The 70,972-nt window shown below is 38.8% G+C and overlaps 7 protein-coding genes across 11 annotated transcripts in view; 4 read left to right on the top strand and 3 right to left on the bottom strand.

Moving 5' to 3' along the window:
• Positions 1-17,670, top strand: part of LOC103703320 — a 25,099-nt gene extending 7,429 nt beyond the window's left edge. Inside the window, exons 4-11 of one of the 3 annotated variants that reach the window (XM_039131538.1) lie at positions 1,685-1,837; positions 3,663-4,094; positions 5,952-8,177; positions 12,795-13,006; positions 13,103-13,258; positions 15,158-15,392; positions 15,958-16,271; positions 16,778-17,670. In XM_039131538.1, the coding sequence (XP_038987466.1) occupies positions 1,685-1,837; positions 3,663-4,094; positions 5,952-8,177; positions 12,795-13,006; positions 13,103-13,258; positions 15,158-15,392; positions 15,958-16,271; positions 16,778-17,081 (4,032 nt within the window). In that variant the 3' untranslated portion in view covers positions 17,082-17,670. The remainder of the gene's footprint in view (positions 1-1,684; positions 1,838-3,662; positions 4,095-5,951; positions 8,178-12,794; positions 13,007-13,102; positions 13,259-15,157; positions 15,393-15,957; positions 16,272-16,777) is intronic. The other 2 variants (XM_039131539.1, XR_005513870.1) reach the window with 2 other exon arrangements.
• Positions 17,671-18,882: 1,212 nt separating this feature from the next.
• Positions 18,883-23,618, bottom strand: LOC120112520. The gene is made up of 4 exons (XM_039132079.1): positions 23,023-23,618; positions 21,957-22,527; positions 21,169-21,566; positions 18,883-18,913 (listed from the first exon to the last, which is right to left on the bottom strand). Exons 1-4 carry the CDS (start codon positions 23,616-23,618, stop codon positions 18,883-18,885), a joined length of 1,596 nt encoding a protein of 531 aa, XP_038988007.1.
• Positions 23,619-29,158: 5,540 nt separating this feature from the next.
• LOC103703319 (auxin-responsive protein SAUR76-like) lies at positions 29,159-30,004 on the top strand. Its single transcript, XM_026803049.2, has one exon. The coding sequence runs from the start codon at positions 29,281-29,283 to the stop codon at positions 29,692-29,694; it is 414 nt and encodes a 137-aa protein (XP_026658850.2). The 5' UTR covers positions 29,159-29,280; the 3' UTR covers positions 29,695-30,004.
• Positions 30,005-33,051: 3,047 nt separating this feature from the next.
• LOC103703318 (protein SMALL AUXIN UP-REGULATED RNA 10-like) lies at positions 33,052-36,251 on the bottom strand. The gene is made up of 3 exons (XM_008786135.3): positions 36,180-36,251; positions 33,870-34,402; positions 33,052-33,413 (listed from the first exon to the last, which is right to left on the bottom strand). Exons 2-3 carry the CDS (start codon positions 34,302-34,304, stop codon positions 33,393-33,395), a joined length of 456 nt encoding a protein of 151 aa, XP_008784357.3. The 5' UTR covers positions 34,305-34,402; positions 36,180-36,251; the 3' UTR covers positions 33,052-33,392.
• A 4,562-nt stretch (positions 36,252-40,813) lies between these two features.
• LOC103703317 (dormancy-associated protein homolog 3-like) lies at positions 40,814-42,644 on the top strand. The gene is made up of 3 exons (XM_039131537.1): positions 40,814-41,194; positions 41,287-41,389; positions 42,305-42,644. The coding sequence occupies exons 1-3, from the start codon at positions 40,921-40,923 to the stop codon at positions 42,330-42,332; spliced, it is 405 nt and encodes a 134-aa protein (XP_038987465.1). The 5' UTR covers positions 40,814-40,920; the 3' UTR covers positions 42,333-42,644.
• Positions 42,645-45,717: 3,073 nt separating this feature from the next.
• LOC103703316 (KH domain-containing protein At4g18375-like) lies at positions 45,718-53,698 on the bottom strand. Its single transcript, XM_008786132.3, is given in 9 exon segments — positions 45,718-47,184; positions 48,171-48,184; positions 48,187-48,260; positions 48,561-48,616; positions 48,710-48,991; positions 49,083-49,322; positions 49,405-49,902; positions 51,061-51,666; positions 53,619-53,698. Coding segments are annotated over 8 exon segments (1,872 nt in total). The 5' UTR covers positions 51,637-51,666; positions 53,619-53,698; the 3' UTR covers positions 45,718-47,052.
• Positions 53,699-57,402: 3,704 nt separating this feature from the next.
• LOC103703315 (adrenodoxin-like protein 2, mitochondrial) lies at positions 57,403-68,947 on the top strand. 3 transcript variants are annotated; one of them, XM_039131536.1, is made up of 8 exons: positions 57,403-57,517; positions 58,652-58,717; positions 65,538-65,602; positions 66,221-66,273; positions 67,363-67,469; positions 67,776-67,825; positions 68,422-68,504; positions 68,582-68,947. In XM_039131536.1, exons 2-8 carry the CDS (start codon positions 58,660-58,662, stop codon positions 68,694-68,696), a joined length of 531 nt encoding a protein of 176 aa, XP_038987464.1. In that variant the 5' UTR covers positions 57,403-57,517; positions 58,652-58,659; the 3' UTR covers positions 68,697-68,947. The 3 variants fall into 3 exon arrangements, with proteins under 3 accessions (XP_038987464.1, XP_038987462.1, XP_038987463.1); XM_039131534.1 differs by having other exon boundaries at positions 57,403-57,572; XM_039131535.1 differs by having other exon boundaries at positions 57,403-57,909.
• The last annotated feature ends 2,025 nt before the right edge of the window (positions 68,948-70,972 follow it).

The raw sequence follows: 70,972 nt of genomic DNA, 5'->3' as shown, positions 1-70,972 counted from the left end.
ACTATCATATTGTTCATGTGAAAGAAGAAGGATAGGATAGGATAGGATAGGATGTAGCCAGAGCTACGATCAAAGTATTCTATTGCACTCTTGGGGGTAAATTAGAGTGCTACAGATAAACTAAGAGTAAAGAATTTAAAGATAAAGTAAATATAATCTAAAGATAAGGGTAAATTGATTTCTTTGGTGGGGTCAAAAGTCTTCTGTTCATATTACAATTGATATTTATAAGTGGCTCGTCCTAACTGGTAAGATAGGTGCCACTACTTATTTTGGATACTTGTTCTTACTGGGTTGCGTGACGCATACCACCGTTGGCATGCATGGTAGCTATCTTTCCCTCGCTACTCCTATATTCTAAGTAGCTCACCACTTCTCTCCTGTTTTGGTAGTGGCAAGATGGGTATAACTACCTCATTTCTACTATGTTCTGGGTAGTGGTAAGATAGGTGTAACTTCCCACTCCTCCCACATATGGGTAGTGGTAGCTGCTGGCCACCTATCCTTGGACTCTGCTCCTCTAAGGCCTCATTATAGGCTGATAACTTTTACTCCTTTGTGTTTGCACCGTATTCATTTGGCCTGCACTTTTGGTGTATAAGCCTTTAGATCACAATCGATTTGAATGTAGTGTAAACAACTGGGCATAGATTTTGTCATGGATCTCTATGATGTGATAAGAGTTTGCACTCATGTTAGTTATCAATTATGTAATAAAATTGCATTAGTCTTCATTAGTTTGCTGTCAATTGGAGAAAAAAAAAGAATGTTAGCTGACTTAAAATGAGAACTCTTACACTCGTCTAGATAGATGTGAAAGCTCTCTCTTTACATTTTGATCAAGTTTGTCCATGCATTTGATAAGATCATTAGATGGATGGGGATCATATGTGTTTATTCCTGCCCTCTTAGCATGATCTCAACAGCCTATTCAATTGATATTATCAACAAGGGCACATGCAATGCACATTTGCACATTTGAGGGGAGAAATAAGAGAGAGCAAGTGATAGCTTAGAACTCGAATCTAAAAATCCGATCTATTTGCGAGTTGAATTAGAGGGACTAATAGAGTACGCTCTGTTTGGGAGTTTTATGAAAGGTGTCCAGTTTGATTGGGAAAGGAGGAGAGAGTATAGAGAAAGTTAGTGGGCGTAATTAACATATTTTTAAGATAAATATGATGGATATTCTTGTATAAAAAGGACGGACAGAATCAAGAAGGAATATCCCTGATGTTTGAACTGTCATTTTTAATATATAGTATAGATCATGATTGGTGGCATGTGTGTTGATATGCAGTTCTCTCTTTGCTTGATTTCAGCTATATATATACCTTAGCAGATCATCATTTTTACATGCTTAAACTATATTGTTAATGGAAATAAAGAAAGTCATGATTTGTGAAGTAAAACTGACAGTTAATTATAGCATACCGAGATTATTTATGCCACAATGTAATTTTCAGCTTCTCCAAACTCCAAAGTAAGGCTGTTACAATGATGGGCATCTTTTCATCTCAAAATTGGTTTAAATTTCTGATTCTATTATGTGTATTTTCATATATTAGTTATTCGTATAATTGAATCAGTTATTTATCTTAATTCTGAAGAATTAAGATGTGTATATCGTATTGCCCAGATTTCTTTTTTTCTTTTTATAATTATTGAATTTGCTACTGTGCAGACTGATGATGGGACTGTACCACTTTTCTCTGTTCCACGCAGTTCAATAGCAGAAAATCCATTTACAAGCCTTCTTCTTTGTTCTTGTTTGCCTTCCACTATTGTCACAACTGGGAGATCTGCTATTCTTTGGTGCCAAAATCTAGCCATTGAGGTAAATGATTATGTTCATTTTTTATGTTTCAAATTTGGAATCCGCATGCCCTGGTTTCTTCATGTTGGAGAAGGCTTTGCACTCTGAAAAAATGGAAATTATATGCATAGGTGTTTATATGATATTACATATACACGAAAAGGAGAATCCTTTGAAGACACTGAGAAAAATGAAGAGTGTTGATTATTATATTAGTTCTCTTCATCAAGAGTCAGCTTTATTCAATCTAGTTTCCAGATCTGCTCTGCAATATCAGCTGCATCTTGTTCATTGTCAAATGACTGTATGTTCTGCAAGTATGATTTCAGAGATTCATGGAGAATCTGTGTTTGAGACTCTGAGTAGCAGGTTACAAGTATTAAACTTTGACCAATTTTTCCAAATGCAAGTGCTTTCTAGCCAGTTTTTTATTTCAAGTTGTCTTAAAAATTCATCCTCTTTACTCCCAAAAAAATTGTTTGCAAGATGTTAGTTTCCTATTTGCTTTGTTGGTGTTTTATCATCTCAAATTGCTTAATTACGTGGAAGGTCTTTGTTGATTAAGGTGGTTCTTCATGAAGCATGAAAGTTCTAAGCAGCTAAACATTAGAAGCATAGCAAACTTGTTAATTGGGATCAACTATACTGTCCTTAGTTCTTCCTTGATTTCAATCCAAGGCTATTTTTTCTAAAATGGTATGCTTCTTCGTATCATTCCTCACGACTTCCATTCAAGACTTTGTAGTCATTCCCAACTGCTTCCAGTCTTTTCTTCTTTTTTTTTGGTACAACGGCAGCTCACACACAATGGGTGTAAATGCGGCCAATAAAATCAGAAAACAGTAGTACTGCTTCCAGTCTTTCAGACCTGTACTTACGGCCCCTTCTTCACTTGAGACATCTATAACTATGGGTACATATTTAAAGTACGTCAAATACTTTCACGCTCCTTATTGGCCAGTGGGTTCATTCATAACCTTCTTCTGTTGTACTTGATTCAGTTATCAGCCTCCTAGTTTTACTAAACATGCATCTTGTCCTCTCTATTATTATCACTTTGTGCTTGTTGATCTCCGTCATTCCAGTTCATATCATACTATTGATTGATGATGGCCTTATAAAATTTCTCTAAATAAGGCTGAGTGGTCTATAATGATTTCATAATTTTCTTTACTTCATTATCCCTTTTCCAATCATACAAAATATATACCAATGAATCCCTCCATTTGTAGGATGGCAATTTGGCACTCTTGTTGATCTAAAATTAAGACCAGATCATTCCTTGGGTGTCTCAAAGTGTAAAAAGGCAGAAGGTTAAGGCTAACTCTATGGAGGCCTGCTATCATGGAGATCTCTGTGTTCTCTCTTTATAAAGTTTATAAACTTGTCATTTTTCGTAAATGTCCTTAACAATGTAAATCTACCCATGCAGTAGTTGCTTCTTTCTCATCATCCACCAAATCGACCTTCTCTTATTTTGTAATAATGAATTGAGAGGATGAAAAGTTTACCGATTGATTTATTTATTTAGCTATTACTCGCTTGGTCCTTTCTTCCCGTCCGAGCCAACCGCAAACAAAGGGTGCTGATAAATTCAATAAAATTTCAGCTGGAAATACAAGTGATATGTCCTGTTATAGGAAGCTATCATGGAATGGCAGCTGTCACTTACTTCAAAATTGCCACAGATTACATCCCCCTTTTTGAGAACAAGTGATGTTACTTACCATGATTGCCTGCTTTCACCTTGTCATACCTGGTTTCCTGATTACATCATACATGCTTTCTGAAACTTGTAGCATAAAATTCTAGTAATATCTTATGTTTATGCTTGTTACTCGTGCAGTGGCTTTCAGCAGTGGAACTTGCACTTTTGAAAGGTCGCCATCCTCTTCTAAAAGATGTCGATATTACCATCAATCCTTCAAAAGGCTTAGCATTTGTTGATGGCATAGCATCAAAGAGAAGTATTTCAGATGGAAATAGTTTCCATGAGAGCTGTGATCCATCCCCGTTGTTTTTAGGCCGTAAGAGTGATAGTCACTCGAAATCAAGAAATGAGTTGCATGGAATCCTGAAAAATGATGATGCAGGAACAGGTATGGACAAAAATGTTGAAGTGTTGCAGCCCAATGGTGCGGTTAATGCCAGTTTGGACAAACAAGGAGATGGTCTTATGGATAGTGAAAATAGCCAAGTATTACAATCTGCTGCTGCCATCATGAATATGCTTGATGTTACTATGTCTGGTACACTAGATGATGAACAAAAGAAAAAGGTATGGCTATAATTGCAGTGTCTCTTTCTGACATGAGCATAATCATCATGCACTGTCGTTTCAGAATAATAATCTAATTGTTTGCAAATTCATGATTCTAAAATTTAGTTAGATTGAGAAATATGCTGAATGTCCACTTATAGATTTACTTATGCAATGGAAGGAAGAAAACAACTTGCACCAAGGAAATAGTTTGAAACTAAAGTCCTGTTTGGTTATTCTTACAGGATTGGGCTGAAAATCCTGTAGGATTCGTGGATTGGGAAGCGAAGAGGACAGGTCCTCTATCAACTAAACACCATTCTGCCCAAATCCTGTGGGAAGAAAAAAAAGACCTCCATGGGTCTTTTTTTCCCTCCTGCTGCCCAAAGCCTAGGATCTGAGCTAGGTTTCCATAGGCTTTTAGAAAATGCAAGCTAGATGGGCCAACAGCACCGATTCCTTTAGGATTTTCGGCCTAATCATGTAGGAATATCCAAATAGACTCTAAATGTTATTATGCTCCTTTTATTTGGAAGACAATGACTTTCATATTGAATTGAATATTTTATGCCCAGTTGTGCAAAATGTGAAAAGGGCATGTTGAATCTTGCAATATATGTCGTCTCAGTATATCTAAGGTCCGTTGTACCGACCAATTGACATACCGGTGGGCACCGGTCGGTACAAGCCGGTTCGGTACGGCCGGTACCGGTTCGGTACGGATTGGTACGGGCCGGTACCGATCGGTACAGATTGTTAATAGTCGAAACCGAAAAATATAGCTGTACCATACCGGTTCCGTCCGGTATCGGTACGTACCGGCCCATACCAACCTGTATCAATCGGTACGGCAGACCATGCGTTAGATTCTTTTATTTGTTCTAGGAGTTGATACTTATCATTTGTGTTCACTGGAGCTGAGGAAGCATGCTTTATTCATTATGTAGGTGCATAAGTAAATAGTGGTTCTCAATTCATGAGAGTAAAGCCAAAGATTTGTACTACCATGTTTTGTGATTATGAGAAGAATGGTGGTGTTATTACTGCATTGTTTAGTGTTGCCTGAGAAATTTTGGGCGACCATGCTATTTTACTACCTTTCTGTAGAACAGATTTTTGTTGACCTCAAAAGTGATTGTCTACGTAATCAGAAAGACAAAGTACTCCACTCCAAAATGACACAACACTACAAAGGGGGCATTGTCAATGTTTAACTTCATTGTATATAAATATTATGATTTTCTTTAATGAAGTTACAAATATTATGTATCCATTCCAAAGTAAATTTTCTTTATTTCAATATGGCAGTTCACTGGCAAATACAACATTAAGTATAGCTAAAAGTTGGACAAAATGTTTTAGTGTAGATATTGAGCTCTTTCTAGAATGAAATCTTTCCATTAGGTATGCACCTCTAATGTTTAGAAGTTATGGAATTGCTATAATCTAATATATAGTTTCTTAACATAGAGGAGATAATGCTATTTGAGCAAAGAATATAAACATGCATGTGAGCCTATATATCCATGTATTGTGGAGTAACTTTTAATTCTTAGTGGTGTCATTTTGCTTAAATCTTGCTATTTGGATGGATCATGCTCCCCATGTGTCTGATCTGCTCTGGATCCACATCTTTAGCCCAGTAGTTCTTATTCTTTATGGGGAGTTGTCACATTGTAAAAGATTTTTGAAACTAGGTGGTATATTGCATTTCTGCTGGAATGTCAGTCATATGTAAGATGGTTTTTGGATTCTATAAAATTCCTGTCACATGTAACATTTACTTTTTTAAAGCTCTTTATATTCTACAATGTCTGTCTCTGCTAATTTTGGTGCTGGCTAGCATTTTTTAATTATTTTTGTTTTTTCCTCCAGGTTCTTACTGCCATGGAGCAAGGAGAAACACTTATGAAAGCTCTGGAAGGAGCTGTGCCTGAAGATGTACGTGGAAAGCTTGCATCTGCTGTTACTGAGATTCTGCAAACTCAGGGTACGAACTTAAATATTGATGGGCTCAAAAAGATTGGATGGCTTCCTAATTTAACATCAGAGCTGAAATCAAGGATCCAAGGTAAGTTCGGGGGAGTTTCAATCAGTGAAATTGGGCACAATGAGATTCACTCATCGGGGCAGAGTAAAAGGGGTACCGACAGTGAGGAAAGAACAGAAGATGATTCGGCTTCAGGAACTGACAACACTCAGGAGAGCATTGAGTCTTCTCAGGAAAAGTCTGCCCAAGCTTCTGGACATATTGAAGCTGGGTCAGAAGTAGCAGGTAAGTTAAACCAGCCTAACAAATTTGAGAAAGGAATTGCTAGGATAGATGAGACTATGGGCGAGCAGCAGAAGATCAATCAAAGCCATGAAATAGCTGAGAAGCACTCTGCATATGATCAAGTGGCTGCAAATGATGCAAATGATGCCCATAACAATGAAGCAAAAAAAGTGGATCCTGCAGTAAATCAAAATAAGCCAATTTCATCTACCAACACCGAAGAAGCATCTTCAGGTGGCTCATCCGCTTCTGAGCAGCAGGTGACAGAAAAAGCAGGGAATGAAATTGCAAAGAATGAAGATACTCGGGATATGGTAGATCAAAATATACAAAGCTCTTCCACTAAATCAGAAGAACCGTTGTCACATCCGTCTTCTAAGTCCTCCTCAATAAATGTCACTCAGGCATTAGAAGCCTTAACTGGGTTTGATGACTCTACACAAATGGCTGTTAATAGTGTTTTTGGAGTTATAGAAAATATGATCGATCAATTAGAGAAAACGAGCAACCAGAGGAATGACGATGAAATAGATAAAATTGAGGATCAAGAATCCCAGATTGGTGATGAAGTAAATAAAATTGAGGATCAGGAATCTCGAATTGCATCACATGACTTCCCTCCCATCAATGGAACCCAGTCTGATAGCATAGAGGACAGTGACAATAGACCAGGTGAAGTATCAAATGTAAGTCAACCATGTAATCAACTCGAGAACAATTTACTTGAAGATAAGTGGGGCGAGGATAAGCTATTTGCATTGCCTGGAGAGAACAGTATAAGTCTGTCTCAAGAATGTAATTCAGGAGGCAATTATATAGATAGCAAGGACCTTAATATGGTTGGTTGTGTCCAAAAGTTTCCATTAAATGTAGTTATGAACTCTTATTGGGGCCCACCATATTCAGCATATCTCCATAGATATCTTTCTGCACAGTCACCAATAATAAAATCATCAGATCTAAATTCAACAACTGATCTATTTCTTGACCCACAAGAAGGTCGGTGGAAAATGCTAGATCAAGAAGGAAATACTAACAATACTGTAGGTGCAAGTGGAGAAAACCAGAGCATCAATGGAATTAGTCATATTATCTATTCCTCATCAGAACAAGGTGATGTGGAGAAAGTGGTCGAACCATCCTACATAATATTAGATACTGAATTGTCAAGGTTTGAAAAGCAACAGCCCGAAGAGTTTAATGAAATAGATGATTCTATCAAACAAGCTGATGCTAAAAAAGAGGAGTTGATTAGCTTAATTAGGAAGGCTTTGCTGGAAACTTTGAAGGTTGAAGTTGCTCGCAGATTAGGTGTGCCTGACTTGAAGAAAATGGAGAGTAGTCTGGTCTATGATCTGGAACGAGTCAGTGATGCAGTATCCAGAGCTGTTGTGTCTGACCATGAGATTTATTCGAACTCATTTTTAGAAAGTGATGATCCTAGTTTGGTGAAGTTTAGTGCAGTTGAGGGAGAGCACATAATACAAGCCATTTATTCTGCAGTCCAGGATGCCAACCATTTGAGAAAAGTTCTTCCAGTTGGTGTGATTGTTGGTTCAAGCTTGGCATCTTTAAGAAAGTACTTTCAGGTTGCTTCTCTGCATGGTGATGTCCAAAGCAAAGCCAACCATCAATCAGGAAATATGGGGCAAAAGATTTTTGATCAAGAAAGACACATTGGGACTGGGGATCAACATGCTGATACAGATAGCTCATTAAATAGTGAGAATGAAACACGTGAGATAGACAGTTCAAACAATAAGGGCATCATGGTTGGAGCTGTTACAGCTGCCTTGGGTGCATCTGCTTTATTGGCACAGCACCAGGTATTATATCAAAACAACCCAGAACCTTATATATGCTTTCTATACTGCATAGTTTTCTAGGAAAAAATGATTTCTCTACATTTCATCAGGTCATTTTTTAAGAATAGCACAACACACTTTTTGTTTCAAAGATTATTGCAACAACCTTTTTTTTTTCTTTTTTACCATTGTCCTCCTGCTGTTTTTAGATTGCTTTTCATTTCAGTTTTGTATGACATGTACTGTCTTATGATTTTTATCTAAAAATTGGAAAAGATAAGCAAAAGTTCCTTTTCTTATTTGCTCTCTTAGATTCCAATCTTTCCTTTTGGATGGCCATTTCTTTCTGAATCAATTTTTTTTACAGTCTGTAAATTACCCTATTATCTATGTAAATGAGATGCACAACATTATATATGCCCTCCCCATTTCCTTTGTATTATGGTGAAGTATAATTTCCACTACAGTGACTACCTTGTCTTCCATTGTGTTCATGTAAAATATCATCCCTGGACTGATAAGATTCGTTCCTTTACCAATCACTCGTTCACCTTTTCTAGTAACTTGGTGTTGCAACTTATCCTGAACCTTTCTTTCATGCCACTAGCATTTTTGCTGGACATCAGCAAGATATTAGAGAATCTATATTTCTCTTGGGTTATCACTGGATGCTGGAGCATCACTGAAATCCTATAAGCATCAACATCTGATAGAATTTGCCGGCGTGTAACAAGATTAATGGTCCTGATTCCTGAACCATGAACTAAAGCAAGTCCCGTGATAGATTTGGATTCCCATATTATATCGAGAATCAATTCTTCTGCCTGTTTTCCTTTGCAGTAAAGATGAACTGTTCTTGAGTCATTATGAGCTCTTTGAAGCATCTATCTCTCAAAATTTCACCCTCTGGATTATGTCCTACTTCAGTGAGGCGACGAATCCAAGTCAGGAGTTCAATATAACTCTTTTATCTCTGGATGATATCTGTTTCCTTGTTTATAAGCGAAATGACCATTGAAGGATTTTTCCCATGTTCTTATCATTTTTTGCTTGTGTTGAATTTATTGGGCATATGTTTTAGGAGTTGGAGTTTTGCCTTTACTTCTTTTTTTGCTTCTTTCTAGTTTTGCCTGTACTATTTATCTCAAACCTGAGCTACTTGAGTCAGCTTTTAAGTACCTTAGGCTTCTTTAGCCAAATTTCTTTTTATATCCTACTTGTTGATTTACCAACTCCCCCTACCCATTTCATGCGTGTCATTGCTTTTCAGTGTTTTTTTTTTAAAAAATACTGAGATATTTTATACTGTTTTGGGGTTCTAATACTGACTTTTAAATGTTCGGATATGTCAATCAGCTCTTTCCTCCTCCAAGTTGATTTTGAATTGCATTGACTCAAGAAGACCAAACTACATCTTGCTGGCCTGAAATACTTCCCTTTGAGACCCTTAACTAGAGCTCTAATACTTTGTGCAACTCACCTTGTTATTTTCTTACCATCTCCTTGCTTGCACTGTCATGAGAGTTTGTAGTGGCTTCTATGGTCCTGCCACTTTCTTGCTTTCTGAGACTTAGTTTGACTCTATTAATAGTTGGTTACTGCAGCAGTGATGCTGAGCACCACTTTATCCCGTTAGCAACATAGAACTCTTCTGTTGCTATTGTTTGGCCCATGAACCTCTAACTGGAATATATGCTACTTTTTGGCTTGTGAATCTCCTGTTTGCACATATTCATAAAATACATTTCAAACCTACAGTAATGGCGGTCAGCTATTACCATTTTCGTTGATGCGTTTATGGCTTGTTCTGTTGAATCACCTCACCACTTTATGTTTACTACATATGCTGTAATTGTTTTCTTGGTTCTTTCAATGAGGCTCTTTTAGCATTTGTTTTGTGAGTGTTATGATTGAATGAAGCAAAATATTTCAAGTGCGTCTTCTTTGTTTGTGTCCCTAGCACATTGCCTGCATTCACCTCATGTGCTGCCTGATGTTACTTGAGCTTTTACCCCATTATTGTTGGCTTCTTCTTGAATACTTGGCCATGCTTTGATTCTTGATTTAGATGCTGCTAATTATATGACTTATAATGCATCTGCATTTATTCTTCTTTATTAGCTTGTTCCCCACAAATTTGCGGTATTGATATTTCTTAACCTTTTGTTTTCACATCAAAAACTTGTATGCCCTTCTCTGTCATCAATGCTCATTTTTTAATTTTCTATACCCTTCATGTTCACACCTTTTGAGACTATAGTTGGTATCGAGGTTTACAATCTTTGTACCAGATCCCCTACTGGTACTATGTTGGCACAAAGTCAGTGTGCTTGGTATAGGGTCATTTCGGTGTATCGACACTCTGTACATCCTCTATACTAAGTATTAGTTCGGTGCTGGTAGGTATAGTATGTCAGTTATGAGGCTGTACGCATTGGTACTATGAAGACAAAGGGAGAATGAAGCAAAGAAAAAGATGAAGTCATTATAGACCACTCAATCTTATTTAGAGAAATATTTTTTAATGCAACTATCAATTACTAATATAATATAAATAGAGCATAATGGTACAAAGCATAATCATCATAGTACAAAGCACATTTAAAGAAAAACCCACTATTTTTGGGTTTGTTAATGTGTTGGTCCTTATGGTACAGGGGAAGTTCTACCATATCAGCCTATACTGATCGTACCGTACCATACCAATAAGGTAGCAGTATGGTAGAGTTTCAACTCAGCATATGAGTTGAATCGGTCCATTGCGGTTCGAACCAAGTGTAACCGCCTGGTACCATCTAAAACCAGATTTGTATCGTGCTTTACCGATCCATACCATCCAATTTTAGGAAGTACCATAATAAAAAGCGAGAAAAAAGGGATTCGGAGCTGTCGTGGTATGGGGTGCGTACCATACCATATGATCGTATGGTACCCAACTGATGATGTGCTGGTGCGATACCTGGTAAAGATTGCCAACTTTGGTACAAAGCATAATGATCATAAAGGAAAAATGATTGGGTCTAATTTGTAGTCTTTGGGTCTCATATGAAATACAAATCTCCCTTCTCTGCTGTTGCATCCTCTTTGGGCTCAACATCTTCCTCCTTTAATACCATAGACTCTGGTTTGGGTTGTGCTTTGGACATGTTAATATACTTCAAAGTTCAAACGAATATTGAATGTTAACTGTTTTGTGGCCATAATTCATTGGTGACCAGTATATTTGGTTGTAGAATATTTTGGGTCTTTCTTCCTCTGAGGATCTTCTTGTGTTTTGCCATGACATGGTTGACAGTTCATTTGTGGTTAGCTTTTGCCTTTTACAGATGTTGGCCTCCATTTTACAAGTGGAGAAGTAGACGTTCCATTCCATTCCATTTTTTACAATTATCTCGGAACAACAGAAATGTCTCATTTCTTAGACTTTTGGTCTTGTATCCTTTTTTCACTTATGCTCCTAATTTCTAAATTTGTATTATTAGCTATTTTGTATATCGCGCTTATAGCACATAGAAAGATTGTAATTCATTCGCCATTTCTATATGAGCGAAGCTCCCTCCCAGCTCACGTGGCTATGACCTTTGTGACTTTATTAAAAAGGTGGCGTTGTGAAGTACTTCATCATTTTTTGAACTTTTTATGTAATAATTACCTGGGAGATTGATAGGGATGTCTTGTAGATATAAATGTCTCCATACTCCATATTTTCCTTGCAGTCTATTCTTTACACAATTCACAACATGGTATTCTTATCAGTATTGGGATTGTACTTTCTCGTAAATTATAAGATTCTGTATTTCTAATCATGGCCTCCATAACGTAGATCATACATTTATTTGAGTGCAACGTAGATCATACATTGTTAGTGCAATGTTGTGTTTTGTTCAGTAATTTTATCTTTTTTCCTGAATTTTAACACCTAGGGAGCATCGCCAATGGATATGTATTGGATTGATACTTGTTAGATACTTCTAGGATACGCATCCGATACTTATGTTAGTTATCCTATTTTTTAAAATTAAACAAAATGCTCCAACTACTTTCCAGATATACTTGAGATACATCTAGGATACCTCCAAGGATGAGGGGGGCTTTTTTCCTTTCTTTCTCGTTCTATGATCTTAACTTTCTAATGAGGAATCATTAAATTTGAAGTTTATGAAATTGATAATAAGAACATGGAGTGTGAATTGTCATCTATGGATTTGAGTGAATTGATGGCCTGCTAGTTGTACGGGTGCTTTTATGCACATGCAAAAAGTACATATATATTTGATGCTGTTTCCTAGCTGCATCATATCCTACTTTTCAAGATTTGTTGTATCAGTGTATTCATATCGTGTCATATCAGTATCCTGTGTCTATGTCTATGCTTCCTAGTTTAATATACCTATATATTAAAATTTGCTGACAGAATGGTGATTGAAATATTGTTTTTAGTGAAACTGATCCAGCAGGGTTTATCTTATTTGAGTGGGCTTTTGTCCTGCCATCTTGGCATCCAAAACTGCTGAGGTTCTGTGATATATTTCTTATTTTCTCAGGGTTTCACTAATCATGGAAATGGCACTTATTTTAATGAGATGTGTATGTTATGTCTCTTGCTTATCGGTTCATGAATTCTCTTTGTGCCTTCAGCATAACAAGGGCTACAAATATGATGAGACCATGGAAAATCCTTCTGCCTTATCTGATGAGAAGGGGCTTCCCCATGCGGAGCATGCTGAGCTTGAGGAAGCAATGCGAGAAAAAAATCAGGATAATTTAGTGATCAACCTTGCTGAGAAAGCAATGTCTGTTGCTGGTCCTGTAGTACCTACTAAGACTGATGGGGAAGTGGATCAGGAAAGGTCAGATTCTTGTCGCTTTTCATATCTTCTTTTTTTAATTCCCTATGTCCCTTATTTTCTGAGATTACCTTGGCTTTGTTCAACATGTACGAGAAGACTGGTTGCCATTCTGGCAGAATTGGGACAAAAGGGTGGAATGCTGCGATTAGTTGGCAAAATTGCTTTACTCTGGGGTGGCATACGTGGTGCTATGAGCTTGACAGACAGGCTTATCTCATTCCTGCGGATTGCTGAACGTCCTTTATTTCAGAGGTTCGTTTTGCTTTTAGTTCCCCCCCCCCCCCTCTCTCCTCTTTCCCCCCCAGCTAATTTAGAAATTTTAGGGCATCTTTCCCTTGCCTAGGAAAATGAAGCTTATAAAACCTGTCTAGTTTTAGGTTCGTTTTACTAGCTTTCTGCTGCATCTAACTATTTTAAGAATTTTTTTGATGTTTCATGTTATCATGGCATTCTTAGTAGAACATTGCAATGAATAATTTTAGTTTCCCGAGTCTGCATTTAATATTGAGTGATGTTGTTTCAATATCAAAATACGTCGAGTTAATGATTGTCACACCTTGCACGTGATCCAAGAAGCAAGCTCTGACTCTGACCCCTTCAGATAAATGAGAGACAAAGCACTAGGTAGAGCATATTATGGTAGACAAGAATCAATGGATACTAAACGACAATATTCAGATAAATGAGCAACAAGGATAAACAATTTAGTTCATGCTGGATTTCTAGTTCTCGATGGTGCTTTACAGACTTGATGAGTAACGAAGAAATGAAGTAAACAACTATCCGGAGCTCTTGAACTAATTAAAGCTGTGATAACAAGTATAGCCTAACCACTGCAGGTGCAACTGAAACATCAAGGAAATTAGCAAGTGAAGAACTTGATTTCCTTTTCTTCTCTCTTGCTTCCAATGTGGATGCTAATCTATTTATGAAGCTGCTTTGCAACTCTGGATGCAACTTACATAATGAAATCAAATATTTTTAAGCAAGAGTAGTTTTAAGATATATAGTTCTCTTAATATAAATAGAATGATAAAGGGTGCCAACTAGTGCAGTTAGTAAAGTCATTATTGTTTGGATATCAATGACCCGGGTTTGAGTCCCACCTTCATCCCGATTTCAGCTGGGTTTCTTCCCATCCTAAGTTCCAAAAAAATATTGTTTGATGTAGCATCATGATAGATTAGTGTAGAATGAATTTATTATGACTGTATCTTATATTATTTACTACTTGAGTCATGATATATGATGTTTCTCGTCTTACTAGTGTGTTTTCTTATGCTAGTCACCATCTTCACATACCTAATCACCATGTTTCTATTCTCTGATAATGCAGCTGTAAAACAGTGCTGATGTTTTGTATTCATGCCATAGATATGGAATTGTAGAACCTGCTTGCTAATCCTTTTGTTATTTGCTGCAATATTGGAAGTTCTTTTTAAGATATTTTTTTGGTTGGAAAAAGATACTATTGTGAACATCTCAATTTTGATATCTTTCTAGTCACAGTTAACAAATTTACAAAAGTAATATAAATAAATGATCATTAGAGGGTGAGCCTTGGTTCAACGTTAAGGTTGTTCCATTGTAAACTGGAGGTCATTAGTTTGAAACACAGAAACAGCCTTTCTACACACACGGGTGAAAGGTTGTATACAATTGACCCTCCCTTGACCCTGCAATGGTCGGAGCCTCATGCACTAGGCTACCCTTTTTTAATTAAATGAATGATCTTTTCAAATAGACTAGTTTATGAGATCATTAACATTCTTCTTCCCTGTACATTAGTGTCCATGATAAAAGGCATTTGATTTGTAATAATGTGAGATCATCCTCATGCAAATGCAGGTGTTGCTCATGTGCCTTTATGGTATATGTTTTCCTGGTGGTTTTTATTTAGTTAACTTATGTTGCTTTGTTGTGCTCCATGTTGTCTGCTCTTGGTTAAACGTGCTTTTATTTTACTTCAGCTCAGTAGCGTCGATATTTTAGATTCATAAAAAGTTATGGTCAAATTTTGTACGAACTTTTTTAATGAAATTTGATAGATAGTATTGGTTTTTATATATTTCTTGTCATTTTCTTCCAATTTGCTCCTATCATAGTAAAGAATTAGTGAAGATTTTTATGTTGGCTTTATTTTGTCTCTAGGATACTTGGGTTTGCTTTCATGGTGCTTGTTCTATGGTCACCTGTGGTGATCCCCCTGTTCCCAACACTTGTTCAGAGTTGGACAACAAAGACTTCAAACAGGATTGCTGAATATGCTTGCATTATAGGTCTCTGTGTCTCTATCACAATTCTTGTTGTGTTATGGGGTAAAAGAATTCGGAGATATGACAACCCTCTTGAACAATATGGGCTGGATCTGACATCGGCATCCAGGGTATAAACTTTACATTTCCTTTGCTGCATCAAATGCTTGATATTGTATAACAGGTGTTTTAGTTTGTCTAAAAAAAGGAACTCTTCATAATTCTCTCAATTCTGAGGGGATCTCAGCAGGACAAGTTGGCCTGGCTTCGATCTTAGAGCTGGTCCATTCTGGCATGGGCTCTAGCTGTGTGATATTGGCCAACTGGGTTGAGCTTGGGTCTTTGGTTGTGGGGTTTGAATAGCTGTAGCACCCAATTGTACAAAATTACACTTATTATCATTTTGTGGTTCCAGAGCAGGCCTTTATGAGGGCATTCTAATTATTTACCACGATTCCCTTTTTTTTTCTTTTGAGGTGGTCCCAAATAGGAATTCTTGGCAAATGGGGATCCTAGATAGGAATGCTTGACCACTGAGGATCCATAAAGCCAAACACAATAGTTGGTGCAGGGCTGGATGGTTATGGTTAAGGTTTCCTTTTATACTTAGTAGTATGGTTTGGTTGTAAAAAACAAAGTTTAGTAATTTTTTCTGTAGGCTGTAACAGCTTCTGGAATCAACTATTTTGCCTGCAGGTCCATGATTTCCTCAAGGGTTTGCTTGGAGGAATGATGATAGTCTTGTGCATACATTCAATGAGTGGATTACTGGGATTTGCAAGTGTTTCTTGGTCATTAGGTCTGCCATCAATTTCAGCAGGTCCTGTTGTATTGCTCAAAGCATATGGGAGGATGCTAGCACATGCTGTTCGAGGTATTGTGACTGCAACTGGCATTGCTCTAGTGGAAGAATTGTTATTCAGATCATGGTTACAGGAGGAAATTGCTGTTGACCTTGGATATTACCATGCCATCATGATATCTGGAGTTGCATTTTCTATGATTCATGGGTATGTTTTACTTACAGATGACTTTTTTTTGAAAATTTTAGTGCAGCTTACTGCAGATGAATTTCTTGGATTTACATTTTAATTCCAATCTGGAATTTGATTTTTATTTTTTTCAACCATTGGCTGGCTCGGTGGTCTTTTCAACTAATGTTTTTGTTCATTACATGATGCAGCTTCAGCATGGTCTTGATTCATTATTACATATTAAAAGGAAAAGAAAAGAAGTTTTGGGTTCATTTGATTTTCTGTGAATGGATATAATACTGATCCAAGAAAATGTGAAACTATAATTCAGAAATCTAAATGTTTTGGCTTATGGCCTCGGAGTTGCTAGTCATCACCTACTAATGGAAATCACTACTCTTGGATAGTAAAACACTCCTTCATACGCATGTTTCTGTTCACACAGCCCCTATGATATATTAGTCATGGTTTATCGACTTCATAGTGTTTTTTTGTTTTTGTTGGTCGCAAAATATCAATCCTTATTGTTAATAAATCTGCAGGTCCTTGGCTTCAGTACCAGGTCTCTTGCTGCTATCTTTGGCGCTATTCGGAATAAAACAAAGAGCTCATGGCAAGCTCTGTGTCCCAATTGGATTGCGCGTGGGGATAATGGCTACCAATTTCACCTTGCAATCTGGTGGCTTCATAAAATACCGGCCTAGTACTCCTTTATGGCTAGCAAGTGTGCATCCCATGCATCCATTTGATGGAGCTGTTGGTTTAGCTGTTTGCGGAATTCTGGCCATCCTTTTCTTTCCCCAGCAACCTCTGAAGGGGGAAATCACAAGAGTTGTTTCAGAGTAGAATGCGAGTACATGGGACATTGCTCTATCAAACATTTAGCTAGAAGCGAGGAAGAGTAGATTCAGCATAATGATGCTGCTCCCGCAATGTAAAGGCACTTCACAAATTTTTGTAGATTCAAAATACAACGGTGGTAAGCAGATAGCCGTGCTGGAGGAATATTGATAGTATTTTGGCACAAGAGAAACATTGAGGTGAAGGAGAATGGACCATCAGTTTGCATCTTACCATAAAGAGGCATCACCATGATTGAGTTCTGCCTTGGTCTTCAAAACATGGATAATCATTATGAATGCAGTTTTGGTAGGTTTGAGACTTATCAATTGTAAAGTTATGCATTGTACAGCAATGGACTGTGTTATATTTTGTAAAATAGGTTAAATAAATAAGATGCTCAACAAATGCCTGGAAGAGTGTACAGGTTCCCTCGTTGTGTTGTACTCTTTAGATTATGGTATGTCCAGTGGACCAACAAAATTGTGCAAATGGAAGAAGGCCTTTTACAAGTTTAGTGGAAAGAGGAAACTTGATGTACAAACAATGTATTTGAAAGAAAATATTTATGGCGGCGTTGACTGTCTTTTGATTTTTTTTTTTTGTGTGTGTGTGTATATATATATATATATATCTTTTTAAGAATTACAAACAAGCTATGTTCCCATGTAAAGCAGGATGATATATTCTGCCGACGAGTCTATACCATGCTCTTAAGCAGGAAGCAAGCTGTATTGGCACAAGTCACCGTCTAGAAAGGATGGAAACGAGTAATTAGAAGACAAGAAGGGAGAACTTTAAAAGAAAAAAAAAAAGGGAGGGAATTTATCTTTCTCTGAATTCACCCACCGGATTCGATCTCTCTCAATCCAACAACAACAAGAACAGGAAGAATTGGTCTTCTGATTCGAAGGAATCAGGGAGGGGGTTGGAAAGTTAGTACTAAACTGATGGAGAGGAATGTGAGAGAGATGGAAGAATTGGTCGTCTTCTTTCTTTCTTCTTTTTTTTTGTTTTGCTAGACTGGGTGGTTCATACAACACGTGTATGGATGCATCCAATAAAATTAAAATTAGAAAGCAGAATATCACGGAACTCCCGAGATAGCTTTCCAAGAATTGGTCTTCTGATTCGAAGGAATGGGCAAGGGGGTTGGGAAGTTAGTACTAAAATGGCGGAGAGGAACGTGAGAGAGATATGCGCTGTGCTGTCTCCTTGAATGGACGGTCCAAAACAATCCTAATCTTTGTTTTTATAATTCTTCTTTTGACATTTTAAATTTATTATGTGAGTATTTATAATGCTCACACAATAAATTTAGTAAATTTATGGAGTGTGGTAGCTTCATACTGTGGATCCCACGGAGGTTGGTTCTGTAATGTCCGGGCCCACAACCTACTAGGCCCAATGAGAAATGGGCCCAGCTAAGGGTTGGGCCCAAATGTCACTGTAGGCAGTATAATTATAATACTTATCAGAAAAAAAAAAAAAAATATTAAAATACGAAGGGATAAGACCGACAGGGAAGGGTGACCCTCACCCCTGCTGGCAGCCGATGCCGGCGCGCCGGAGACAAGGGGGGCGGCGGCCAGTCCCGGAGTATGGAGGAAAGGAGAGGATGGGACGTCTCAGAGGAGGGTTTCGTCCTCTAATCAGTTATTTAAGCCTCTGCCGGCAACCCCAAGTCACAGACCCCCTAAACACCGAACGAGAGAAAGAGAGAGGGAGCCGGAGCCCTGGAGCCTAAGGCCAAGGAGCCCTGGAGCTCTGAAGAAGGGGGGACTACCAGGGAGGAAGCACTGCCCGACTACACCCGACTAAAACCAGGTATGGACTCCCTGTTAATAAAATCATAAAGCAAGGAGAAACCCCTCTGTGGGGTATTCTCCCCTCTGTTTCACTGATAAAACAGAGGGGAGGAGACTGGCACAGAATGGAGGAGACTGGCACAGAATGGAGGAGACTGGCACAGAGAGGGGGAGACCGGCACGGGAGAGAAAAACAGGAGGAGGGCCGTGGGCTGGCCTGAGAACGGCCCAAGCCGAGCCCAACGCCACTCGGGCCGAGCCCAGCCGGACTCGGCCTGCGGGTGACAGGCCCCGGCCGTGGCTGCCCTAGGGCTGAGGGGCAGCCAAGGGCCGCCGGGTCTGCCGTGCCGGCGACCAACGCGGCCACAAGGCCACCAACCCCGGCCGGACCGCCACTTCTCTCCGGCAAGAGGCGGTGGCGCCGGAGGGAAGGACCAAAGAAAAGAAAAGGAAAAAGGGAAGAAAAAAAAAAAGAAATAAAAGAAATAAAGAAAATAAAATAGACTCACCGGACCGTAGAGGCTTCATCCTTGGACCCCCGGCCTTACCTCGCCGTGGTCGGAGCAGGGGGAGATCTCCCGGAGGAGATCCAGCCGCGACCCAACTTCCCGGCACTCCTCTTCTCCGGCATCGCTCGGAGAAGAGGAAGGGGGGGCCGGCCTTTCGTCCCCACCGAACCCTCCGTCTCCTCCCTTTCTTCTCTTGCAGGCGACCGGGGAGACGAGGCTCCCCTCCGATCCACCGACCGAGGCGGAGCTTCCCCCCGGAGCACCGGCGGAAGAAAGGCCGGCCCCCCCTTCCTCTTCTCCGAGCGATGCCGGAGAAGAGGAGTGCCGGGAAGTTGGGTCGCGGCTGGATCTCCTCCGGGAGATCTCCCCCTGCTCCGACCACGGCGAGGTAAGGCCGGGGGTCCAAGGATGAAGCCTCTACGGTCCGGTGAGTCTATTTTATTTTCTTTATTTCTTTTATTTCTTTTTTTTTTCTTCCCTTTTTCCTTTTCTTTTCTTTGGTCCTTCCCTCCGGCGCCACCGCCTCTTGCCGGAGAGAAGTGGCGGTCCGGCCGGGGTTGGTGGCCTTGTGGCCGCGTTGGTCGCCGGCACGGCAGACCCGGCGGCCCTTGGCTGCCCCTCAGCCCTAGGGCAGCCACGGCCGGGGCCTGTCACCCGCAGGCCGAGTCCGGCTGGGCTCGGCCCGAGTGGCGTTGGGCTCGGCTTGGGCCGTTCTCAGGCCAGCCCACGGCCCTCCTCCTGTTTTTCTCTCCCGTGCCGGTCTCCCCCTCTCTGTGCCAGTCTCCTCCATTCTGTGCCAGTCTCCTCCATTCTGTGCCAGTCTCCTCCCCTCTGTTTCATCAGTGAAACAGAGGGGAGAATACCCCACAGAGGGGTTTCTCCTTGCTTTATGATTTTATTAACAGGGAGTCCATACCTGGTTTTAGTCGGGTGTAGTCGGGCAGTGCTTCCTCCCTGGTAGTCCCCCCTTCTTCAGAGCTCCAGGGCTCCTTGGCCTTAGGCTCCAGGGCTCCGGCTCCCTCTCTCTTTCTCTCGTTCGGTGTTTAGGGGGTCTGTGACTTGGGGTTGCCGGCAGAGGCTTAAATAACTGATTAGAGGACGAAACCCTCCTCTGAGACGTCCCATCCTCTCCTTTCCTCCATACTCCGGGACTGGCCGCCGCCCCCCCTTGTCTCCGGCGCGCCGGCATCGGCTGCCAGCAGGGGTGAGGGTCACCCTTCCCTGTCGGTCTTATCCCTTCGTATTTTAATATTTTTTTTTTTTTTCTGATAAGTATTATAATTATACTGCCTACAGTGACATTTGGGCCCAACCCTTAGCTGGGCCCATTTCTCATTGGGCCTAGTAGGTTGTGGGCCCGGACATTACATCCTACCCCCCTTAAAATAAATTTCGTCCTCGAAATTAGACATACCTCGGTTCTCGAACAGCTGAGGGTAGCGTTGTCGCATCTCTTCCTCCAATTCCCAGGTAGCTTCCCTTTCAGTGTGGTTGGTCCACTGGACTTTAACGTAGGGAATGGTGCGCCTTCGGAGGATTTGCTCTTTTTTGTCTATGATGCGCAGGGGAGCCTCCTCATAGGTTAAATCTTTATTTAATTGCAGAGGTTCATGTGTCGGGTAGTTCTGTTCATAGGGTTTCAGCTGTCTCGAGGCATAGGCTACCACCTTGCCATCTTGCATCAGCACACAGCCTAGCCCGTTCTTGGAAGCATCACTGTAGATGGTAAATTCTCCAGTTAAGGACGGTAATGTCAAAATTGGGGCAGAAACTAACCTTTGTTTGAGCTCCTGGAAGCTCCTCTCACACTTGCCGTCCCAGATAAACTTGGCCCGTTTCTTAGTCAACTGGGTCAAGGGGGTAGCTATTTTGGAGAACCCTTCCACAAATCGCCGGTAATACCCGGCTAATCCCAAAAAGCTTCTTATTTCCTTGGAGTTGGTGGGACGAGGCCAATCCACCACCGCTTCTATCTTCTTGGGGTCCACTGACACTCCTTCCTTGGAGATTATATGGCCGAGGAACGCCACACTGTCCAGCCAGAACTCACATTTGTTCAGCTTGGCATACAGCCTCTTCTCTCGAAGGATTTGTAGCACCACCCTCAAATGGTCTTCATGTTCCTTCCGGCTCTTTGAGTATATCAAAATGTCATCGATAAAAACTATCACGAACTGATCCAAATATTGTTTAAAGACTCTGTTCATCAAGTCCATAAATGCAGCCGGGGCATTGGTCAGTCCAAAAGGCATAACCAGAAATTCATGATGCCCATACCTGGTTTGAAATGCAGTTTTTGGCACATCCTCAGATTTGATCTTCAGCTGATGGTAGCCTGACCTCAAATCTATCTTGGAGAAGACTTGGGCGCCTTGCAGCTGATCAAACAGGTCATCGATCCGAGGTAGGGGATATTTGTTCTTTATAGTTATCTTGTTCAATTCTCGGTAATCGATGCATAGCCGCATACTCCCGTCTTTCTTTTTCACAAATAGGACAGGAGCTCCCCATGGCGACGCACTGGGCTGGATGAACTTTTTATCCAGGAGTTCTTGTAGTTGTACCTTCAATTCCCTTAACTCAGCAGGGGCCATCCGATAAGGAGCCTTGGAGACTGGCCCCTCTCCTGGTGCGAGGTCGATAGTGAATTCGATCTCTCGGTCTGGGGGTAATCCTGGTAATTCCTCCGGGAAGACATCCGGATATTCTCTGACTACTGGAATATCTTCCAGTTTGGTCTTTTTCTGGGTATCCATTACACAGGCCAGATAGGCCATACACCCTTTTCTCACAGCCTTTCCAGCTTTCAAGGCAGAAATAAAGTGTAGCGTAGGAGCATCTTGAAGGGGTATATCGTCCTGAAGGAAAAATTCTTGCTCCCCAGGTATCCGAAATACCACCCCCTTGTGGTAACAATCAATGTGGACGTGATACTGTGACATCCAGTCCATGCCCAAGATAATATCAAAGTCTTGCATGTCAAGCTGTAAAAGATTTGTCTCTAATTCTTTTTCCCCTATCTGAATTATGCAATCTTTATATTTCGTGTCAACAATTGCGGTTTTCTGAAGGGGTGTAGCAACATGCCATGGTTCCACTAATTTCTCAGATGTGCTATGTAATTGTCTGGAAAAGCTAACCGACACGAAAGAATGCGTAGAACCAGAATCAAATAGAATGAGGGCAGGAACCGAGTTGACCAGAAGTGTACCTGTCACCACCTGATCGCTAGCAATGGCATCCTGTCGAGTCAGTGCGAAAACTCGAGGGTTACCCCTCGATCTCTGGTCCTCTGGTGCAGCATGTCTGGGCTCATCCTTCTTTCGGCTAGGGCAGTTGCGGGCGATGTGTCCTGTCTGCCCGCAAGAATAACAAGCTCCGGTCTTCCTCGGGCAGGTACCGCTGTGGTTTTTGCCACAGGTGGGGCAGCTTCTGCTCTGTCTCTTCTTGGGCACAGACCCCTTGCTGCCTCCAGCCCCACTACTCGGTGCTCCTGATGACCGAGTCCTCTTCAGGTCCTCCCTCTCTCTCCCGGACCGTATCAGGTCAGCCTCAACCTTCAAGGCTCGGTCCAGCACATCTTTGTAGCTTGAGAATAAATGGGAGGATATTCGGGACCGAATCCCGTACCTCAATCCCTGCTCAAACCGGTTCACCTTACTTCTCTCATCCTCCATGAACTGGGGGCAAAATCGTCCCAGTTCGTTAAATTTATTGGCGTACTCCAGAACGGACATCTGGTCAGTCTGGGTCAGTGTCAAAAACTCATTCTGCTTCGCCAGGTGAACTGAGTCCGGAAAGTATTGATTGTAAAATATCCTCTTAAAGTCCCTCCAGGTGAGTCTGTCAACGGCATAAGCCGTCTCCATGGCCGTCCACCAGTATTCGGCGTTTCCTGTCAGCATAGAGGTCGCCAGCCGGACTGTCACCTCATCAGGAAAGTGGAGGGCTCGGAACATCTTTTCCATCTCCCGGATCCATGTTTCTGCCGCCATAGGATCAGACCCACCCTCAAAGGTCGGAGGGTTCAGTCGGCGGAACCTCTCATAGCAGGAGTCTGCTGATGGCATAGCGGCCAACTGCATCATCTGCTGCTGTTGCAGCACTTGCGCCATAAGCTGATACACTCCGGCTAGGCCTGCCTGACCTGCTGCAGACCGTGGAGTATCCGGGGAAACTGACCGCTCGCTGGGCTCCGGGGAGGGTGGTCTCCGGTCGTCATCCATATCTTCCTAATGATCACCTAGCAGTCAAAAAAATTTTTTTTTTTTTTTTTTTAAAAGTGAGGTTATGATAAACTAGCATATTATAACATTTTCTATGACGGTGATATTCTTGACTACCCTTTTCCTTAGGCATTTTATGATTATTCTATTATTTAACCTAAGGCTCTGATACCACTACATGTCACGCCCCGGATCCGGATCCGTGACACGGCCGTGCTATTGCCGACTATCGCCCACAGTAGCACGCAGCCTCATACAGGGGTAACAGGTAGCCAAAAGGATTCATCCTTATATATATATTAAAAGTTTGCAGTACAACCTTCAAGTTTGAAACCAAAAATACAGATCGGAAGCTAGGGTTCGGCGAAAACAAAGAAAAGAGAAAGAAAGAGAGGGAGTGACGGAGGAAGAGAGGCCGTGGATTCGGCCGGAGAAGAAGAAGAAGGCCGAGGAATCGGCCGAAACACCCACGATTCCGGCGAGGGCGAAGAAGAGAAGAGAGAGGAAGAGCGTCGGAGGAGAGGGGGGTTGCGGAAGGTGAAGAGTCGGGAAGATTCTGGAAAAGAGAAGAGAAGAAAAACCCGTTAAGCCCAAAGAAAAAGAAAAAGAAAAATAAAAAAAAAAAAAGAGAGAAAAAAAAAGGGGGGAAAGGGTTTAGCCAAATTTGACTAAACCCGAGCCCAATCAAATTGGGCTAAGTCTGGACAAGCCAGACTATAAATTTAACCAAAATTAAACCCAAATTAAACTTGGGATTAAGCCTGATGACCAATTAGAAGGCCAATTAAACCATATGGACCTAATCAAGGCTCCAATATGAACACATTAGACTTGGGCTAAATTTCGGGTGGAATCCAAACAAGTAAAAGGAGATAATATGCTCATTATAATGTGATTTTAGGTGACTCAGGATCCGTCACCAGGACGTAAGAAACTTGGGAGAAAACGAATCACTGTAAGTAACCTGTCCTAATCCTGTTATGGATCATGTTATGTTATTAATGTTTCCTAAGCATTTATTTTAAGTATATATGTTTCATGCCTGATATGTTACAATGCATAAGTAACTTGCATGATTACAGAAGCTATGGCTATGTATGCGACATGATGATACTGATATTTTAATCATGCATGTAAGTTTGTAAAGTCTTAGCTAGCCAAGAGGCACTGTAATGGCTCAAAGATGCTACTGATCGAATGCAACTGAGCTGGCCTTGCTAGTGGCCGAGAATAACTTCGCTGGCCTTGCTAGTGGCCGAGAATGACTAGCTGGCCCCGCCAGTGGCCGAATGGACTTCGCAGTAGCATCCGAGAGAATGGACCACGGCATGTCGGGGGCACGGTTTCATATGCATATAATATGAAAATTTTGTGATTTGCACTACTGCTTTGTTTAAATTGCATACTTATTATGCCAGGATGATTATTAGATAAACATGCATGTCAGCTTCTCAAAACCCTGATTTACATGTTTAGTCTACTGGTTGATCCGGTAGGATTATGCAGGATTACTTACTGAGCCGTTTAGCTCACATCTGTTTATGTTTCGTTTTCTTTCAGATCCTCACCAGTGATCGCCATCAGATATGTTTTTATTTTGTTACAGAGCTTCGTATTTTTGGAGAAGCTTATATACTTCTGTACATTTGAATAGCATAGAAGTTCTGTATTTTTGGTTTCAAACTTGAAGGTTGTACTGCAAACTTTTAATATATATATAAGGATGAATCCTTTTGGCTACCTGTTACCCCTGTATGAGGCTGCGTGCTACTGTGGGCGATAGTCGGCAATAGCACGGCCGTGTCACGGATCCGGATCCGGGGCGTGACAGGTTCTGTTCCTGGTCGCCCACAGGGCGGGCGCCGGGATAAACGAATTTAGAGGTTTGAACCTCCGAAGTTGGCATAACCGTGTTGCTGACAGGGCTATCTTTAGCTTCTCCGCGTTCTCGTCAATTTTTCCGAAACTACCATGAAACAAAAATTTTTAGCGGCATATTTGATCTAAAAGAATTAGACTTTAAAATAAAAATAAAAATAAAAATGAGTAATTTTCATTCCAGCTGATTGGGCAAAAAAAAGAAATTAATCCTATGTGAATTTCAGGAAAAAAATAGAAATGCTCCAATCCTTCCCAACCAAATTCCGACTCTAAACGAAGTCAAATGCACCATTAATTCATTACAAAAGAAATATAAAAATAAGAGCCAATTTTTCTAGTTAGCCCAGGCTACCCCTCATTGTTTAATTCCCTGATATTGAATTGGGTATAGGCTCCATTCCTTATCTCAAAAAAAAAAAATGAAAAAAAATGAAAACCCATTAATAGGTCTAACCCTCAGTAGAAGTACACTGCAATAATGTTCATCGATGCCATCTGACTGTTTTGGCACGATAACGAACGGTTGTTTCATCAGTTCAGAACTCTTCCGAGTGTGAAGATTCTTCTGCCCGCGATTTTGTATCGCTTGCAGGTGACCCTTCTAGGGCAAGAACCTTTCTGCATTCCGGGGATTCCTAGAAAACAACCAAACAAAAGCTTGGATTCACGCTCCCTCGGCCAACCTTTACAACTCCATAGCCTCGAGTAAGGACATACCATAATGCCAAGGCAGGCCTAATCTTCAGCAACAGCTATTACTGGTGCATGAAATGAAGACCATAGTACCTGCTTGGCACTGCTCTTCTTTTTCATTTTTATTTTAAAAAAAAATATAATTGTAAAATTAGGATTAAAACGTATTATATTATATTATATTATATTTAATAATAATAATTTTTCTTGAGAAAATATGAGTAAAAAATTATTTTTATTGTTTTCAAAAATTAAAAAAATTGTCTTTTACCATCATCTATACCACCTCTACATCGTCGCCAGCGCTACTATCATTACCATACTGTCTCCACTACCACCATTGCTGTTATAGTTGCTGCTATGATTTTCATCACCACCATCATCATGGTTGTCACTAGCACCACCACCACTATTGCTATTACCACTATACTGTCGCCCGCTACCATCTTCATTGTCATTATACCTGCTATTGTTGTCGCTACCGTTTCCACTGCCACCATCATCACCGCTAGGATCATATTATTGATGCTCCCACCATCGGCATCGTTGTAATTTCAACTACGACCATGGCCATTGATGTCGTCTCTACCACAACCATTGCTGCAGCCACCCCTACCATCTCCGCCACACCACTCCTATCATATGGTCTTTGCGCACGACCACCATCGCCGTTACCACAGTATTGGTGCTCTCAGCCGCTACTACGGCTTTCAATGTCTCTGCCTTCACTATCACCATCTTGACCATCATTATTATATTTATATATTTAAAAATAATTAATCATATCATATATATTTTTTACTTTTAAAATTTAGAAATAATTTTTTATTTTAAAATAAAAAAAAAGTGATGACAAATGAAGTTTTATTATAGTTCTTTCTAGTAGTCAGATATTTTGTGTGCTAACTCAAATGTTTGACAATGTGATAATTTAACAACTGCTATGATATTTCTTGTTCTTCTCTATCTTAGCTGGTGGACTGATGTTCATACACCTAGTGAAAGAGAGTTTTATTCATTACATGACTATCCTGCATCAATCACCTTTGTTGGACTGAGCTTCATCAACATATGGGTATGCAAGAATTAAGGTAGAATTACTTGTCAACCTCTCTATCATACCAATTATAGAGGTAGAATTACTTGTCATATAATATTTTTAAATATTTATTTTTTGTTTTCCTTCATTTTTTTTTTAAAAAAAAGTATCTGTCTATCTTTAGAAGGTAATGGTTAAATTTCTCATAGTATCCACTTAATAACTGGATATATCTCCTATGAACCGGTTATTAGTGGCAAAGTATCTAAAATTTTGGCAAGATAATATTATCTTCAAGCATTTCAAATGCCTTTTTTTTGGCAGGGGGTTAGGGTAGGATATCTTCAAGCATTTCAAACATTTTACTGAATGAGTTTTTGTATCTTAAATTTAGCTAAAAATATATGCTGTTGCTATCAATTTCTTTTCTAAATCCTCTAATCCAACATTGTCTCCTTTACATTAATTTCCTGCCCCCCACCCCACAAAAAAAAAGGGCAAAAGAGAAAAGGCTATGTATAATTAATTATTATTTAGATGAGGATGAACCATGTTAAACAATAATTAACATATCCTCTTATTGCTAATATAATCCTCCACCTAGAGTTATGCCTTTATCTCCACCAACTTTGTACTTCAATCTAGATTTACCACATCATTTCCTATACTGTTGTTCTCAATAAAAAAGCTCTTTCTTAGAACTTTCGGCGCCAGCTCTCTTACAACATAAACATCTTATATTTCTTTGCAAACAGTCCTCTATCTTCATGTTAATTAAGCACTACTTATTCTTCTATGATTGGCGAAGTTGATGCATGTCTCTCAGAGAATCAAATACCACTACCTGACAAAGGAGATCATCTATTTGATTTTGACAAACTCAGCTTCAACTTCCCTTTTCCAATAAATTAATGTGTATATTCCAAAATAAATGTTGGATTGCAAGGTTGAGAGGAATCTTGAGGGCTCCACTGGCTGCTTTCTGATGTTAGTAAATAGTTGAAGCAGGCCAGGCTGAAAAAAAAGCTATGTACCTTCATTTGTTTAGCCATTTTTGCAGGTGGGCACCCTTGATTCCTGCAGGCTGATTGCTTGGATTTGGAGGAAAATACCAGAAGTCAGACAAATATAACAAAGAGTAGGTTTCTACTAAAACCAGACCTCATACTTTCCTCCAAGAACATTTAGACCTCAAACATTATTTTTCCTCACCACCCTAACTAATTTATAAGCTCCACCGACATGATAAAAAGTTTAATTCTTTCCATCGGCTAAATTGAATCTAGGCCTTCCCCTTCATTTGGAGGAATGTGCGCTCGACAAAATTATATTTACCTTTTAGTATGAAAACTCAGTCTTTAACTAACAATGACATAAGATTTATCTCAAAAATAAACAAATTTTGTTGGAATATATATATATATCGTTCGCTTGTTAGCGCATTTATTTTTTTTAATTTCTAAAGATTATAATGATAATTCACTAGCATTTTCATTTGAATCTAAGATCACTCATTTAAAAAAAGAGATAGATACCAACCAGCTAAGCTAACAAGTATTTCTAAGCATAAGTTCAAGTCTATACTTAGAAAAATTAAACAAACAAAGATAACATTATTATACAATAAAGTACCTAGTTAAGAGTAAAATTTTAAAAAAAAAGGTATTAGAGCCCTAAATAAAGTATTTACGTGTATGGTGCATGGCAAGCAACACTCATCTAATTTATAGCATTCATTTTTATTTTTTTTTACGTGCACAAAGTACACTGATCATTTGCTGTGCCAGCATGGTCACACCTAATCAATCAAAATTCCTAGGGCTGCCAGCCCACAGAAATAACAAGACAAACGGCCAGTGGCACCCTTGTTATTATCCGCGACACCGGGGCCCCATTCCCATGCCTCCCGTCCTCTCCGCTGTCGTCCCACTCCGGTGAGCTCCACTCCCCAAGACCTTTATATACCGGAAGCTTTCTCCCCTTCCTTCCCGTCGCCTGTCTTTCTCTCCATTCGGGAGTCCCGTCGCCGGCAGCCAGCGGCAAGAGGAGATGGCGAAGAGCGGGAAGGGGAAGCTGAGCAAGCTTAAATGCATGATAAAGCGGTGGCACTCGTCGAGCAGGATCGCCGTGGGGGGCGGCGGCGGAGGCCGGGGCTCGGCTTCGTCGAGGTCGCAGGACGAGGACGCGTGGCAGTCAGCGTCGCTCCACGGCGACGATGTCCCGGCCGGGCTCCACCTGGTGTACGTCGGCAAGTCTCGCCGACGGTACCTCGTCAGCTCCGACCTCGTCAACCACCCCCTCTTCCGTGTGCTCGTCGAGAAGTCCGGCGCCGCCGCCGCCGACGCCGACGCCACCGTGGTGGGCTGCGAGGTGGTGCTCTTCGAGCACCTCCTCTGGATGCTGGAGAACGCGGACCCCCAGCCCGAGTCCCTCGACGAGCTCGTCGAGTTCTATGCCTGCTGAGGCGGCGGAGCAATGTTACGTCGGAGTACCGGACTCGCCAGTTCTAAGTAGCTTGTTCTGTTGTAGGGGTAGGTGCTGTAAAATTTTCCTAATGATGAGGACTTAAAAGGAATAATGAAGTGAGGAGGACTCACTAACCCGTTTCCAATCTCGGAGGAGGATATGATATTTGGAGATTAATCTCATGATGTTCCGTTTTTAAATCTTGTGGTAAATATTTTATATTGTTGATGTAATCTTGCTTGCCCGAATTTTTTATGAAAATAATTATGTAAATTTTAATTTGAACGATTGTGTTATATTTGTTGTCTCCTTCGATAGTTGGCTAGATTTGGTGTTACACATGATGATTTTTATTTAATTAGATGAGCGAAAGAGTTGTTGGATTGCGACATTGCAAACAAGCAAGCACACCTGCTTGTGGATATTCTTGTCGGCATTTATTTATCATTGACGTTGCGCCAAATCAGTATCTTTTGGTGGAAATTGGTTGTAATTGTCACGATTTATGTCCTTTATTGTTTGATTTGGACTTTTGTTGCATATTACTTACATGGGGAAAGTTAAATCATTACTTTACTACTGGCAAACTTATATGTAGCGCCATTGCCTCTGACCTACCCACTCACATTCAAATACCATGGGCTATGTTTTTTTTTGATTTTTTGACTCTATTTTTTGTCGTAGAGAAGAATGCAATTTTGTATATGCTCTTTGAGCTTCATGTCATTTGTATAAGTTCGGCGATTGTGTTGTAAAATGTCGAACTTAATTTCATTGCTAATAAGATGAAATTTTCTTTTTTCCTTACATGTTTTCTCATGTTCTATCGCCAATCTCTTTAGCCTAATGTTGCTCCAGCCACATATTCCCTACCAGTTACTTATGGCTAATTTTGATAAAGAATTCATCATATAAATGAATACATTAACTAAATATTGTTGGTTCTCATATAAATCTCTCTCCAATACTAATTAACCATATGAAAAGAATGCACATAGAAACATTATAAGAAAGAAATTAATCAGATACAGAACAATACCATGGCTTTCTCCACTGGCTCCTCTTTGTAGCATGCACAGCAATTGGCCAGTCTTCTGGCATTTGGATGAAACATTAAGAAGTGTTGTTACTCATGAACTTTGGTTACATGGTGCGATGGCTTAGACATAGAAAAGGATCATAGTTATTTGATTACATTTCGGCAAAATTCTACAAGATGTATAGGAATCCCCATTGTTAGAATCATTGTAGGACATTGTGCCAAACTTAGTAGGCCTTACTAAACTTCATCAGCCTCCTAGTCTATATAAAGGCTGCTCCTGTATATTATGAAATACAAACAGAAATATAATTCTCTACTCTTATTCTCTTATTCTTAACTTCCATTATGAAACTACATTATCTCGTAAATATATAGCCGACGATAGCTCTAATGGCATACAATACTTAGTAATTACGATTAAAAGCACTTGTTTGTTTGTTTGTTTGATGCATTGGAAGACAGAGGCAGCCATCTTGTAGCTAAAAATTATGGTTGGATTTATCATGAGATGATAGCAAATGTTTAGTAGGCAAGACACCTCATAGTTGCCACCTACTTGGCAAGGGTGGCTCCAAGCATGGGCAAGTCTATGAGTATTAACCATCCAAGAAAAAGAGAGAGCACATGGTTTGATGGTGGCTGTGGGGCTACAAGAACCACATGCCATGTCTCATGGCAGCTTTGTCCTTATGAGAGTTGATTTAACAAGAAGCCCCCTCGTGGGGTGCATCAAATATTCGGATCTTATCTTTGTTGTCCCAAAGAATAAGTGTGTGTGTGTGTGTGTGTGTGTGTGTGTGTGTGTGTGAGAGAGAGAGAGAGAGAGAGAGAGAGAGACTCAGACCATGCATGCAATCACTGATACTTTGAAGGGAGATGGGAGAGGGAAATGAGGTAAGGAGTGGCCTTGGAGGAATGGAGAATAAGGGGGAGTGATTTTTTCTTGTCATTCAATTAATACTTCTCCTCTGTTGGTAGATTTTTTTTTTCTTTCACTTTGGATATTAGATATGGCCCTTGTGTTAAGCAAAGGATGATTATGCAGTCACTGCATTAATTCCAGTCCATTAAGGTTGGCTTACTAATCAACAGTGAGTAATGGAAGAAGAAAGAGCAGGAACAAAAATCAGACTCTACCATCTATTTTATCACATATTGTTGATGAGCTGAGTGATGCAAAAATAGTACAGAAATCTCACCAAAAAGGTATCGCTAGTCTGTTTTCTAGCACTGTAGAGTATGTCAATATGTTAATGAATAAGCCAGTCAAAAAATTAGATATCCATTATAAGTTGTTGTCTGAAAAATTTTAGAACTATTCATCAGCAATAAGATGATGTATCCTATTGGTCTGGACTGTAACATGGCATATGATTGTGCTCAATGGCTTCACTATTCCACCTTTCACTTTAGTATCTTGGTTTACTACTATATGGCGGCAAGCCTGCGAAGAGAGATTGGTTGTTAGTTCTGCAGCGAACTGAAGCTAGATTAGTGACATGGAAGGGTAAATGCCTCTTCTTTAGGAGAAGATTAATTCTCACTTCCCCCCTATTTCATGTTCATCTTTAAATTACTGGTTTGGGTTGTCAAAAGAATCGACGATATAGAAGATCCTTCCTATGGAGTGGTGATAAGAATGGTAAAGGAGCCTCATGCAAAGTAAATTGGAGCATTGTTTGTCTTGGAAAGGAAGAGGTTGGTTTAGGTGTCAAGGACATTAATCAACTTAATCAAATTTACTTTACTTGCCAAATGGGAGGGGAGATATCTTACAAATAATTCAGGCATTTGGAGAAGTCAGGTGCATTTTACTTGTCATAAAATGGTGAAGCTATTTATGAATTAGAGGCCAAGTAAAAGGTGTTCTAATCTATGGAGAGATATAGTTAATGCCCTACCTGCATTATATCAATACCACTTCAGGCACCAAGATTACTACAATGCATACAGTTCTACAGTGAGTTGGACTACCATCTCTTAAAAGGTATCAACAGAAGAGCAACAGTTTGAAATGAGTATGTGTAGGACCCCAAAGCCATCCAATTAACATCACCACCCACTCACCCTTCACTGCTATCAAAAGCCAATTACCGATCGGCTTCCATGATCGCAAGCCTCTGCAGTACCAGGAAAGACCCACACACTCCTCACCTCTCGGTCTGAGAAGATGCTCACATGGCTGTTGCTTGTGATGTCTTTTTTTAAGATAGATGTACTTACCATTAAATTTCATTAACAATGAACTAATCATCTCCTAATCACAGTATCCAGAGATGATATAGAATCCTCATAACCGAAGAGTAAACTAATGAAAGAAATCGATGATGCATAAGCCATGAAATGGGCAACAGAAGACGATCAGAACGACATTTCTCCATCAAACATCACATGTTTAACAGAATCATTTACATGATCCAGAAGAACAGGGAATGTGGGTCAGATGAACTTCAGCAGATCCCCTGCAGCCTGAAAAATGGAGGCAAGAAAGAGTTTATACCCACTGAATGAGCCTGAAACCTCGAGTACATCAGATGCCACAAAAGTAGATCCTAGCACTTTGAGCGCCAAGCAACCATTTGGCAATTTGTAATCTTACCAAAACTTTAAATGCTGTAGCTGAAAACAAACAAGTTCATGTGTGGTCATTGCTCTAGCCCTGTAGGATTTCCTTCTGCAAAACCACAAAAGCAGAGAGATGAAGAGAAGCATCAGGCAAGCCTCTAGAAAATCCTGAGATCCATAAAGAACCTTGCTGTTGGTTAAAACGTTCCAAGATTTACAACCACTTAGATTAACATTAATGAATGATTAATATAGCAGCAACTTGAAGAAAGTTTTAAACGAGCAAAGATGCATTTCTGTAAAAATCTGAAAGAATTTTTGCATGACATCAGAGAGTATTCGACAAAATTTATAGGGACTCAAACAATTTGTAAAGCATAGCGAGACAAATTCAAAAATGCTCCTGGTAAATGAAAACAGCAACAAGAAAAGAATAACTCCCAAAGGAGAGAATGAGAATTTTTCTTGGCATTGATGATTGGCATTTTTGTTCCTTAGAGCGGCAAGAAAACCAAATCAAATCTTTATGGAGAATGAAGGTATAATAGAGAAGCCATGGACTTACGCCATTGATGAGGCCCCTCTGGTGTTGTTTCATGCACTGCAGGATATACTTGAACGTCTCAATCTCGCAAGGGACTGTGATTGCACCTCCATGCTCAAATCCAAACTCCTCTTCAGCCTTTTCCAGCAGTAGCTTGAATGCTGGGTGGCTCAGATAACTTGTCGGCACGACGAACCTCCGATGCTCGGGTCCTACGTAGATCGGAATGCACCCCTTCGGGACATCTGGTGGGGGCTCCGGGCTGCGGCAGCCCTCCTCGTCTGAATCGCATGAGATGCATGCATTCCTCAAGCGCTTGTCCACGGCAGGGGGGATGCCGGAAGCCTTGGATTCATTTTCCTTTGGCCCAAGGGCCATCGAATGCCATTTCTGGAGCATCTCTCTAAATCGGACTATCTGCCGGATTCCGGTCACCTTCACGCCTTCCTCGCCCATGGCTGGAGGACTTAATGGTGATGACCAGATTTGGTGTTAGAATTCCGGCGAAGTAGGATCATCAGATCTCAATGATCTCTGTGCACTCATAGTCTCGACTGCATGCAGCATTAGTTTAAGAAAAAATAAATATGTAACTTTAATCAAATTCTTTCACATATTCTCAAAGTTTGAAACATGCTAAAGTTCTATTCCAGTAGAGTTGGTATGGCTTTTGGAGCTTCAAGATAAAGAATTCAGTCATGGTAAAGCTCCTATATACTTTTACAGACAATCCAAGTATGATATATCATGATGCACTGCAGAGATTCTTAGGAGACGAGATTGAATTGCAGACACACTCAACAACCAATATTTGCTAATAGAATGTAATTTAATCACTAAAACGACAAGCTAAGGACTCGATCGCAGCAGATGAAAGAAAATTATATCAATGGAGGATTGTTTAGTTTTCAAAATAAATCAATAATTAAGATCATGGAATCTCCTAAAAATGATTAAGGTTTAAAGAGCTGAGATCTATTACCAGGAACATCTGGCAATAAGATGATTGTCCTAGCATGGCAGTGCATGATATGTGCAGAATAGAATTTATAGAATTTCAGAAGAATAACATGAGATTTTAGTTTCAATGAGAGTCCCAACATAATGTGTTTAACAATTCGTGATGCATCGTATGAGGTAGGATCATCTTTTGCCTAATGATGTAGAATTCTAATTGCTCATCTTTTGCCTCAGTGCGCAAATAAAAAGAGATTCAAATGAGACCAGCCAATGATTAACCTTATTAATTAAGACAATATAGTATTCGACTTGGTAGCCCGAATGATTCAGCTGAGGGGATCTAAAGCCGCAGAAATAAAAAATCTGAAAGAATTTTCAGGATGATGTTTGTTAGGAATTGATGGCCTCTTCGATAATCGATTGCATGGTTCGAGACAGTGGATTAATAAATAAATGTGTGATGTTGTAACATCTTAAGGTCAGAAGAACAATTTCACTGAGTTCTATTACATGAATACAGAAATTGCAAGTAAATCAAAACTTTTGAGGATGTGTTGATATCTTTCCATCAAACACTAAGAATTATGTAAACCAAGTGATAATATGTTCATTAGCAAGAGCACCTTTGGATTCAACAATGGTAGAAGCATTCTTCTTGGCATTACTGATATCCTCATGGAAGATAAATCGATCGTAACCTAGCTATTGGTGTCAAATTAAATGTAAACAGGGGAGGGGCATTAACACTTGCATCAATGCAGCAAACCTCTCTATAACATTGGTTTCAGAATTAACATTTCTTGGTCCTAAGTGTCCTAAAGATGGAGGTGGAGATCACTCTCCAACGCATTCTTTTAAAAAGCAACCAATAGAAGTGATTTGAGATAACTTAATTTAATCTCTAATTACATAGCTAGAGGGTGATTTGGCTTTTTCTTTTTTAGGATCTCCACGAGTTTGTACATTCCTCGCATGCACTCATGTCATAATTCATTATTTCACTTTATAATAACATCAGAATCATATCATAAAAAATATTAAAAATCAATGGAAAAATAAGTCTCGTTGTTACTGACAATTTTTTTTTCTTAAAAAAAAGGATTGTCATATAAATCAAAGCCATAACCATTTGCACCAAGGAATACTTTGTTTGCAACTGACACCAAAAAGATATTATTATAATCTGAAAACAGCGTTGCGAGATAAGTAGGAAGGTAAAAAAAATAACCACAGATTCTGTGAGATCTACCATCACCAGGAATGAAAAGGATACAAATCCAGATTCATCAATCTAATATGACATATAAATAGATAGATATACAAATGAAAAATGCATCGAAAAATAAAGAGAATTAGGAACAAGGATATGACTTCGTTATCTAAAAGGGAGAGCAGAGGCTGCCATTAGGAGAGGAGGCGGAGGGGGAGAAGGGAAGGGAGGAGCAGGCGAAGATTTAAACGTTGCAATCCAATTTACTAATTTACCCCTATGATTTCGTGTCATTCCTTTTCTATCCCCTATCGAGAACGAGGGCAAATTGGGAAGTGGGAGACCAGGGAGGGTGGAGAAGAAGAATAGGGGCGGGTCAATAGGGACACGTGTCATGTCGAAAGAAGTCCGCACAAAATTACCGCCGAGGAAATTGACCCGATCACCCCGGGCCAACGGCGACATTTGGTGGCCGGGAGTTGATTTTCTCGTCAGGCGCATCTTAGCCGTACAATGGGGAAACCAGTAGTTGATCGGATGGTTTGAGATTGTTTTCTTTGGTGTGACTCAATTAACTTTTAGGGCTTTAAGATAAGCTCGCATGAAAAAATAATTTCCATATTAATCCAATAATTGGTTTTTTTTCACACCAGATTATCGAGTGAAAATAATCCAAAATTATCATTACTTGGCAAAAAAAACCCACTTATATTATGTTAATATTATATTACTTATATTATATAAAATAATATAATAAATATATATTATATTCATATTTATAATTAAATATATTATTTGTTAATATATTATATTGATAATATATATATATACTTCATATATTATAATTTTATATTTATATTAATTATTTATACTTATCATTTTATTTTGATAATAGTATGTTAATTAATAAATATTGATTGCTAACAAATAATTGATAAATATTTGTTAATTTCTAATAAATCTGACATGGGATTATTAATATTAATATATTTATTAATATATTAAAAATATAATAAAATTTATTTATAATAAGAAATATATTTTTAATATATGTATAATTAATTAAAATTATTTATTAAATTATGTAAATATATTTCAGTATTCGAAATGGCCCATATTAATATGGTTTTTTATTGCGGTACACATAATGACAAGAAGACTATCCTCTTCATAAATATTAATTATTTGAAACTTTCTTCCCACTCGGAACTCAAAATAATTCAACTTAATTATTTTCAGGTTTAGGATGTTATTACCATAAGTGTGAGTGAGTCGAATCCGAAGAAAGACCGGTGCGGTCCAACTCAACTTCATATTTAAATCTCATCACAAAATTAATCCCAAGCCCGATCTAATTCTTTCAACTTGGGTATTGCATCCGATGTAATGCTAATCTTACCAATCCTTCAAATTTTTCCAATGAAATTGGGGCCAAGATAACCCAAACACAAATCAAAACTACACATAAATAGATTATTTAATTATACTATAAACATATCAGCAATAAAATAATAGTAAGTAATACGAAGATGTGGGTCGACCCAACCCACCTATGGTTCTAATTATAGTATAGGGTTGAATTAGATTGCACCAAGTCTGGGCAATGAATCAGAATAAAATATACCCAGTTGGGCTTTGGCCTAGCATCAACTTATTTTGTAGAGTATTTTCTACAGTACATTAAGATTTGCATTTGGAGTATGTGGCAAACACCAATTCACCTAATAAGTTGTTTTGCATTCTGTCCTATTTTTCCCATCCCTTTGCAACATTACTATCAACCACAGCTGGCCTTATAATGACTCCAACCATACTGTAGCTTTCTTAAACCTTATCACCAATAATGATAGCAATAGAAAACTAATACTCTCTTGGACAGGTGGCGCAGAAAATGGACTGCTGGCTAAAGAGACAGTGATGTGCATGCCATGCCCATTGGAAGTCTTTTGCCAGCGTCCAAGTGATGTGGACTGCCATTGATTGCCTGAAGGACCCTAAACCCAGTTATTTACAAGATGGTAATCTTAGCTTTATATTCCAACTGAACAGGAGCAAGATTCTCACAGTCACATCCACCACCCAAAAAAAAGAGGAACAAACTTTCCAGTAACCTAATATATATATATATATATATATATATATATATATATATATATATATATATATATATATATATATATATATATATATATATATATAATTGAACAGAAGACCAAAAACTGTTATATATATTTTTTTATCTGCTCATCCATATCCGATACGAATACATCCAAAAAAAAATTAAAAAATAATGCATCACAGTGTGTACTAGACAACTTTCTTTCTCCGACCCATAGAGTACTTTTAGAATGATCAGCCACATATGAGATCATCCAATCCGCAGCCCTATTAGCTTTTCTGAGATTATTCACTTATTAGCTTTTTCTTTCTCGTAATAGAATATTTATTTGCCAAAAGCAAAGGTTTTCATCTTAATACTGTTTTAGTTAGTTTCTTGTCTACTAAAATGATAAATTCTAACTTGATAGCCTCTCCATGCCCATCATACGTTGTGTATTGTTTTGGTAATTTTTGACACCAGACATCAATAGAAGGAATAGCCAATCCAATCCTTCTTGGTTTCTTTACTATATATATATATATATATATATATATATATATATATTTACAAGGTACTTCATATTTGGGTAATAATATGAACGGTATCTAAATCTTAAACCCTTGCCACATTGACGCCGAGTCACAAGGCTTAGATACCGATCTTATCCATTACGTGGAAATGGGAATGGCGGGGCCCACCCCCATGGGTTGCCCAGTCAACGGCCCTCCGGCCTTCCCGGCGCCCTCCTCTTGCAAGCTTCGGCTCTGTCAAAGCTGACGCGGCTCGAGCCGGCTCAGCTTTCCTGGAGACTTTAATTGGGCCTCAGAAAAGGCCAACCCACTCCAACCTCGTTGACTGTTTAATCATGTGATGTGGAAATATTAGAGATACCAGTTGCTTGTGTCCATGAGCAATTGCAAGATATCCTAATCTTTGATGGCAACATTTCTATTCTCTAATGGATTACACTTCAGACTTCAATGGTTATTTGAAGGTATGCATACTATTGATAATTGGTAGGAGCGTAGATAGAGAAAAAATAGAATTCAATTCGACTCGTCGGTTTTTACTTTTTAATCATGTGATATGGAAAGATATAGATATCAGCTGCGTGAGTCTATAAGCAATTGCAAGACATCCTTATCTTGGATGACATAATTTCTACTCTTTTTAGGCAAATCGATTACAGTTCAGACTTTGGTGGTTATTTGAGGGTATGTATTGTTACCTTCAAACTTTTATGATATATATAACATGGATAATTGATTGTAGAATAGAGAGAGGGATTGTATTCGATGGAGCTAAGTTTGATCTAATGTTTATATGTACTAGTAATAGAGTTATTACTGAAGTGAGAAAATTAGTGAAAGCAGCATACGACTAAAGAGTAAATGTTGATTCACCATTTAATCAATATAAGATCGAACTTTCTCACAACATATAGGCTTCTCTATTCATGCATACATCTATGAATTAGTCTCATCAGTTTTCCAAATGGATTATGTGAAGATAATTACTTTCTTTTATCATTTGAGTGGATTATATCTCGAGAAGTTATTCTATTTTATTTTTCTAGCACTTACTCTACATAGAAGATTATTCAATAATTGCAACATCCTAGCATGGTTTTCATCTATAGATGTTTAATATTTTTGGTCATAGATTTGTAAGCTAAGAGAGTTTCACCGGTCATTTCTACTTAGTTTTGCAGACAAAAATAAAGAAAAAATAAATAAAAAACATGCATATAAGTTTTGCATACAAAAATAAAGAAACAACATGCAAGATTGGCAGTAGATTTCGTCCATGAATATTTTACTTATCTATATTTTAAAAAGAAAATGCTTATTCAAACATGCATATAAGAAATATCTGAAAAGGTATAAAATAATTGCTAAAATATTTGGATATATATGTGCGCGCGCGCAAGAAAACATGAAAATTAATAGTTACAAGTATTCTTGAGCAAGTTTGTCCACATTATATATAAAAAACAAACTTTGTAGTCATTTTCTTGTCAATTCTTTTTGCCCTCACATTTTCTCTCAAGTACTAATCATTGATTTACATTAAGGGCTGCATCATACAATAAGAAGGGGAAGTGGGTTATATACGATTATGATGTATTCATATCAGCCTCCGATTGCTTACTTCATAAATCATTAAATAAAACTGATACAAGGATAATCAAGTGCAGTAAAGAGTAACTAAATGATGCAACTAGCTAGTCCCTTAAACCCAAATCTCAAACTAAGCCAAAGGATAATACAAACCATAGTTACATTATTCTCCAGATCATTGAAATATGATTTATCCATGAATTATATATGACTAATTTAATAAATTTTTATAATTACAAATTAAATGATGCCATATATTGTTGCCAGTGACGATGTCGCTTATGCATTTTTAAATAAATAAAACATTTTAGAAAACCTTTTTAGTTTTATTATTTTTCCTAATTTTGTGTTATCCCAATTCTTTCCAAACTTTTGATAATTTTTTCGGATCAAATCCGAAATCATTACATCTAGTTGAATTATTCCTGATTACCAAACTTGTGAATATGGTCTGAAAACAACAGGGATGGGCTCTAGAGGCCCAAGTACCACCAAGCCAGAGCCAAGCCAATTCAAGCCAGCCGTGGGTTAAAGATGACCTCATCCATAAGAATCCCCTGAGATCCTCCTTCCCCTCCTCTTCTCCTCTCTCTCTCTCTCTCTTTCTCCCTGCAAAACCCCACCCCCTCCACCTAGAAAAGCTTACAAGAGTTGGAGAGATTACAAGAAAAAGAGGAGATAATGGGCCTTCTCGATCATCTGTGGGACGAGACGGTGGCCGGTCCCCGCCCGGACTCCGGCCTCGGCAAGCTCCGCAAGTACTCCTCCTTCTCCTCCACCTCCTCCTCCTCCTCCTCCGCCTCCTCCGCCGCCTCCGCCGCCACGGCGCCCGGAAGCTCCCTGGTCACCCGGAGCATCACCATCCTCCGCACCACCTCCTTCCCCCGCAGCGCCCTCGACTCCGCCTCCTCGTCCCCCTCCTCGCCGGCCAGCGTCCCCGACTCGCCCCTCACACGTGAGTCCGTCCCTGCATCCCCTTCCAGAAGCTTCTAGAACGTTCTAGAAGTTTAATCTTTTTTTATTTTTCGGGTTATTTTTATTTTTTAGCTACGGGGCCGAGAGGAGAATGGTGGAGGCTTAGGAAGAAGCCGACGCCGGTGGCGGAGGGTATGGAGACCGCCGAACCCCGGAACCCGGACGTTTACGACTGGTTAGTTCTTTTTTTTTTTTCCATTTCTTTCAATTTAGCCCACAAGAGCACCTATAATTATAAATAAACTCCTCGACCGTGTAGTATAACTTCTTGTGATAAATATAGTTGTAATACACCAAAGCCACCTGCTTTCGTGGGTTTGTTTGCTTTGTTTCAGCTTCATGACTCGTGCTTTTTTTATAGTAACAGATTAGAGTTTTGTAAGATCGGATGAGAAAATTTGTTAAGAAAAATCATATTGGTTCACTAGAGGAACGTTTTTTTTTTTTTTTTCCAATAGTCTGTGCGAGATTCAGCTTATTTGGGATGAACCAGAATGATTTTTTTTATGGGAATATACAAGTATTTTTTCAGCATAAACATATTATTCTATTGGAACCGTAGATAGAATTTTTGCTGAATTATCATGATATGCTATGATGAAGCATATGAATGTATTAATATATTAAACAACGTCTATCAACTATCTTTACATGATGAACATAAAGCATTTATGTCATTTTGGTTTTTCTTGTACAAAAATGAAAGGCCAAAGTATCTTAAATCTCTTGAGAATGTTCTCTGTCAGCAAAAGCTCAAGGACACGAGTACTGCACCTAAAAAAAATAATAATAACAAATAAAAAGCTCACGAGTGAGATTTATTACTATGTGTTATCTTTTTCGTTTTTTGCCTGTCCTTTGCCTAGTTCCTAGGACTTTATGCGCAAGAATTGCTTGTTGAAAGGTAAAAAAAACCTACATGATAATTATCAAAGTCTATCAAAGATGGATTGAGATGATGATTTTTTGGTCAACTTAAAATAGGAGATTCTTTTTGTTTCTCACCCAAAAAAAAAGAAAAAAGCAAAAGATAAGGAGCCTTTTTTTAATTTTGTTAATTTTTCATGTTTTTTGTTTGACTTGGTTGCAGGGTGTTGATAAGTTCTCTGGATAGATGATACTGAGTTAAACAGAAGGAAAAAGGATTACAGTCCACTTCAGTGCGGTGGAAGCTGGTGTTTATAAAGTCTGTATATATTTGTGGTAGGATAGGCATAAGAAAGTTTTGTGAAGCAGGAGTGTTTCTCTTGCCCCCGCTTGGTGTTTTGCCATGTAAATTGAATATGGTTGTGGAATTTATCCGAATGAGCCCAGCCAGATGTAGCTTACACTAACATACATCGGAATCTATTTTAGTTGTTTGATCTGTACTACCTTTGATATGGTGATAAGATATGTTTGTGGCGGTTGCGATAAAATTAAATTCTATATAACTGAATGTTCATTTTATTAATCTCTGTAATCGACTCTAATACTAACTTTCATGGGTGAGGTATGTTATAAAACGTTACCTTATGGATTTACTTTTCAACTCATCCAAGAGTACGTGTGAGGTCTTCCAGAGTTGGGTTTGGAAAATCAAGATCTTCTTGTAATGGTAATCAAGCTAGTTTCAAGGCCAACATCAATGGCTTCATCTTTATATAAGTTGTATTGCCCTATATAGTTTAATATATGGCTCTTGGCTCAATACAATGGATGTAATCAATAGGTTGGCGCATTCATGCTGTTTGATCTGAGCATTATTGCTATGGTCTTTCATGGAAATAATATGGTGTAATGAAATTGTTTGTCTTGCTTAAAGAATTCGGATAAGAAGCATCTTTTTCCAAAAATCATAGACATATTAGTGTGGGAAAATTTATGAAGATAAATAAAAGAAAGCATAGGAGAACATTTTGATGAGCCTGCATGATTCGATCCTCTGCATCTCAAGTCTAGCTATGGTTATTTAACAAGAGCGTGCAAAATAAGGGCTTTAAGTTGATGGAAATTGTATGGAAAACGTGGTTATATATTCATAGCTAGTTATGTTTCATCTCAACTACAACCTGCCACGTACCCAGATTATATAGATTGTCTACTATCAAGAATAGTACAATTGCTATTTGTAAAAGAAGATTGACCTATTAAAAGAGTCAACAGGAAATAGAAGCAAGTCTCCAAAAGATTGGAATTGGTAAATGGTAAGTCAACGTACAATTTTAGCCAAGTTTTCATTTAATTGAAACTTAGTTAACTACCTAAATTACCATTCCCTTACATGCTAAAATAAAAAAGAAAAAATAAAGATGGACTTTAGTGTTTTTTTTAAAGAAAATGGTGGGAAAGGCCACCACACAATTAATTATAAATGAAATAAGGACAAAAGGAGGAGAGGAAAAAAAAAACCAGAAAAGAGAGAAGAAAAAACCAAAAAAAAAAAAAAGAAAGGTAGGGATCAGGGAACCTTGAGAGCCCAAACAACAAAGTCCATACCTACAAGAAGCCCAATAGACAAACTCTGGCCCGTTTCTAACTAAGAAATGGGCCACGAGCGGGCTCAACAACACAAAAGTCAAACGTGAAGTAGGCCAGATGGCATCAGGCGGTGGAAGAGATCAGGTGGTCAGAATTTATTCCATGGGTAATGAGAACAGGTAACTCAAATCCATCGCCATCAAATATTCACCACCGGTACCGATAGGCCTCCGCTTCCTTGCCTTTAAGAAGACATGCATTTCTTTTATTCAGAAGTCATGATATTATAATTTGTAAGCCCAACCCTGAAAAAAAAAAAATGGTAAACTTTGTTGCACGTCCTCGTGCCACCATTGACAAGTATGGATGTTACATCATCATCATCATCATCTCTCTCTCTCTCGCGCGCTCTCGCACGCACATGCGCTCTGCATGCCTATAATTTGTAAGATGACTTAGCCCCATTTGGAAGAATTTTTAGAGGATCAAAAAATACTTTCTGGTTCTCCAAAAATACTTTTAGTTGAAATAAAAATATTTGATAAAAATTTTGAAAAGTTATTTTAGCTTTTCTAAAAAGCTAAAAACAGCCTTTTGAAACAAGCTTCATTTTGGAGCTTTCCAGAAAAGCACTTTCTGGCCTAGTCAGAAAGCTATTTTTGACCAAAAAATTTATGATAAAATATAACAATTACACAAAATGTCTCTTTAAAATCCTAAAAATATGTTAGAAAATTTGTTACAAAGATAAATTGCCATCAGAAAGGTGAAAAATTAATTTATACTAATAATTATAATATTTTATACTTTTATTATTGTATTATACTATAAATATAATATTATATTACATTATATCTTAATACATTAACATGTTATGTTAAATAATTTAATATTATGTTATATTATAAAAATTAATTTATGCTAATAATTATTATATTTTATATATTTATTATTTATTATACTATAAATATAATATTATATTACATTATATCATAATACACTGATATGTTATATTAAATAATTTAATATTATATTAAATTAATTTAATATTATATTAAATTATTATGCTATAGTATACAATATTATATTACTATATTATAATGATATTATATTACATTACAAAAATATTTTACTATATCATATATTTATAAATTAATACATATTATATTTTATTATGCTCTATTGTATAATATTATATAATGTTCTTTATGATCATTTTGTCATACCAAAAGTACTTTCTCAGTTTGTTTACCAACACATGTTAAAGTGTTACAGCACTTTAAAAATGTAGTTACCAAAAAGCAAACAACTTTTTATAAAAGCTCTACTTCAAAAAAAACTCTGCTTCCAAAAACTTTACTGCCAACAATTCCTCCAAACAGAACCTTAACATTGCCGGTCTAAAAGAATTACCTGAGGGAGTTCTTGTTTACTTCATTAGGAACACACTCAGATCAGGCAATCCTCTATGCAATTTATGGTGCCCTTATGCTACCCATTTAAGCTACAGCAGCAACACATACAGCCTCCACTAGAATGATCATCATGTCAGTAAACAATTTTATCCCATGTAATGTTATGACTCGTTAGTCGGATAAAATAATTTTTAAGTGCAAAATTCATAAGAGACTAGCTCATTGGCTCTTACTTCCCATGCATCAACCCACACATTTGTTTTTCTTCCCATCCGCCTTGCCCAAAAATGATCACAAATACTAGATGTTATTTCTGAAAGTCCACCCGGGGCACTGCTGCACGGTTCCTTCAGCTGCTACAACGCAATGCAAGGAGCTGCAGCCACCACCATTATAGATCAAAGCAAAGGATTCTTACTGAAATCTATTACCTTTTCAGGTACTTGATCACCTTAAATGGACAATCATCCAAGCAAGCAACATTCGTAGAGATGTGAATCGCTGCAGGCTATTTTCAAAACTTTGAGCTACATCTACAGGTCTGAATCCATAGGATAATCAAGCATGCATCGCAGAAATAATCAGCACTCGAGACTATTTTCCTTCCCAACAAACGAATCGAGAGACATGACTCAAAAAAATAATTTTATGATCAATACTATCAATACTTCAGTATTGTCAAAATGCAAAACTACTTTCAGTGGGCTGAAAAATAAAAACAGCAAGCCACACACAATGCGACCACTTATAAAAGCTCATCAGCACATATGTACACAATTTACGTGGTCTGTGTTGGTAACACTGAAATCTTGCAGAGTTGACAAAAGCACACCTGTACCTGCTGTATGCACCTCCTGTACATTGAAACCTACAGCTAACCCTTCTCTGAAGCATGCAGAATGGAAAGGTGCTACTAAGTCGCAAAAGAATATTGCTCATTCTGAGCATCAGTCTCTTAGTGGGTCAGAAGTTGGTAGCTTTTGTGGAGCAGAAAATAAGAATATACACTTTTTCCTACAAAATTCTTTTGTTTTGGGCGTGGCAGAAAAGGATGAGCAAGCAAAATTATTCAATGCTCAAAATCCAATATAGATGACCAAGAGACGGAGCAACGTTTTAAAACAGTGAATTTGAGGGGCCAATGATTGAGCAAAAATTGAATTGACCTTAGATGAATGCAATGAGAAAAACAACAAGGGAAACATAAACATACACGACGCAGGAATATGGATGTCCAGGAAAATCAACAGCAAACAGAGTTAAAATCGAAACACGTCGTAAGAGAAACTTGGGAGCAAATAAACTCATGATACAATTCAACGGAAGAAACAAAAAGTACAAGCACTACACAACATGCAGTCATTGACTCAGATCAAGGCCTGAGAACAAAATCAAACTTCAATATATACAAGCATGAGGAAAGAAGAATGGAGTTCTAGGGCTCGATGATTTCATTTCCATACACAATTTTTAGCTTCAATAACGATCACATACACAACTCAGTTCAGCAGTCAGAGTCCACCCCGTTTAAGGATAGATCCTATCCATGCAGCTGAGGAAGTGATGGTCAAGACAGGATAATTAAACATCAATATATCGAGCAGTGAATCATTCGTTCAAGAGTTGCTAAAACCAGGATATATGGGTAGGTACTGTTAAGGAATAACATCAAAGATGCACAAGAAATAACATCAAAGAGGAAAACAAGGACCTAAGATTTCTTGGGTAATCAGATAAGACAGTTTCACTGACATAGAGAACATTTTCCTCAACAACATAGCAGCAGATTCTTCGGGAACATGAATTGATTCTGAGGAGGCAGAAAACACCAGAAGGATTTTAGGAGATATGCATTTCCTTTCCGGAATAGAAACCTAAGGGAACTATGGAAAACCAAAAGGAAGTGCACCGCAACAACAGAACGAAACATCGCCTATTAAAGCTTGAAAGCATATCCATCACCTTAAGTTGACATCATAAAAGCCTGAATTAGGTTCTCTGCAGCACGCTTCTGTTCAGGGGTTCCAGATATCTGAGCAATTCGCTCATAACGGGATGATTTTGAATCAACAATTTCAATATGAGCTCCAGATATCTGCAACAGCATAAAACAGATAAGAAACTAGTTAAACTAAACCAAATAAAATTTAATTAGAAGGCTAACTAGATGAAGAATTGGAAAAATAGCAGGGCAAGAAGCCTGGATTTGGTCGGTAATGCTAAGGAAGGTCAATGGTGTACGACATATGGTTGAATGTGTATCTAATATTCCATAGCCCGTCTATGACATGATTTTCAGTATGTCCATTACCTGAATATCTGATGTTCAAATTATTCTGGAGTGGTTTTAGTGATCTTCTGATTGAAACTCTTTGCATTTGTAACACATAATTCAATTTTCCAGGGCACTGAATTTCATCAATCTCAATTCTTAGGATCAATGAACAGCTCAACTGTCTGGTCACTATGTTGTTATACATTGTTCAGAATGTTTCATATTTTCAAACCCATACTAATAATCTTTGGGTCTACAGAAAAAAAGTGAAATTAGATAAGTTTATAGGTCATGGTTGCTCTAAAATTGAGACATGGATTTGCGTTCTCCTTTTGACAGGAGATCTTCAGCAGCACCCTTTAACGAGAATCAATTCCAAAAGTCAGATATATGGCTAAAGGTCAGGTAAGGGAAATTTTCAGTTTTCCCTTGTGGATAGCAAGAAACTAGACCATTGAAACCAGAGACAGTTCCATGTTATCAGTATGGTGCGCTAGATTTGGGTGATTCTGTATATATGGCAAATAGGAATCCAGATTTTGAAGCTGAAGTTCAAAAAAATAAAAAAAACATGCAAACAAGAGGAAAAACCACCGCCAAAATACTAAATCATGTCCAAACTAAACCATGTCTGAATTCTAGACCACTCATATTTAAAACTAGATGCACTTAGGGCATGCTATAAAATGCAAAAACCTAATTCCAGTCTAAATAAGTATACATGCATTTGTTACAAACATGTAAAGCATATGAGAAAAAAGCAAATATATTATGAGGATAAATGTCACCCCCTTTTGGACACCCACCTTTCTTATATTTCCATGTTTGTGCCACCTTTTCCCATAACTTTAGCTAAAGCATTTGCAGGAATCACCATCTCAATATATGGGGGCAATCTGCCCAAAGTTAGAGCAACAGAAAACCAAAACATAGTTAGATCATTATAATGACTTCTAATGCATAATAGAGTATCTAGTCTCAATTTAAAAAAGGCTTCTTAAAACATTGACAAGGTCTTGTGAATATGATGACGAGAAAATAAATTATCAATTGCATCCTTGTGAAAATACATGGTCTAAATGTTTCATAGAGGGCACAAGGAGATCCAAGGAAAGCAGCAGTTTGGACTATTATTTCACTTGGACCACAGGAACAACATCTAAGTCAATATAAATAGTGCATAGGAAAAAACATACCCTCCATATGACTTTGATGAATACTGGGAAAGGGAACCATAGCCATTCTCCCCAGCCTTGACAAAGAGAAAAATAGCAATGTTAATCAAAAGCTTCTATGAATTTTCCAAAAATTCCAAACAGCAAATAATTTGGAGCAGGCAATATACCTGCAGAGAGCTGTATCCATATAAACTGCTTCCAGGAAATACTCCAAAACCCCTTTCAGTTTCTACTCTCTGGTCATAGCTCAAAGGTGCAACTGATGGAATGCTAGGTAATACTGGAGGGACAGACAGACTACTCGTGTAAAGAGGATCAACTGGAGGAGCGCTCTGACTACCATCCTTATGAGCATTCTGGCTGCCATTCCTATCTCTCAAAGCATCTTCCCTAAGCCTCAAAATAATCTGAACAAGCGCATCACGCAAATTACCTACCTCTCCAGTCACCTGGATCCAGATCAAAAGTGAAAGGAAAATACATATTAGAACCTGTCCAGGGACAACAGAAGGAAATCAGGATTCAAGGAAATAGGCAAACCTGCACAAGCTCATCATTGGAAGCAGCACGTTTAGGCTTTTCACCTTTTGAGATCCGAATTTCAGCCTTTGTCTTTTTGCGCATGTCGCTTATAATCGAGCCACTCTTGCCAATGAGACAGCCAATCACCTTTGAGGGAACAAGAAGACGGATATTCACTTTCTCAGCATCCTCATCATTGATCTTTCCTTGAAGCAGCAAAATAGCTTCAATTGCAGCAGATCTAATATCATCTGTGGACTGCACGCGCAGATCATGCATCATACCATTAGCCAAAATTTGATAACCAGGAAAAAATGCAAAACACATGAATAAATCTAACCTCTGTAGATGTGACAGTAATAAGACATTCTTCAGTCTCGTCCTTCGTATCATCAACATCAATGCGAGCACCACTGTTTTGCCTTATACTCTTTATGGTACTCCCTCCCTTACCAATAACACGTCCAATCTTGTCAGATGGACACAAGACTCGTACTACTAAATCCTCTGAGCGTGATGGACCACCATATCCAGAAACAACAGGAAGAGCAGATGGATAAACTGGCCATGCACTAGTTGTATCAGTATATCCATGAAGCTCTGGTACATGCGGTGTTGCGCCTATGACTGATGGCACAGATCGAGAAGGGGAAACAATAGCATTTGCAGCAGGGAAGAAGCTACCAGCTGAATAGACAGTAACATCTGAAGGAATGATAATTGGTGGAAGCTCTGGAACAGAAGTATCAAGGGAGATCTCTTCTTTTGGTGAAAACTTGTACATAATACAAGAAACCGCAAATAATGCTTTCTTAACTGCTTCAGCATCACCGGTTATCTGTATAAGCATATAAGAAAAATTAATACAGCTGGCAGTAAGATAAACAACAGCAAATAGAGTACAACCATAGAGATGAGTTGCATGAAATTTTGTTCCACGAGGTAAATATCTAGACTTGCAAAAGTCACATGAAATCTGTTCCAGATAAGGTAAATATCTAGGACTTGTCCAAATTAAGTTTGGCAAAATCGATGCCATAATCAAATACAGAAATCCAATAAGCATCAAAAATTTTAAAAGCACGTGGAATAAAAGTCACTTCCTCACTTAAACTAGTTGGCTAAATAGGGGAAGCTGGTTCAGCTATTTTTGATGAGCCGTAATTCCGCTTAGGCTGTAGGCTGCGACTTTACAGAAGGAAAGCATATTAAGACATGATCCTCTGACGATCCATAGAAAAAACAAGAGGACAGACTACAATATATGCATTAGCCACATAGCTTGAACCACATCTAGAGAGCTTCAAAAGAACACCGACTAGTTGATAAAACTTAAATGGTAACAAGAAATTGTAAACCACTTTCCAAAGAAAGGATCCAAAGCATGGTTTTTTAAGTGGTAAATCTTAGCGAAAAAAAGGTAACTTTGAAAATTTCCATTAAGGGGATCCAAATATAACTTTTTTTAATAGAGGCTTTCTTGCATCTATCTCTAACCACTTTAAGATAAAGCAAGCCCAAGGGGGTTAAATCTATAAAAATAAGAAGAACATTTATCCATGCACTCCTTAACTTCTAACACCATGCAATATCACCTGAGCTCACAGGTAGCAGGCTCCCGGCCAGGGTTTTTCTATTATATCATAGATATTGCAGGGAACGAGAGCAGGTTGACCACTGAACCTTATTACGATGAACATCTGACTGATCAAATGAAGCAGACAAAAAGATTACCGACATGCTTGTAAAAAAAAAAACTGTAGGCAGGAAGATTATTGGCAAATCCTACTTATAAAAACCAAAAACACTAATTTGGATAAAATTATCTTAGACTTGCCGAACCCATGATAAATAACTTCTGATAGATCATCATATAACGAGTAAAGCACGTAGATTTCTACATAATATATTGCCACGAGATCTAGTCCCATAATTCAACTTATAGTAGCTCCTAGGATCCTAATTTAGGATTAAGTAAAGCACTAAGAGCATTTACCTGAACAAAGTTATCATAGCTCATTGCACAGGAATGAGTAGCATTGTTGGCATCCTTTGGGTTTACTTTTATGTTTGCCCTGGTCTTTGATCTCAATCTCTTTATGGTGGCCCCAGATTTGCCAATTATATTTGCAGCTTGACTAGCGGGCACAAGTATCTGGGCTTCCTCCTTGTTCCTCTTATCAGAATCACTAGCATTAGCCAGGGCATTGACAATTGCATCATGCACCTTAAGCAGAGCATCCTGAGCAGGGCAAAGAGGTTCCATGCTGTCCTCATCAGCATCCATAGGATCCTTGTCTTTAACATAGCAATATATGGTAATAACCCTCATGTCCGCACCAGGAAAAGGATCGACAACCTTAATTTTAGCATATGTCTCTTGTCTTATGGAATTTATGACTTTACCACTCTTACCAATGACACTCCCAATAACACCAGCAGGACAAAGTATGCGATAGACAACCAATTCACCATCACCAGATCGCTCCATGTTACCTGGTCGCTTGTTCCACTGTTTCCCATCATTGTCATCATCCCTCTGCTGGCGCGATCGTTTCCCAGTCTCCACCATGATTCAGTTAAAGATATGAACCTGTTACAGCTGAGAAAACATTACATTGGTAGACCAATAAGATACATACTAAAAAATGCAATACAAGCACCATGAAGATACTTCATCAATGTATTTGGCATACATAAAGCGGTCCTGCATGAGACAACCACGTAAATAACATCATAAAACCAGCAAACTGAAACTGAGAATGAGCATTAAATCCTACATTAAACTGGCAGACAGTTCTATAAGAAGATCAAAGAAAAGACACTAACAGATTATAGCATACAATAAATTTTAGAGATTTAGCTGCCTAGAGTAATTTTATAGATTGAGCTGCCAACAGTAAATTTTATAGATTGAGCTGCCTACAGTAAATTTCACAGATGTAGCAGGAACTCGTTGAATTACTTCCACAACATAGTTCATTGGGCACCAATCAGAACTAAAGGCATGCTACCTGCCTGATGGACATGGACCATGGCAAGGTAAAATTTGAAAATTTGAAAACAGAAAAATGAAGTATATAAAATATATGGCAGCTGCACTTCTGTGCTTTAACCCAATTGCAATTTCAAATTGAAGTCTTCCAGCATGTCTTTAATTGCTTTTGAGACGTTTGAGAAGTGATAACCAACTCGGTGGCCAAAACTATTCGACGTGAAATGAAATTGTGTAATTAACCATGTTGACATTAGTTCTTCCCTTGATGTATATAATGCTTTTCTGTCTGGAAACATGAAGCCGCAATGAAGACTTCCTTTAACTCCTATTTATAACGTCACAGGGCCCACCAGCTCACCGTTAACGGCAGAAATTCTTTCCTGACTCCCTTACTGCTAGCTTTGGAATGCGACAAGAGAAAGGGATAATGAGATGGATAATTTGTACTGCCCGTGCCTCTTGTTTTCCTTGTATAAATATAATTTTTTCAGTAAACAATCCTCTCCATTTTTACTCTCTAATAAATGTCCCAGAAAGAGAAAGAAATATATAAATAAAATAAAGGTTTGTATTATCAAATTTACTACAAATGATTACGATCTATGGAATTACAGCTGCTCTTCCCATAACCCTTTAAAGACAAAAGTTGAGTCTCAGATTTCTGATCCCCTCATTTTAGAGAATGTGAGTGTGTTGTTTGTTTTATTTTTCCACTTCTGTTTTCAATATGCCATGCATGACCCTATGCTCATTCGAGTGCCCTCCAAGACTTTTCATCTTTGTTATAACTTGAAATCCTCTGCATGTTGCTCAGGTCATATTTGGCAGTAGACATTCATTTCAACAATCATGAGCATTGCACATGCCGAAATCCATTTACTTCTCTGCTATAACACTAGCAAATTTTCCATTATTATCAGATGGATAAAAAATAATAAGATAACCAAAACCATATCCAATTATATACTACCGACAAGGGCTATAACAATGGAGAGAAGAATCAATAAACATGTAACAGAAGCTCACAACAAGAATCAACTAAAAAATCCGAAACATATCAGAGAACTGAGAAGAAGATAATCACAAATACAAACTGTTGCGACCATAATAACAGATTTTCTCGGAAGCAGACAAGACAGCAACAAACTAATGCGTAGTAATAGATGAAAATACAGAACACAAACAAGGTAAGAACCAAAGAATGCGTCTCTAACTAAACTATATCACCCATAACAGTTGATAGCAATTGATTTGGTACGAACAGCATATAGATCATATCACAAAATCAGGAAAACAAATGGGAATGCGATGAAGGGGTCCAAATATACAGAGATATAGGGGATCGCAAAAGAACAAAATTTGATCCCATTATTTCTCCGGGGATATTCCATGCCCGAAACTAGCGAAGGCAAAATCCCATCCCTGTTCATCAACGGCGCAAGAACCTAACCCTAGCAAAAGCCCTGGATCTGGAGAAGCCCCAGAGAAAGGAACGAACGGCGAAACTTCCAAAACCCTGAAACAAGAAGGGATTCGACAAGAGAGAGGAAGCGTACCGTATCGGCGGGACGAAAAACCCTAACCCTCGACTACTTCCGCTCCAATGACAGCCCCCTATTGGGTTTTTTAGATGCCGGGGTCCGCCACCGGCTCGGTCGGTGGAAGCCATCTGTGACCGGGTATTTGCGGTCGCCCGACCGGGCTTTTTGTTTTTTGTATGGTGAGCTTATATATTATTTATGTATAAGTACCTACCATGCCAAAAACCTTAGAGAGCGCTTGCTTTAATCTTCATAGGACTTTTCGGCGAACACCTTGGGCGTGCGGTAACTGCAGACAGACAGAGCCCTCCCCTGGAGAGAGCCGGGGGTGGATGTCCCACTGAATCTTGGAGGAGAAGATGGAGAATCCCCGGCAGCACTTCAAGGCAGTCCTTGAACTGTTGGAGGATAGAATCGAGGCTTCTTGACGATCGTGGAAGAATGTGGCAGCCGTTATTTGGAGCTTAGGCCGTCAGGTTTCGGCGAAATGGGTGGCTTGGGAGGTGGCGATGCACGGAAAGCTTCAATACAAGGTGGAGGTTTTCTCTCTTGTTGATGATCACATGGCGGTGAGGTACAAATTGGAGGCCGATCAAGACAATGCCCTCTCCAGCGGCCCCTAGGTAGTGGTGGAGCAGCTGCTAGCGATGGAGCTTTGGGCTCTCGATTTCGTCCCGACCCTTGACGTCGTTAGCTTGGCAGTGGTTTCGCTTCAGATGCCAAAGCTTCCGGTAGAATATTAGGAGAACTGCTGGTTGCCTGTTAGCCGTGGACGATATCACCGACCAGCAGAGGAAGATGGGCTTCGTGAGGGTCAAGGTGGCCATCGATGCCACTAAGCCGTTGACGTCAGGCATTCAAATCAAAGGAAGAAATAGGATTTTGTGGTAGCCATTCGTCTTCGAGAATGTCCCTGACTTCTGCTTCCACTGCGAGCGGATCAGGCATGCAGGCGATGAGTGCAAGTTTCCGGTGTCGGTGCCGGCGGTGGAGGTCCGCAGGAGCAGGCGAGATCTTCGACTCCCATGGTGGTGGAGGCAATCGGAGACCCGGGGGTCGGTGGTGAGCCTGACTCCAACTCGGATGAGTTGGCCCGGAGACCGGTTTTCGGCCTTGGATGGCAGCGACAAAGATCCGGTTGCCGAGGGTAGTGAAGGGGTCGTCACTGAGTTCACCCCTTTAACCACTCGAACTCCACTAGATCGCTGTGGGACTCAGAGATGGTCGGTAAAAGTCGGCGAAGGTAGCGCACTGGCATTCACCCCGGAAGGACCAAATGGCTACAGAGGGAGCTGACCGAATGGAATAGCGCATCTAGAAGCAGCTGGAGAGTTGGAAAGCTATTTCGTTATCCATAATGGGCAGGCTGATTCTTGTGAGATCGGTCCTCGGCTCCATACCGGTCTACCTCATACCTAACATGGTTGTTCCGAAGTCGATGTTGCTGAGGATTGAGTAGATGCTCCGAAGCTTCTTGTGGGGCTCGTATGATGGCACACACGGGATACACCTACTTGCTTGGGGTGTCATTTGCTAGTCGACTCAGGAGGATGGGCTAGGTGTTCAATCTTTGCTCAAGAGAGAGGCATTGGTCGCCAGACATGCCGCAAGAATATTCTTTGAGCTACATAGCCTATGGAGTCAGATGATGACAACCCGATATGACCTTGGGACCGCCGATGGGGTTTTTTAGAGGGGTCGAAGGTGCTCCTTCATTTGGAGAAAAATTTGTAGACATGTTCTTATGGTTTTGGCCACATCAGATGGTTGATCAGAGACTAGCACAATATGGATCTAGTGGAGGACCCCTGGATGGACACCCTCTTGGTGAGACTCTGGCCGACCATGGTCAACATTGAGGTCATGGGTGGTTTGCGGGTTTGTGATTTCCTCCACCCAGATAAGACTGGTTGGCTCTAACTAGTCTTGTCATCTATTTGGAGAGCACCTTATAAAGAGTGCATTCACTGGCGGTTTCTGGATGTGCGAGTTTGGAGTGCTATTTGTAGTCCGAGGGTCAGTATCAGGGATATCTACGACCTATTCTAGAGTGAGCAGAGTCAGAGGTTGGACTGTGTCTAGATTTGGAGGTTTGGTTTTCATTCAAGAGTTGCATTATTCTTGTGAAAGGTGGCTTGGGGACGTTCACCAACTAGGGTTGTCCTAAGTATTTTGCTGATCTGCCCTGGGTGTGAGGCAGAGAAGTCCGTGGATCATATGTTATTCTAGTGTGATTGGGTTGTGAGGGTATGGAGGCTGTCTGATATCCTGCCAGAGGCACTATGCCAGTCTAGTTTCATTACCCAAGCACTTAGGAGGTGGTCTGGTATGCCTCAGACTCAGTATGTGGCCCTTAGGGCGACTTATGTTGCTTGTCACATTTAGTTGGCTATGAATGCTTGGATATTCAGGAAGAGTAGTTCGACACCTAGGCTCGTCATGGAGAGGGCCTGAGTGCAGGCTGCGGAGATCACCCATGCTGGTCCGTCGTACTAGCCGTTGATAGCTTGGGATACCCGGGACTCTTATTTTGCTCATGCAGCATCTCAGACGGTGTACAACCCCCGAACTTTCTCAAGGTCAACTTCGATGGATATGTTTTGGATGGCGGCAAGAGGGGTGGTGCAGGCTTCGTGATCAGAGGCCCAGACTCTAGAGTGGTGGCAACTAGAGGGAGCTCAATCTTCGACATATCGGTCTTGGGGCAGAGGTAAGAGCATCTTGGGTCGGCTTATGTCATGATCGGCATGCTCTACGGGCCAGTGCCATCTTGCTCGAAGGTGACTCGGCCATTATGATTGGCCAGATCCGAAAATATCTTGGTATAGCTGAGGGACACCACCCCCTACTTTGAGACATTTGGGACATGGTTAGTGGTGACATTATCTTTAGGGTAGATCATTTTTTTTAAGGAAGGCCAACAACGCTTGGATTGGGTGGCCTCCTTTGTTGCAATCACTTTGGGGGAGTTCTTTGGACTGGCGAGGAGGAGTTGCCACAAACACTTTGTGACTTGTTGTATTTTGACTTTTTTGGATGTATTCATATTAAACTAATATGAATCGCCTGGTGTAGCGCAAAAAAAAAAAAAAAATGAAATAAGTACCAGAACAAGCTAGTGGAACAACGCACAATAGATGGAGATAGTTTGACGAAGAGGGGTTTAAAGGAGGGCTCAAAAAAGCCAGCCTATCTTGGGACATTAGTCTGGTCGGCCATGCAGCAACCATTACATCTCAATGAGCTGCTTACCGTGAGGTACACTCGACCCAAAGCATGCACAAAAGGAAGGGTAAATTATGATTCCTCCTACTAGCCATATGGTCATAAAAATGTAATTAGATTTATTAAGGTCATAAAAATTTTCCTTTAAAAGTACTAAACCTTGACTCAAAAAAATAACTTGACATGACCAAGTCACAAGTCAATACATCAATTCTTTAAAATTTTGTTTCTCTTCCGGTTAAAAAAGTCATACATAATCCATTTCTTAGAATTAGCCTAAACTAAAAACAAATCACTTTCAATTCAAACAATTATCTTCCTCAAAACAAGAGGAAAAAAAAAACAATCACCTTGCGAATTTCTTACATTTAGTTCGACTTGGCAAATTCAAGAGCCGGCATGATTTGTCTTGAAAGCCCGGGCAGCCCAAATTTCGATTCGGCTTGGTTCATCCGTTTGATTTACCGACCCGGTTTCACGAGGAAATCATACACCGGCTCGATTCGGTCCGAGGTCTTAGTCCCAACGGTCCGAACCGGTCGGGCAAATAAATAGAAGGCGCCAAGGCGGTGAGCTCCGTTCATCCATTTCAGCAACCCTAGCCGCGCCCAATCCTTTCACGCTCTCGCCTCTGCTGAGTGTCCTCCGACTCAGCCCGTGTGCCGCTCTCCTCGCTGGTGCAGAGCCAGGTCCGCCGCTCTCCCTCGCCGCCGTCCTCCTCCAACCTCTCGCTCTGCGGTTGAGGTGAGATCCCTTCGAGAGATCGAGTCATGGCTTTCTTCTTTCGCGCCCCTTCGCCAGAGAGGAGAGGGAGAGAGCGAGAGAGTGGAGAAGCCTTCTTCTGGCGCGTAGCTCTATAAATACTTGTTCTCAACTTCGTTTTTTTTTCGCTTCTCGGTTTTGTTTTTTTTTCATTCTTGGCTTCTTGTCGTCGTACGAGATCTTGCCGCCGGCTCTCGGTCTCCTTGTCGGTGGGATGGCGATGGCGAGGGCGAGCTCCGGCCCCGCGTCTCTCGAGTGGTTCTACACCGCCGGCGCCTACGCTGGATTCAGCGAATCCTCCAAATCCTCCGCCACCGACGTGATCTCCAAGTGCCGGAATGATGTTGCTTTACCGGCTTTGCTTGAAACGATTTCTTTTTTCTGCTAATGATTTCTCTTTTCTCTCTTTTTTTTCTGTTTCTTTCGCCGAGATGAAACGGTTCAGATATCTGATATTGTTTAATTTCTTGATAGTTTTCTTAGTTTCCTATTGTAATTTGATTTCTTGGTTTGGAAAGTTACATCAAGAACGCTCTACATCTATAGATTCTTAGGATGAATTTGTTTCCCAAGAAAATGTTATTTTGGGGGCTTAATCTGGTTGATTAATTTTTATTTTTTTGAGGCGGTGCTTACGTTTATGATTGGATTCTTTTAAAAAGGAAAGTGCACTGCAACTTGCTGGAAGCCCACTTAGCCCAACGATTATCTTATACTGCCTATATGTAGGAAGCCCATTTAGCTCATCTGATCTGATAAACTGGACCGAACTGATTTTTTTGGGTCTGTTTGAACCGGTTTTCATGCATGGTCGGTTCAGTTTCAGTTTTAGAAACCGATTTAAGTTGGTTTGGTTTCAAAAATACCCCTTAACCGATCCAACCTGAACCATGCACATGCTTATTTGTTTAAAGTACAATTGTGTACGGGATTTAGCGAATGTGATCTTTATTGATAGATTATATTCCTTCAAGCTCTATCTAGGGTTTAGCTTTCCACTTATCCGAAGAATTTGCTTGTGCTTCCTGGATTTGTGTTGCTAACTTATATTAATGCATCAGGTCCGATTATGGTCCTCTCTCGGCTCTCACAGCTTGGGGCCCGATTCTTGAAAGAGTCTGGAATAGGTATCTTTATTTTATTTTTTTCTTAATGTATTTGTCTTTATTTTATGTATCATTAGTGTTGGATTTCCACCTTTTAGTATTCCAAAATATGAACTGAGAATGGTATTTAGTGGTAGTCTCATTGTGGGGTTTGTTAGAACAATGATTTGAGTGATTTGTTCTGGTCTATTGCTGAACTTGCATGGTTTCTGCTAGATGTCATGTTGATTGGTGTGCTGTGGGCATAAACCAGTTTCATAGGCATGGTGAGATACGGATATTTGGAGGCTGAAATGGTATCCTACACTCAAAGATGACCTTGTGGTAACATGCTAGAGAGATATTGCCAGACTGCCAAAGGAATGGGGCAGTTGATGAATCAAAAATTAATAGATGCACATGTGCTGATTATTGTGCCATGTATTGTTTAGAATTATAACATAGCATGACACCCTAGTGACATATAAGCATCAGAAAATGCATCAAATGAGCAATAGTTATTACGAAAAGACGTAATATAATGAGAAGCTTTTCTTTAGCTGTATGGCTCGATTCTAGTTATACTATCCATATTATAGTTTTGTATAGGTATACCACAATTAGACCATAGTTACTTTAGTTTAATATAATGAGATTACAATTATACTATAGATGTGCTGCAATGATGCTGTAATCGCGATATAAATGTGATTTGGTTTTTACACTAAAGCTATAGTGGCTCTATATAATATTGTATATGTTATATCTACAAAATGCTTGTATTATTCTATGGTTACAATGTTCTGCAATTTTAATATAATTATACTCTAGTTATAACGTGGTAAACTATAATTATACCATAGTTATAGTAAAGTTATATTATTGCTATACTGCATTTATATTACATCTATAACATATCTAATAGCTTATATGGTAATCGTACTATAGTTATATTACAACCATGCTATAATTACAATATACTCGTATCATAGTTATAACATAGCTATTATACAACTTATAGTCATACTATAGCTTAATATTAGTTATATCATATTCATGGTGGTTTGATGCTCTTTGATTTTAGGAACAAACCATCTCCCTCACATGTCACATAATTGTAGAAGATAAATTATGTCTTTTTGTTTGGTTTCTGTTGGTACGAGGCCATGTTGATGCCCAGCTTTTGGCGGGGCACAAATCATGCTACATGCTGGCATCACACTAGCATGGAATGTGATTTACAATATGGACCGACATGGTATATGCTTTACAATATGGACCGACACGTGTTGGCACTTAAATTTTTTATTTAGAATTACATCATGAAAGAGGCTGAAATAAGGTAAAAAGCAAAGAAATGTTTCCCTACTTTTTTTGGGTAATCTTGAGGTCATGTGTTAGTTCCCCAATTTCATTATCTCACGAGGAGGATATTGCAAGGGGAACAACTTGATGTGATTCCAAAAAAAATATAAGGTTTAATTTTTCTTTGTTAAATTTATTTTAATTCATGGAGTTGTTTTATTTATAATGTTTTCTTGCATTAAAAGATCTTTTAGGGCTAATAATGTAGTTTGGAATTCAATTCTTAACATTAACTATTTAGTTGCCATTTCAGAAGCAGAAGTTGATGTATAATTGTATGGTTTTAGGCATGGTTTGCCGAACTGGTACTATAGGATGTACCAACGAGTGATCAGTTTAGCATGCAATGGGTTTGTACCATGCCATTTCGGGATATACTAAAATAGGGAGAGTTGGAGAGGGAGGAGAGGGAAAAAGAGAGGGAGGAAGGGAGGAGGAAGGGAGAGAGAGGCCGATGGAGAGGGAGAGGGCCAAGAGGTCGTCATCATTGAGGGGGGGGGAGTGAGAGGGGTTGATAAAGAGAGGGAGGGGCTCTCGTTGAGAGAGAGAGAGAGGAAGGGGCCATCGTTGAGAGAGAGAGTGATAGACGTACATAGGGCTTTTGGAGCTCATCGGTAGCAGCGGTGGCATCGTTCGGTGTTGTTGTCGAGCACCGAGGATGGAAGATTAGGGTTTCAAGTATGGGGAAGGGGTGAAGTTGCAATTGAACCACTATAATTGGGGTGAACCAAATTTATATGTCAAATCATGTTGGTAGCCGACTGGTCTGGCTTGGTGTGCCCCAAACCAGTTGGTTCAACATGGTTTGGCAAACCATGGTTTTGGATTCTAAATAGTTGCTTTGAAGTCCCACAGCTTTTGGTTCATATTTTATATTAGTTGGCTATTGTGATGGTTTAAGCATAGTATATACTTAAACCTATTAGCCAAAGCAAGGTATTAGTTAAAAGGGTAATTTTATTACAAAAATGTAAGTAGTTTTTTTAGCTAGAACTTCTATGCATAGTCCTAGTTAGGTTACCTGAGATGGTAAAAATGTTTTACAAGCAAGTTAGTTGGTTTGGACTTATTCAAGTGGCTCTATATGTAGGGGTAGCCACGACAATGGATCCAAGAACTATTTTTAAGGGGCTAAGAGTGGATGATTCTTTCCTTATTTAAGGGTTTTGATAACTAGGGAAAATACAACCTTAAACATCATGGTATGATCCTTGGTTTGATGAAGGCTGGGGAGGAATGATACTAACTTGAACATGGAAATTCAGAGAGTGTGTATACATATGGGTCATCACGCAAAATGAGAGAATATGATCTGGTATAGGATGATGATCCTGAATGTCCGACGATCCTAATATGTCTAGGATTCTTACTCGATGCATTGCCTCATCAGCCAGATTAGTACTTCATCTGCAACCCTCTGGGTCCTTTATGGTGTCTAAGAATCTAATTTCCCCTTTATTTTTTTAATTTTTTATCCAAATATATAAAATAAAATAAAAACTAAAAAAAAGTTGTATCATTGCGTATGACTAAGATCTACGACATATTATGAAATCATGCCAAAATACGAAATTTTGGCATGCTTTTCTAATATTCAGCTTTGTTGCTTTATGGGATTAAAAAAAAGAAAAATTGAAGAGGGAATGTAGGAAAATACCTCGGCGAACCGAGGATTTGCCCTCCTTGCTCACCTTTCCGCTCTCTCCCTCTCTTTCTCCTCTCCTTTCCTTCTCCTCTTTTATGTTGCTCATGTGTGACATGAAGGGAGAAAAGGGTATGGTATTTTTTTCTCCCTCAATTGCCGAGGGGAAAGGTTAATCGGGCGTGAACCAAGCCTTTATTAGACCGAAGTGCACGGAACGACTTGGTTTCGAGCAGTTTGGCTAGGTAAGGATTGGTCCGCACTCCTTCAGGCCCATTTCGTACCAATTCCACGAACAATCATGATTTGTGATCAGTATGGTTCTGACCACATTTGATCCCGTATCGTATACCATGGCGTCAATTACTGCCTGGCAAGCATGTTGTGATGTGCCAATATAAAAATTAAAGAATTACTCAACACCTTTTTTATTAGAAAGGCTTATAAGAAGAGAATCCACAGGTTCCATGCTACTTGTTTTGGATGTCGATATTAGCTTGTCATCACTGACACTTTGAATGTCGGTTGAGAGAATTTATGAACATATTTCCTTTAGTGAAGAGCTTGTCAAAGAAAACTATTATTAACTGCATTAACTAGAGCACTATTGTGGAAGTTAAAATAGTTATAGTAAATATTTTGTGACATATTATTGCATCAAAGTAGTCAATTTGAAAAAATATTGTGACAACATCAAGTGCCTTACTCTATAAATAGCTTCTTAGGTGGAGTTGGGTTTTCAAATAACTAATTGAATGGATAAGCTTTTCATGATGACTAGATTCTTTGATTTTGACAATAATATGCTATAAAGGACTCGCAAATAATTAAATATCACCCCAATCTTCTTTTTTCTTTTCCTTTTTGTTTGCCATTGTGGAACTCTTAGAATGTGACAGAAAGCTAAAATAGTTTTATGGGCTTTTAAGGCATCTAGATGTTAATTATATTTGATGAAGATGCAAGACCACTCATTAGTATGCTAAACTCTATTTTGACAACTTCCTGATTGTGAATTGCTCTAATTAGTTTGGACAAGTGTCAAAAATCATCTATATGTCTGAACATGGGGTCATTTATAGAAGTCAGGATTCGTTTGGTTTGTGGAAAGCATTTTACCTCACTGGATTGCATTTTCTGGGAAGCCAATGTATGGGTATATGATACATAGAAAAGTGGTTTTTGCATGTTTCGTTGACCATAGGAAAGTGGCATAAGAAGTATACTTTTTATAGTGACATGTTTGGTTGAGCATCTATTTTCCTTTGTAAGTTGTGTAAAATACTTATTATGCCCTTAGAATTAGATACAATACTCCCACTTACAATATTTGGAACACCAACGTCAGTATCAATAGGAGAATGTTGACATGGATGTCTGACTGGAACTTCACTACCCAACCTAGCTTGCAAACTAAGAATGCTTCAATCAGGAGATAGATCGTTGTCATTGCCGTCATAGTCATTCCTTCTCGTAACATCATAATAATTATTTTTAGAATAATAATTGGCAACAGAGAATTCTGGGTTTGAAGCAGAGTTAGCCATGTGAGGTGGTTGCACATATTCCAAACTGTTTGAAGAGACCAGGTTTAATCCACTTTAAGTATGATCCATTTTAGTATGATGGCTTAAGGGCATTTATGAAAAAATAAAAATTACCACAATTCCCAACTCGTGGGAAATCGGCTTTCCTATGTCCTACATGGTTTTTCTTTTCCATGAAATGTGGGAAAGTTTTTCCCATGGGAAAGCTCCAACCAAACATGAGCCATTTTTTTATTTTTCTGTTGACCACACTTTTCTCTCTTCTTTTTCTGTGAACCAAACAAGTCCTCAATGCAGTAAAATTTTACAATATCTTTATCTTTAGAGCATTCTGGGTTTGAAGTAGAGTTAGTCATGTGAGGTGGCCGCACACATTCCAAGTTGTTTGACGAGACTGGGTTTAATCGACTTTAGTTGGACCCATTTTAGTATGATGGCTTAAGGGCATTTATGAAAAAATAAAAATTACCACAATCCCAACCCCTGGAAAACTGGCTTTTCTATGTCCTACATGGGTTTTTCTTTTTCATGAAATGTGGGAAAGTTATTCCCATGGAAAAGCTCCAACCAAACATGAGCCATTTTTTTATTTTTTGTTGACCACACTTTCATCACTTCTTTTTCTGTGAACCAAACAAGTTCTCAATGCAGTAAAATTTTACAATACGTTTATCTTTAGAAAATTTAAGACTTGTTTGATCAGCTCAGTGCTGCATGTTTGCTTGATGTCTATTGCGTCTCAATTTACATAGCAGTTAAATGTTTAGGAGTTGTCATTCCATGATCTATGATTTATCATGAATTTAAAATGGAAAATAAAATCTTGTCTCTCATCAAATCTCCTTCTCTTTTCCCTTATTTCTCATTTGTTTTCTTCTTGATCAATCTCTCCTTTTAAATCTCCTGTTTCTCTTATTTCATTTTAAACTAAGTTTTGTTGTGCTAGAATCGGTGCCCGGATCGGTTGTCCGGCGGCACAGGTCGGTATGCCTCCGTACTGTTTCGTGCCGGCCCGACACAGTAGAGGAGGTAGGGGAGAGGAAGAACGATAGAGAGAGAGAGAAAAAGAGAGAGAGGGGGAGAGGGGGAGGGTGGCGGAGGCCGGCGAAGGGTCGACGAAAGTAGACAGCTTGTCAACTTCACTTAAAAATCTCAAAATTAAAAAAGGGCCCCGTCCGGGATCCCTGTTTCGAACGGAACATGGGACCCGGAGGTAGAGCCCCTCTTCCACCTCCTTCTTGCGGCTCGCCGGCCTCCGCGACTCTCTCTCTTCCTTCCTCTCCCTCTCCCTCTCCCTTTCTTCCCTGCTCGCTCTCTCTTTTCCTCTCTTTCCTTCTCCTTCTCCCCCTATGTTGATGGTTTTTTGTTTCGGTTGCCAGAACTGTTCCGGTCCGCCGCGGGTACCACTTGATACTCCATGAACTGCTCGGTTCGGGACAGTTCCACTGACCATGTTTTAAACTAAATTTAGTTTGTCTTGTTTTTAGCGATGATGCCCTCATTAGATGGTGTCAATGTTATTTGTGGTTGACTGCCAAATGAATAAAAATCATGGGCTCTTTAGGAAGGGATAGCTTTAAAAATTTAATTAGCACTAAGACCATGTTGATTTAAGAAGGCAAGATTGTCCCCAATTATGCTATGCTTTTCTGGACTTATTTTTCTAAAAGTCACATTGCTCCCAGATTGTTGAACATGACCATTGTGGATCTGATTGCAGAATAACTAGTGATTGAAAAATTTCTGAAGATTATCAATGTGTCAATTTTTATGATGAAAATTGTCTGATAGAAATATGACGCCGCAGTTCATTAGATGAAGATCCAGCAAGCAATGAAGATAGTTTGGTGAGAAATATTTACAAATATAATAATCTCTAAATAGCGATTTTACGATGACAATTCAGCAGTTGATCCATATAATGCAAAATATTCACAAGGTTCAAACATAGTCCATAATAGAAGCTTCCAATGCAAGATTGGCTTATTGATCATGATTGCAACTTCATTCTAGGTTATTGCAGAAAACTTACCAAACTGATGTTTATGTTTTTTGATAATATTTTATTGCTGTAAAGGAAGGCTTATCTTATTTGCGACTCCTCTTTTGAAAAGCCCTCAATCTGTATCCTTTTGAGGCTACATTCTTGATATGCTTTCTTTTCCTTTTGTCAACCTCCTGCATGAGATTTATTTACTCCATGATATTAATTAAATAACTGTTTTCTTTACTACAAGTATGCATGCTGCCTCCTGAAGTCAGTTTTATTACTGGTTTAGGTTGACACTAGCTAGCTCCTGTTTGGCAGGTCAGTTTTGTGTAACTAGAAGACGATGTGTAAAAGGGCCTTCCAGTCATTACTTATACCCCATGGTTAGTTTTATTTTCTAAAACTAATATGCATTATGTGTTATATAATCAAATCTGTCACGATGTTGGTGACAAGAATGCATGCAGATTTAATCCTTCTCCACATCCTTGCCATTGTTGTTTTTTGGGGAATATCGTTTTTAAGAGTAAAATTAAAGTGGGACTTACCAGCATCCAGAAAAAATTCTGATGCAGATATTTTTAACTTTTGCCAGATAGTTAGATTGTGGATTTCTGTAACAACTTGAGGTTTGCAGTTTTGTCATTTTTGCCCTACCTCATCATTGGGTTGCTATTTTATTTTATTTTTTCCTAGTTTAGTTTTTCTAGATATAATTACGCGAAATGATTTATCTTCCAGGACTTCTTATTCTTATCGAACAAAAAAAAAACTTATATACATATGCTATGAGTACCATGATATTATATACACACACACACGCGTATGTATGTATGCATATTTATATATATGAATCAAATTATAATTGAATTTTCGTGTAATAATTGATTTTCACAAGATCGGCTTATTTATCAGGATAATATGTTGAGAGTTTTTTGATGTCCCTATTTTTAAAGTAGATGAATCATGATGTTTTATGACTGTTGACATGTCTTTTTCAGAAAAATTTTCCCTTTTCTACTGCTCATGAGGAAAGCAGCGAAAAAAAAGAGAAGTAAGTTCCTGATCATTTAGTTTTATACTAAGTGATCTTATGACGTAGCCCACTTATTTTATGAGGTGTTAAATTTCATGATGTACATGGAATCCATGTCGACATCTTCTACTTATGCACATTTGTATAATCAATTCTTTATAAATGTATTAAATATGACCTATGCTTACTTTTATGTTTGCATGTTTATTAGTGCTGAAATCAAGTTGCTGTCTTCCTGTTATGTTTGTTTATTTATTCCTTTTGATGGTAATGTGTTGTTTATACTGCAAATACCATTTCAGACATTATATTACTGTTTTCAAAGACATCAATTATTGGGCAAACTATAGCTTTTTGGAGGCATCTAGGGTGGGTGCATTTAGATGTACCAAATCCATAACGTGTTCTGATATTATACCTTTTTCTTTTAGGGAAAAGGATATAATTATCAACAAGTAGGTCCTTGGGGTTGATTTTGAGATTTAGAAAATTCTGAGAACCATGGAGTGGGAACTTTCTAATCTCAGTGGAGTTTTTGACTCATGCTTTTCCTGATTTATCTACTTGTGTTTCTATGTTTTAACATTTCCTTTGAACAACCACATTCCTCTTCCAAAAGGATATCAATCATGTTTATAATATTTTGAAATATAAATTATTGAATCATGATTTGCAAGTAAAGGATCTCCAACCACGACCTTCATTGTTGAATGTTGGTGTGTTTTTTGCAGATAGTTTGCCTTCATCTCCCTTTTCAGTATCCACACATTCTTGACTGAAATTTCTATGCACTATCGAGTTTGTTTTTCATTCAAGCTTTTGGATTAAAAATATCTATGATGTCTCTTGCATTAGATGCAGCTCATAAACCTTTGCCAAGCATCCAATAATGTCTCATATTTGATAAATGCATGCTTTCCTATCAGCAATTTCTGTTGGCCATAAATCCACTAATCTGTCTCTTTTTTCTTCTTTATTTATTTATCCAAGCTTTAATGTTGAAACAAAATGATTTTATTTGTACTTCTATGCTTTTAGAGTACTCAGACTTTCTGCTATAAAGTCAAGAAGCCCTTTCATCATAATTGTTTTTGGTAAACCGTGCAGGATAACTGTGACGTTTGTTGATAAAGATGGTGAGGAAAAGGTCATCCAAGTTCCTATTGGAATGTCAATGTTAGAAGCTGCCCATGAAAATGACATAGAACTTGAAGGTTTTTATCTTGTGATCACTAGACACTATACAAGATTTTTATAACGATTTGCTTTATATGTAAGGTGAATTTATTGGGCCTGCAGTCAACAGTTATTGATTTGTTGAAATACCTCTGAATAGTCATGTACTTTCACTTGATCATATCCAATTAGCAAATGCTACATATAGAATTTTGATAAGGTTTATGTGAATCATAAACCTTTTATCTACTAGTGGTTGGATGAGAAATTGTTGAATATGGTGTACCTTTATTTGGGGTTCATTATTCAGTTTCAGTTACCCTATATTTCTGATGTGGCCTCAGGAGCATGTGAGGGCTCACTAGCTTGTTCTACCTGCCATGTGATTGTGATGGTATGTTCTTGGTTACTCTAGATTATATATATATACATATATATATGTATACACATATACATACATACATATGTATGTATGTATATATACACACATATATACATACATGTGTGTATATATGTATGTATGTATGTATAGACTGTGCTACACTCAAGTGGATCTTCACTCAGATTCGGTCAAGTCTAAATTGGACAATGGGGGTTCCATATCGATGATTCGAGCCATTAGATGTGATCTATTGCATCTAGATTGGTTACATTACCAAAACTCATGTGATTTGGAGACTTCTAGTCTATGCATCAGGTAGTCCATAAATGGACAGTCTAAATAACTCTAAATTTATATATTTTTTTGATCACTTGATGCATAAGCTAGGAGTTTCCAAATCACATAATTTTTTGATATGTAAGCAGTTTAAAAGTAGTAGATCACATACAATGGTTCGGATTGTTGATGCGAGACCTTCATTGTTCAATGGAGACTTGACCAGATCTGAGTGGAGATCCACTCGAGTGGAGCCAAGTTCAGCTCTCTCTCTCTCTCTATATATATATATAGGACTTTGATGCATTCTCTGACTGGGAAGCTGCTATCAGGATATGGAATACTACAACAAATTAGAAGATCCAGTAGATGAAGAAAATGACATGTTGGATCTAGCATTTGGGCTTACTGAAACGTATGTGAATCTTCCTGTGAAAAGCTTAAATAGTCTCCATATTTTATTTGGAATAAGTTGTGAAACTACTTTTGCAGGTCTCGCCTTGGTTGCCAGGTGATTGCAAAGCCTGAGCTTGATGGAATTCGCTTAGCTCTACCAGCAGCTACCCGAAACTTCGCTGTTGATGGGTTTGTACCAAAACCACACTGAATGTGTTTTCATACTTTTTGAGTGTAAAGATTGCATTCAAACCACAGTTTTGCAGTTTGTGCTGCACAGACAATTTTGATCTTTAACATCCAAAATCATCAAAATCAGGCATTCCATTGTTGTATAATAATCGGCCAACATTTCGAGTCATTTATTGAGCTCTGTGAACTCCTTTTTGGCAATTGATCTTTAATTGTAAACTTTTATTTCAGACGGGGTTCTAACATAAAATCATCTCTCTTACACTGCAATCACTTGGGTATGATTTTTTAAATCAACCTGAAGCATCTTTTTGCCTTGTTACTGACTGAATTTCCTTAACCAAAAACCTGGTGCATTAAATCTCATGAAACCTTAAGCTTCCCATTTGTGTTTCATAATTTAGGCTACGAAACGGTCATTGTTGATATATTTTTATATGCTGGGAGCCGGTTGAAAGTAATTGCATGTTGTGCTTTTCCCCCTTCTCTTTGTTGTAGGTGCACTGATTCATTCTTGCCAGCCATTTGGCTTGTTAATGAAGGCCATAGGCTGATGATATAAATTTAGTAAATTGGAAATTTTCCTGCACGATACCTGCCTTATGATGACTCATGTACATGCTGTTTGCATCTGAGTGGTTAAAGCAGTTGCCTACCAATAATAAAAAGAAAGACATACGGCACCATGCTGGACCTAGTCCTTATCTGCTTGCAAGGACCTCAACCTCACCTGAGCTCAACTCATGTTGAGTTCTTTGTTCTGGTCTATCACATTCTAGATTTATCAAGGTTGGGACCTTCATTGCACTGCCTTTCTAGGTTTAAGTCAAGGTTTATTCAGTTGCTTTTGTTTATGTGATTTTGTCTAGGAATTTAAATATAGACAACTTAGCAGAATAATGGCTTTTCCAAAAGTTGTCGATAAACTGAAATGGATACACGATAACAAGCCAAAGCTGAGTAAACAAGAGCCTTATAAACTTGAAACATCTGGACCTACCACAGTTCTTTCCTTTGTCAGTTCTGAAACCTAGGTTCAATCTTGGATTGCAGCTCTGCACTTTGGACCACTCTATGCCCAAAACACGGCATGCAGACCAAGTGGGCCATATATCAACACTGGGTCATGTTTGGCAATGCTCTTTTTTTTTAGAAAAAAAAACATTGGTGTATTTGGTATTGCATAGTACACTTCTTTATTTTGGTAATTCTATTAACACTCGAAAATTTCACTGAAGCATTGTGCCCTCTAAATTAATTATGACCTTGTGAGACATGGGAAGGATTGGCCAAGATGTTCCAAGCAATTGAAGAGAACTGTAGTTGCACCTAATTAAAGTGATAATTGGCTTATCAAACCAAGCTCTTAGTGAAACAGGTTCATGTAGGAAGGGAGTGCATATAGCTTTTGTGAAGCTGTTAGCTGAAGATCATGAACAAAAAATTATTTGATGGATGTATAGGGATAACTACAGCACTAAGTAATGATTAAGCTTATAGGTAAAAAGAAAGTTGATTTCATAACCATGACCTTTATTAGAAAGGCTCACCTGAAGCTCATCATGCATAATGCCTTAAAGCGAAGGCTGTTAAAGAACAACTTGAGATTCATTGGCAAGGCTTTTTCTTTTTGTGGAATTGGCAAGGCTATTTAAAGTTAAGCATTTGCAGCGGACAAGGAGTCTCATATAAGGTGCGCACCTTCCAACTTATAGTTAGACATCGTGTACCAGGTAAATGCATTACACTTCGATCGAGAAAATGGGACATTTATTTTTTACATAGGTAAATGCATTACACTTCGATCGAGAAAATGGGACATTTATTTTTTACATATGATAATTGCATGGACACAATGACTTTTAGATACCTCCACACATAAGCGTTACATAAACTTAAATGTGGTTACATTGAAAGAAAGCGATGCATAATGTGTTTGCTTCATGATTCATGCACATTGGGATTGTGCCATTTAGATCGCTTCTTGCCAATGTTTAGTACAATAAGTAGGTCAAAACAACCCTTATCCCCTTTAAGTTGTTTTATGTTCAAATGAATTTTGGATTATTCTAAAATTTTCTTTTATATAAGAAAAATATTTGAATAGTGTTGATGGAGACCCTCTGAAATTGCTATATGTTTGTCAATACATTATATTGAACATTATTCTAAACCATAGTTAGAACTTGAGGAGCAATGGGAAAGGATCAACAACTCTGCTCGTGACATTTGATATCATCAAATGGCATGTCTACTTACAATTTGTCAAGCCACGGCTAGGTGAATTGCTTATCA

Source organism: Phoenix dactylifera, chromosome 11 (assembly GCF_009389715.1).
Source record: "Phoenix dactylifera cultivar Barhee BC4 chromosome 11, palm_55x_up_171113_PBpolish2nd_filt_p, whole genome shotgun sequence".
In the NCBI taxonomy this organism is placed as follows: Eukaryota; Viridiplantae; Streptophyta; class Magnoliopsida; order Arecales; family Arecaceae; genus Phoenix; species Phoenix dactylifera.
The sequence above is the reverse complement of the archived record's forward strand: the minus strand, read 5'-3'. Positions and strand labels throughout refer to the sequence as shown.

Bases quoted from the DNA above. Each gene is read 5' to 3' on its own strand.
- LOC120112520 (XM_039132079.1), bottom strand. From the start codon at position 23,618: ATGGATGACGACCGGAGACCACCCTCCCCGGAGCCCAGCGAGCGGTCA. The intron at 22,528-23,022 runs GTACGGGATTCG...CGTGTCGGTTAG, and splicing joins CGGTTTGAGCAGGGATTGAG to CTTTTCCAGACAATTACATA. The intron at 18,914-21,168 runs GTTAGTTTCTGC...TTTTATTAACAG, and splicing joins TTCCAGGAGCTCAAACAAAG to GGAGTCCATACCTGGTTTTA.
- LOC103703319 (XM_026803049.2), top strand. From the start codon at position 29,281: ATGGCGAAGAGCGGGAAGGGGAAGCTGAGCAAGCTTAAATGCATGATA.
- LOC103703318 (XM_008786135.3), bottom strand. From the start codon at position 34,304: ATGGGCGAGGAAGGCGTGAAGGTGACCGGAATCCGGCAGATAGTCCGA. The intron at 33,414-33,869 runs GTAAGTCCATGG...GTGGTTTTGCAG, and splicing joins AGAGGGGCCTCATCAATGGC to AAGGAAATCCTACAGGGCTA.
- LOC103703317 (XM_039131537.1), top strand. From the start codon at position 40,921: ATGGGCCTTCTCGATCATCTGTGGGACGAGACGGTGGCCGGTCCCCGC. The intron at 41,195-41,286 runs GTGAGTCCGTCC...TTTATTTTTTAG, and splicing joins CCCCGACTCGCCCCTCACAC to CTACGGGGCCGAGAGGAGAA. The intron at 41,390-42,304 runs GTTAGTTCTTTT...ACTTGGTTGCAG, and splicing joins AACCCGGACGTTTACGACTG to GGTGTTGATAAGTTCTCTGG.
- LOC103703315 (XM_039131536.1), top strand. From the start codon at position 58,660: ATGGTCCTCTCTCGGCTCTCACAGCTTGGGGCCCGATTCTTGAAAGAG. The intron at 58,718-65,537 runs GTATCTTTATTT...CCTGTTTGGCAG, and splicing joins CTTGAAAGAGTCTGGAATAG to GTCAGTTTTGTGTAACTAGA. The intron at 67,470-67,775 runs GTTTTTATCTTG...ATGTGGCCTCAG, and splicing joins AAATGACATAGAACTTGAAG to GAGCATGTGAGGGCTCACTA.